This window comes from Asterias rubens, chromosome 10 (genome assembly GCF_902459465.1).
Source record: "Asterias rubens chromosome 10, eAstRub1.3, whole genome shotgun sequence".
In the NCBI taxonomy this organism is placed as follows: domain Eukaryota; kingdom Metazoa; phylum Echinodermata; class Asteroidea; order Forcipulatida; family Asteriidae; genus Asterias; species Asterias rubens.
In genome coordinates this window covers 7,967,180-8,038,843 of record NC_047071.1, presented here as the reverse complement: position 1 = coordinate 8,038,843, position 71,664 = coordinate 7,967,180, and the positions used below count along the sequence as shown (strand labels likewise).

At 38.0% G+C, this 71,664-nt stretch overlaps 5 protein-coding genes across 6 annotated transcripts in view; 2 read left to right on the top strand and 3 right to left on the bottom strand.

Annotated features, from left to right (window-relative positions):
• Positions 1-6,548, bottom strand: part of LOC117295851 (DNA polymerase iota-like) — a 15,056-nt gene extending 8,508 nt beyond the window's left edge. The window contains exons 1-4 of the mRNA XM_033778626.1: positions 6,394-6,548; positions 3,018-3,207; positions 2,443-2,586; positions 1,238-1,402 (exon numbers count right to left, since the gene is read on the bottom strand). Of these exons, the coding sequence (XP_033634517.1) occupies positions 1,238-1,402; positions 2,443-2,586; positions 3,018-3,120 (412 nt within the window). The 5' untranslated portion in view covers positions 3,121-3,207; positions 6,394-6,548. The remainder of the gene's footprint in view (positions 1-1,237; positions 1,403-2,442; positions 2,587-3,017; positions 3,208-6,393) is intronic.
• A 16,681-nt stretch (positions 6,549-23,229) lies between these two features.
• On the top strand, positions 23,230-39,141 carry LOC117296002 (probable ATP-dependent RNA helicase DDX59). Of its 2 annotated transcripts, none has more exons than XR_004519709.1 (15): positions 23,230-23,313; positions 24,610-25,555; positions 26,116-26,259; positions 27,737-27,812; positions 28,496-28,615; positions 29,194-29,349; positions 30,205-30,336; positions 30,666-30,742; positions 31,513-31,641; positions 32,112-32,215; positions 33,197-33,263; positions 35,219-35,416; positions 35,830-35,896; positions 36,426-36,505; positions 37,844-37,927. XR_004519709.1 is itself a non-coding variant. In XM_033778835.1 (15 exons), exons 2-15 carry the CDS (start codon positions 24,677-24,679, stop codon positions 38,790-38,792), a joined length of 2,433 nt encoding a protein of 810 aa, XP_033634726.1. In that variant the 5' UTR covers positions 23,230-23,313; positions 24,610-24,676; the 3' UTR covers positions 38,793-39,141. The 2 variants fall into 2 exon arrangements, 1 of the variants encoding a protein (XP_033634726.1); XM_033778835.1 differs by lacking the exon at positions 36,426-36,505 and adding an exon at positions 38,741-39,141 and having other exon boundaries at positions 37,844-38,075.
• Positions 39,142-39,817: 676 nt separating this feature from the next.
• LOC117295870 (ATP synthase subunit alpha, mitochondrial-like) lies at positions 39,818-52,750 on the bottom strand. The gene is made up of 11 exons (XM_033778655.1): positions 52,628-52,750; positions 48,727-48,805; positions 48,241-48,410; positions 47,397-47,570; positions 46,450-46,616; positions 44,877-45,025; positions 44,303-44,454; positions 43,606-43,830; positions 42,752-42,859; positions 41,985-42,129; positions 39,818-40,799 (listed from the first exon to the last, which is right to left on the bottom strand). Exons 1-11 carry the CDS (start codon positions 52,691-52,693, stop codon positions 40,567-40,569), a joined length of 1,668 nt encoding a protein of 555 aa, XP_033634546.1. The 5' UTR covers positions 52,694-52,750; the 3' UTR covers positions 39,818-40,566.
• A 250-nt stretch (positions 52,751-53,000) lies between these two features.
• Positions 53,001-61,070, top strand: LOC117295812 (ARL14 effector protein-like). The gene is made up of 3 exons (XM_033778575.1): positions 53,001-53,198; positions 56,140-56,276; positions 60,371-61,070. Exons 1-3 carry the CDS (start codon positions 53,001-53,003, stop codon positions 60,591-60,593), a joined length of 558 nt encoding a protein of 185 aa, XP_033634466.1. The 3' UTR covers positions 60,594-61,070.
• Positions 61,071-62,410: 1,340 nt separating this feature from the next.
• LOC117295269 (tetratricopeptide repeat protein 28-like) lies at positions 62,411-70,895 on the bottom strand. Its single transcript, XM_033777824.1, has 7 exons — positions 70,791-70,895; positions 69,411-69,626; positions 69,016-69,084; positions 67,871-67,955; positions 66,295-66,395; positions 64,837-64,963; positions 62,411-63,338 (listed from the first exon to the last, which is right to left on the bottom strand). Exons 1-7 carry the CDS (start codon positions 70,797-70,799, stop codon positions 63,190-63,192), a joined length of 756 nt encoding a protein of 251 aa, XP_033633715.1. The 5' UTR covers positions 70,800-70,895; the 3' UTR covers positions 62,411-63,189.
• Between the last annotated feature and the right edge of the window lie 769 nt (positions 70,896-71,664).

Genomic DNA, 71,664 nt, shown 5'->3' with positions numbered 1-71,664 from the left:
ACATATTGAGTGCATGCAAACTGTTAAAAATGAATACTTTGTTTCCTTTAAATCGTCAAAAAAGGAATAATCACATAAACCCACGTACTAGCCTATATCAGAAAGACTTACATGGTTTACTGTAATTATTGTACTTTGCTCATTCAGAAAGACTTACATGGTTTACTGTAATTATTGTACTTTGCTTCATTCAGAAAGACTTACATGGTTTACTGTAATTATTGTACTTTGCTTCATTCAGAAAGACTTACATAGTTTACTGTAATTATTGTACTTTGCTTCATTCAGAAAGACTTACATGGTTTACTGTAATTATTGTACTTTGCTTCATTCAGAAAGACTTACATGGTTTACTGTAATTATTGTACTTTGCTTCATTCAGAAAGACTTACATGGTTTACTGTAATTATTGTACTTTGCTTCATTCAGAAAGACTTACATGGTTTACTGTAATTATTGTACTTTGCTTCATTCAGAAAGACTTACATGGTTTACTGTAATTATTGTACTTTGCTTCATTCAGAAAGACTTACATGGTTTACTGTAATTATTGTACTTTGCTTCATTCAGAAAGACTTACATGGTTTACTGTAATTATTGTACTTTGCTTCATTCAGAAAGACTTACATGGTTTACTGTAATTATTGTACTTTGCTTCATTCAGAAAGACTTACATGGTTTACTGTAATTATTGTACTTTGCTTCATTCAGAAAGACTTACATGGTTTACTGTAATTATTGTACTTTGCTTCATTCAGAAAGACTTACATGGTTTACTGTAATTATTGTACTTTGCTTCATTCAGAAAGACTTACATGGTTTACTGTAATTATTGTACTTTGCTTCATTCAGAAAGACTTACATGGTTTACTGTAATTATTGTACTTTGCTTCATTCAGAAAGACTTACATGGTTTACTGTAATTATTGTACTTTGCTTCATTCAGAAAGACTTACATGGTTTACTGTAATTATTATACTTTGCTTCATTCAGAAAGACTTACATGGTTTACTGTAATTATTGTACTTTGCTTCATTCAGAAAGACTTACATGGTTTACTGTAATTATTGTACTTTGCTTCATTCAGAAAGACTTACATGGTTTACTGTAATTATTGTACTTTGCTTCATTCAGAAAGACTTACATGGTTTACTGTAATTATTGTACTTTGCTTCATTCAGAAAGACTTACATGGTTTACTGTAATTATTGTACTTTGCTTCATTCTGTAAGCGTACCTGTAATTTTGTATGACATCTCTCTGTAATGCGTAAGGTCTTCACCACTAACGATCACCAAATCTGGACATCTTTTCAATGCCTCCGTTATTCTCATTAGTTTAGTCACACCGTGAGACCTGGCCACGTAGTTACAAGTCACTAACAGATACTTCTGCTGAATACCTGATAAACAACAAAACAGGCTTAACCTCTGGGTTTGCAAATAGGGACAAGTGTCAAAATTCTGTACAGTAATATTTAACCAAAGGCACTGGATGGACACCTTTGGTAATTGTCAAAGACCAGCATTCTCACTTGGTACATGTATATCTCAGCATGCATCAAATATCAAACTTGTGAAAATTTGGCCTCAATTGGTCATCAAAATGCAAGAGAATAAGGAAAGAAAAAACATCCTTGTTGGACAACTGTGTGTGCTTTCAGATGCATAATTTGAGTGAGAAATAACCTCTCTCTCAAAAACTACGTTACTTTAGTGGGAGCCAATTCTCGTCACCAGGTCACCAAGTAAGTTTTTATGCTTACAATTGTTTTGAAAAATTACCACCAGTGTCAAGTGCCTTCAACCATATTAACCAAACATAACACAATGTAAGGTTTGACAGCCAATATAGCTTCCCGAGGGGTGGAAGTTGCCAAGCTTTAGTTCCTGATGCGAAGCTGGAATGGTTGAGGTAAAGACGTGGGTGGTCGGGTTGGCGTATAGTAGTATCTTATCTTTCCTCGCCTTCCACCTCTAGGACCCGGTTCAAATCATGCCAGGGGCTGGTGTTTTCAGCCCCTACCAGACTGAGTGGGTTTTTCCCTGAAGAAATTCTCTGGTTTTTCTGGGGGTTTCACCCATTATCCAAAACTGGATTTTCCTTCCTTGTCTTCTCTCCATTTAGTTCTATGCTAGTTCAGTGATTAAGTACGCTTTTCTAGGAGTCCTTTGCTCATGAGAATTTTTTTTTACCATAACAAGCCTTTTTGAGATATGGCGGACACAATGCTACAACACTATAACGTTTGGGTAAATTTGTCTGTACATACAACCAAACCAAACAGTACACTCCTACCACGTCCATCATACCTTAAAAAGGCTTATTCAACAACCAAAGACTTAGCTTCTGAATAAAAGGTTTCCTACTGAAAACAAAATGTCCAAGGAAATGCACAACAAATTTGACTTATTTCGAGATGAAAGAGCTCATCAGACTTACCAAGTGGTTTAGATCTAAGCGATGGATTTCTGACCATTTCAACCTGTGCGTAGTAGCAATCAAGATCAATATGGACAATAGTTCGACTGTGATTGTCTTGATTCAACTGACCCACATTCACTCTTTGCTGATCATTGGACAACCCTGCATTTAAATGAAAGAAAAGTTTTCATGAATTGAATTTGTTTATATAGGCATTTATTACCTGAAATAAATCAAAATGATTGCAAGGGTCAAAAACTAGTAAAAAGGGTTTATCTTTCGGTACTTTTTGTTGAGTGGTTTTGTGAATAATCCGTAATTGTGGAACACACAATCTGAGAAATTTCTGCAGAAAAGGTTTCACAGATTGAAATGTTGTTAAAATCTCTAAGACAACATTATTTTGAACGGAATTCATTGTTTCTCACTTTGCTATTTAATGATCATTGGCTGCAGTACTTCTTACCTGGTAAGTGGCCACTCATTTTTTTAAGTAATTACCAAAGGTACTAGGAAACAAAATTCTGATATTTCTATGGGTAACACATTTTGAATTTAAAACAAGTGAAGGTGCTAATCACAGTTGACAGTACCTTTTGAATGGATTGCCTTTTTGGGAGTAACAGCAGTACATGCCACATTCTCCACCGGGTTTGCCCAATCTTCCTCATCTTCATGGAGAAAATCTTCAGCCATTCTAGAATAATGTGTAGCTTCAACTACAACAAAAATGTTCTCTCCTTTCTTCTTCCTTGGTGGTTTTAAAAGACTTTTCACTGCTGCCTGTAAAAATAAAGCATAATATTGTTTACAAATTTTGACTGCTTCGAGGCCGAGGGAAAATGGAATGGTCCAGGAATCACCGAGGGAGTCGTATAAATCATCAATAAAAATGACAATTTTAAACCCTACCCTCTTCAAATTTGCTCAAATTTGGTTTAAGCCTGGGGTAGTTGTGGCTCAACAAGCTCATATTTCAAATTTCAGCTCTATCCGACAAACGATTTTGTGCTAGGGCATGCTCTTTCTCATTGATTTCGGTCAAAATGCGCCCGACTGCCAATATTCAAACGACCATAAATCGGTAACCATTGGGTCAAATTGTTTGAAATTGGTGTCGGATAATCTTCCGGTCGTCGCCACCAATTTATCCGCCAATTTATCAAAACCACTGAATTTTTTTCTTACCTTAAAAGAAGGGTTAACGCATATATACATCCAGAAAAAAAAGAGAGAAAAAAAACGTAACAGTTTGTAAACAAAGGTCAAAATTGGGCCGTTTTCGACTCCCAGTGACATCGAACTCCGCCATGTTTATGTTGTTTGTGTGTGTGAGTGTTGTTGTTCAACGCTCCAATCAGTCGGTCAGCGTCCATGCGCAATGGAAAAAATCGCTAGGACTGATTCATTTCCGAAATGGGTATACTGAAATTATTTTGGGAAGGGAGGAGGGGAGGGAGGGAGGACGGAGGGAAATTCGAACAAACCACAAAATAACCACGTGCGTTTATGAAGGTAATGTTATGTTATAAGAATAGGCTGTTATGGTTTCAATACAATGACCGTCATTGCATAATAAGCAGGTTGAACTAGTCTACGGGCCTGTACGGCGGGGGTATATCTTATTTTAGCCACCCAGCAAAAATAAGGGGAAATGAAGTCCAACATCCATGTAATGTATAATAATCCCTTTAAATTGCAGTTGGATGATATGGACATTTTGCCTTATTTGAACTTGGGGTCACCAGTTGCTTTTGAGTATGTTTTAGGTAAGGGATCATGTTGCATTATTAATCGAATATTTGTAAGGGACAATTTTCTTGGAAGTTATTTAAATTAATAAACGGTAATGTGTTGGTTGGTTAACTATGATTCTATCTTTGGATTTATTTGTCAGGCGTTTCTGCGGAGCAGTGCCTTAAAGTAGGGTAGTCGTGAGAGTTGTCGGGGACGGGCCAATTCAAAAACGTTTCGGTGGTTTATACAACAGCAAGATGTCACTGAGGATTTGGTCGAAGTGGTCGACCAGGGCATTCTGACGGCGCCACATGTATTCGGCCAACCGGAAACCGAAGCCGTCGGTAGAGCTGGTAGCGTGGGTGCTCGGCAGACTCCTCTTGATCTGCCACCACTGGCACTCAATATTTTGAGTATGAGCGCCAGTGGTAGGCTCAACGAAATTTAAGGAGTGATTTACCGTGAGATGAGTAAAATTTTCCTGACTGAGGCAATCATATGCTTTCCAACAGTCCGATATGATTGTGGATCCAGCGGCCACATATTCCTTAATTAAAGGAATAAGGGTCGCTGAATCCCGCTTTGGCACCTCAATCAGGAAAATTTCCTTTGTCTCACGGCAAATGCCGCCTAACACCCACTTACCCTCAACCAAACGACCTCGGTTGTATTTCCGGCGACCGAATTTTGACTCGTCGATTTCGACCGTCATGCCCGGCCCACCAATCCCCTTGCTGCACCGTTCCTCGACGGCACGAAGACAAACCTCGCGGCAAAAAGTGAACCAGTCCACAACAGTTTTACTACTGGTTTGTTCACCTTCGTGGACTGATGTTTCTCTAATTGCCGCAGAGGTTGTCGCTCGTGTCGCCCAGTAGTAGGTGAGCTTGAGGATTTTTTTCAGTGACATCTTGCTGTCGCTAAACCAGCTGCCATGACGGATGCTGCAATTGCGAGACCGCTTCCGGCACCCCCGATGTGTGCACCGCCACGAGAACCCGTCGGCATGGTCCGTCTTCACGGACCATGTCAACGGGTGGCGGCAGTACCGGCAATCGGGGGCGTCGGCAATTAGTCCACGTTCTTTGCAGAACGCAATTGCAGCATCCGGCGTGGCAACAGTCTCAAACAATCTCTCAGCATTCCAAAAGGTATTCATGTTTCAACTTAGAAAGCATGACAAGATGACTTCAAGACTTCAAGAGCTTCCTTATATAGCCCAACAGAACAATTGGGAGACTTTCTAAATAATTACTCTTGGTGATTACGTGCGTCCTCGGTGGAACTCCCCTCGGGACTCATACTAGTGGAACAATCCAAAATAACCTTTCACGTGACTGATGCGTGAAGGAGTTCGTCATTCAGGACGGTATGAATATTCAACTTATGCAAAGCACTGGACAATCACAGCTTATTTTAATATTCATTTAAATTACATATTCATTATGACCTTTATTGACCCAGGTAATGGCAAACACATCTAGGACAGACAACTAAATTTGGTATCAACGCCTCGTAGCCCGGTGGGTTAGGCTATGGACTATTGAATGTATAGTAACTTGTTAACTCTGCTTTACAGGTTCGACTCCCGGTACTGCATTACATTATTTCAATGATTACTAACTATCCATTTCTTCCAGCATAGACACCAGATAGAGATACATGGAGACTGGATGAGAGAGAAGGCAGGATCGAGGAGAGAAGGGAGAAACGGGACCTGTAGACAAATCACGGGGTGTTTTTTTACATAAATTTTATAGGTTTTTAGTTTTTTTTTTTTTTTTTTTTTTTTTTTTTTTTTAACCGATCCCCTATAAAAACCACTTTTTCATCCTAGCCCAATCGATTGAAAACCTCCTCAGGTGCACAAAAACAAAAACAAAAAAAAACAAAAAAAAGTGCCGGAAGTTGGTGGCGACGACGTAAAATTTTTCCTTGGCTTTTTTAGTGACACTGACAGTGACAGGCCCCCCTTAATTTCCATAAATTAAAAGTTAGGCCTACCCAAACCTGAACTTTTAGTTTACTTAGTTAGTGCATGAATGATTAGTTAGGGGGCCTGTCACTAATAAAATTGTGTGGACTGAGACTAGACCCAGTGACTGGGCGCTAGATTCCTTTTTTCGAAATTTTGACATTCTGGGTCTAGACTGAGACCACTGACTGAGACTTGAGAGTGAGACTGTATTATTATGCGGATCTGTTCTTTAATTTAATGTATGGTTGAGTTACCTGAAACACCGGTTGGTTTGTTGGGACGGGAACTGCAGCAGCTTCACTTCGTTGACAAGTGTCACTGACGACACTGACACTGACACTGACATGACATTGACACTGACACCGTGACAGCAATCTGCATGCAACCGAAAAAAAGTGACACCCTCGGCATCAGACCAGGCTGAAGTGAGCACCGTGTTTGGGCCCAACACTAAATCGGGCCCAGCACCGAAATTATCCTCAGCACCGAATTAAAAAAAATCCGCAAACGACCGTCATTACACGTCGACACCACCAGGGATGCTTTATCAGCATACCTAACTTTAACGGAATTTGTGTCACCTTTAAATTGTGAAATTTCAAGATTTTCTTTCATGGATATGTTGATTACATCCCTGACCACATCTCCTGGGCGGAAAAATAATCTCAGATTACTAATTAGCTCAGCCCAACTAATTAAAGATTGTCTCAAATTAGCTTGTGTATAAATAATGTACTAACTGCGGCAAACATACCTAACTTTGACGAAATTTGTGTCACTTTTAATTTATGAAATTTTAATATTTTCTTTCATAGATGTGTTTGTTAAATCCCTGACCACATCTCCCAGGCGGAAAAATAATCTCAGATAACTAATGAGCTCAGCCCAACTAATTAAAGATTGTCTCAATTTGGCGCGTGTATAGCCTAATAATGTACAAAGTGCGGGTAAACATACCTAACTTTGACGAAATTTGTGTCACCTTTATATTATGAAATTTTAATTTGTTCTTTCATAGATATGTTTGTTACATCCCTGACCATATCTCCTGGGCGGAAAAATATTCTTAGACCACTAATTAGCTCAGCCCAACTAATTAAAATTGTCTCAAATTAGCGTTTCTATAGCCCAATAATGTACAAAGTGTGGGTAAACATACGTAACTTTGACGAAATTTGTGTCACGTTTAATTTATGAAATTTTAATCTTTTCTTTCATAGATATGTTTGTTACATCCCTGACCACATCTCCTAGGCGGAAAAATAATGTCAGATTACTAATTAGCTCAGCCCAACTAACTAAAATTTGTCTCGAATTAGCGTGTGTATAGACTAAATATGTAAGTGCGGTTAACATAACTAACTTTGACGAAATTTGTGTCACCTTTAATTTATGAAATTTATATATTTTCTTTCATAGATATGTTTGTTACATCCCTGACCATATCGCCTAGGCGGAAAAATAATATCAGACTACTAATTAGCTCAGCCCAACTAATTCAAGATTGTCTCAAATTAGCGCTTGTAAAGCCACATAGTGTATACAAAGTGCGTGTATAGACATATCTAAATTTAACGAAATTTGTGTCACCTTTAATTTATGAAATTTTGATATTTTCTTTCATAGCTATGTTTGGTACATCCCTGACCACATCTCCTAGGCGGAAAAATAATCTCAGATCAGTAATTAGCTCAGCCCAACTAATTAAACATTGTCTAAAATTAGCGCTTGATATAGCCACATGGTGTATACAGAGTGCGTGTATATAGACATACCTAACTTTAACGAAATTTGTGTCACCTTTAATTTATGAAATTTTGATATTTTCTTTCATAGATATGTTTGTTACATCCCTGACCATATCTCCTAGGCGGAAAAATAATTTCAGATTACTTATTAGCTCAGCCCAACTAATTAAAGATTGTCTCAAATTAGCGCGTGTATATAGCCTATAATGTACAAAGTGCGTGTATAAACACACCTAACTTTAACGAAATTTGTGTCACCTTTAATATATGAAATTTAGATATTTTCTTTCATAAATATGTTTGTTACATCCCTGACCATATCTCCTAGGCGGAAAAATAATCTCAGATTACTAATTAGCTCAGCCCAACTAATTAAAGATTGTCTCAAATTAGCGCGTGTATATAGCCTATAATGTACAAAGTGCGTGTATAAACATACCTAACTTTAACGAAATTTGTGTCACCTTTAATTTATGAAATTTTGATATTTTTTTTTATAGATATGTTTGTTACATCCCTGACCATATCTCCTGGGCGGAAAAATAATCTCAGATCACTAATTAGCTCAGCCCAACTAATTAAACATTGTCTCAAATTAGCGTTTGTATAATAGCCACATAGTGTATACAAAGTGCGTGTATAGACATACCTAACTTTAACGAAATTTGTGTCACCTTTAATTTATGAAATTTTGATATTTTCTTTCATAGATATGTTTGTTACATCCCTGACAATATCTACTAGGCGGAAAAATAATCTCAGATTACTAATTAGCTCAGCCCACCTAATTAAAGATTGTCTCAAATTAGCGTGTGTATATAGCCTCATAACGTATACAAAGTGCGTGTATAAAGACATACCTATACTTTAACGAAATTTGTGTCACCTTTAATTTATGAAATTTTGATATTTTCTTTCATAGATGTGTTTGGTATATCCCTGACCACATCTCCTAGGCGGAAAAATAATCTCAGATCACTAATTAGCTCAGCCCAACTAATTAAAGATTGTCTCAAATTAGCGCTTGTATATAGCCACATAGTGTACACAAAGTGCGTGTATAGACATATCTAACTTTAACGAAATTTGTGTCACCTTTAATTTATGAAATTTCGATATTTTCTTTTATAGATATGTTGGTTACATCCCTGACAATATCTCCTAGGCGGAAAAATAATCTCAGATTACTAATTAGCTCAGCCCAACTAATTAAACATTGTCTCAAATTAGCGTGTGTATAATAGCCACATAGTGTATACAAAGTGCGTGTATAAACATACCTAACTTTAACGAAATTTGTGTCACCTTTAATTTATGAAATTTTGATATTTTCTTTTATAGATATGTTGGTTACATCCCTGACAATATCTACTAGGCGGAAAAATAATCTCAGATTACTAATTAGCTCAGCCCAACTAATTAAACATTGTCTCAAATTAGCGCGTGTATATAGCCTATAATGTACAAAGTGCGTGTATAAACATACCTAATTTTAACGAAATTTGTGTCACCTTTAATTTCTGAAATTTTAATATTTTCTTTCATAGATATGTTTGTTACATTCCTGGCCATATCTCCTGGGCGGAAAAATAATCTCAAATCACTAATTAGCTCAGCCCAACTAATTAAACATTGTCTCAAATTAGCGTGTGTATAATAGCCACATAGTGTATACAGAGTGCGTGTATAGACATACCTAACTTTAACGAAATTTGTGTCACCTTTAATTTATGAAATTTTGATATTTTCTTTCATAGATATGTTTGTTACATCCCTGACAATATCTCCTAGGCGGAAAAATAATCTCAGATTACTAATTAGCTCAGCCCAACTAATTAAACATTGTCTCAAATTAGCGCGTGTATATAGCCTATAATGTACAAAGTGCGTGTTTTAGACATACCTAATTTTGACGAAATTTGTGTCACCTTTAAATTAGGAATTTTTAATATTTTCTGTCATAGATATGTTTGTTACATCCCTGACCATATCTCCTGGGCGAAAAAATAATCTCAGATTACTAATTAGCTCAGCCCAACTAATTAAAGATTGTATCAAATTAACGTGTGTATAATAGCCACATAGTGTATACAAAGTGCGTGTATAGACATACCTAACTTTAACGAAATTTGTGTCACCTTTAATTTATGAAATTTCGATATTTTCTTTCATAGATATGTTTGTTACATCCCTGACCATATCTCCTGGGCGGAAAAATAATCTCAGATCACTAATTAGCTCAGCCCAACTAATTAAACATTGTCTCAAATTAGCGTGTGTATAATAGCCACATAGTGTATACAAAGTGCGTGTATAGACATACCTAACTTTAACGAAATTTGTGTCACCTTTAATTTATGAAATTTTGATATTTTCTTTTATAGACATGTTGGTTACATCCCTGACAATATCTCCTGGGCGGAAAAATAATCTCAGATTACTAATTAGCTCAGCCCAACTAATTAAACATTGTCTCAAATTAGCGTGTGTATAATAGCCACATAGTGTATACAAAGTGCGTGTATAAACATACCTAACTTTAACGAAATTTGTGTCACCTTTAATTTATGAAATTTTGATATTTTCTTTTATAGATATGTTGGTTACATCCCTGACAATATCTACGAGGCGGAAAAATAATCTCAGATTACTAATTAGCTCAGCCCAACTAATTAAACATTGTCTCAAATTAGCGTTTGTATAATAGCCACATAGTGTATACAAAGTGCGTGTATAGACATACCTAATTTTAACGAAATTTGTGTCACCTTTAATTTCTGAAATTTTAATATTTTCTTTCATAGATATGTTTGTTACATTCCTGGCCATATCTCCTGGGCGGAAAAATAATCTCAGATCACTAATTAGCTCAGCCCAACTAATTGAACATTGTCTCAAATTAGCGTGTGTATAATAGCCACATAGTGTATACAGAGTGCGTGTATAGACATACCTAATTTTAACGAAATTTGTGTCACCTTCAATTTATGAAATTTTGATATTTTCTTTCATAGATATGTTTGTTACATCCCTGACAATATCTCCTAGGCGGAAAAATAATCTCAGATTACTAATTAGCTCAGCCCAACTAATTAAACATTGTCTCAAATTAGCGCGTGTATATAGCCTATAATGTACAAAGTGCGTGTTTTAGACATACCTAATTTTGACGAAATTTGTGTCACCTTTAAATTAGGAATTTTTAATATTTTCTGTCATAGATATGTTTGTTACATCCCTGACCATATCTCCTGGGCGGAAAAATAATCTCAGATTACTAATTAGCTCAGCCCAACTAATTAAAGATTGTCTCAAATTAGCGTGTGATAGCCCAATGATGTACAAAGTGCGTGTATTAGACATACCTAACTTTGACGAAATTTGTGTCACTTTTAATTTAGAAAATTTTAATATTTTCTTTCATAGATATGTTTGTTACATCCCTGACCATATCTCCTAGGCGGAAAAATAATCTCAGATTACTAATTAGCTCAGCCCAACTAATTAAAGATTGTCTCAAATTAGCGCGTGTATATAGCCTATAATGTACAAAGTGCGTGTATAAACATACCTAACTTTAACGAAATTTGTGTCACCTTGTATTTATGAAATTTTAATATTTTCTTTCATAGATATGTTTGTTACATCCCTAACCAGATCTCCTGGGCGGAAAAATAATCTCAGATTACTAATTAGCTCGGCCCAACTAATTAAACATTGTCTCAAATTAGCGTGTGATAGTCCAATGATGTACAAAGTGCGTGTATTAGACATACCTAACTTTGACGAAATTTGTGTCACTTTTAATTTAGAAAATGTTAATATTTTCTTTCATAGATATGTTTGTTACATCCCTGACCAGATCTCCTGGGCGGAAAAATAATCTCAGATCACTAATTAACTCGGCCCAACTAATTAAAGATTGTCTCAAATTAGCGTGTGTATAGCCTAATAATGTACGGTACAACGTGCGGGTAATTTACCTAACTTTGACGAAGTTTGTGTCGCCTATAATTTATGAAATTTTAATATCGTGATTCAATGGTGTAAGCGGAAAAGTCCGTGCAGGTTACTAGCGTGTTGTGGGAAACTTCGGTTCCGGACAGCCAAGAGCGACCTCGAGGAATTTACAACGACCTCGCCGACAATGCCGAAGAAGGACTGCAAAAATAAACCCCGTCCTACCTTCCAGGCCATCAAGTGCATGCGCGTCCCCCCGCAACAGGGACAGAGCACCTCCACAATTACCAAAACTGATGGCACTCCCTTCAAGTCGATCGAGGAGACTCATGCCCGCTGGCGGGAGCACTACAACACCATGCTTAACCACCCCCAGCTACGCCCTGCCCATACCTTACTGCACAGGCTTCAGGCACATCCCCTGCCACAGACGTCTCATCCGACTCTCCCACAGTGGCTGAAGTACGTTTTGCTATCAGGAAGTTAATAATAATAATAAATAATAATAAGACTTGTAATGCGCACATATCCACCCTGCTGGGTGTTCAAGGCGCAGTAAAACCAAAAACAAAACAAAAACAAAACACAACACAAAGAAAAACAGACACAACAAAATTAGTCATTAACAACCTGTGACATAAGATAAGTTTTGAGAAGAGACTTGAATTTTGCAGTACAAAGACAAGATCGAATATTAAGTGGTAGAGAGTTCCAGATGCGTGGCGCGGCTGAAGAAAAAGACCTGTCACCCCATGAGTGTCGAGACTTGGGTTCAATGAGGAGAAGCATAGAACTTGATCGAAGTTAAATAATGGGCGTGCTGTAGGACCTGACGGCATTTTTCCTGAGCTGCTCAAATGTGCAGAAACCCCAATCAGTGCTGCCCTCCACAAGCTCTTTCAATACATATGGTCTTCTGGCAGGGTTCCTACTGAATGGAGGGATGGCATTATCATCTCCCTGTACAAAGGAAAGGGGCATCGAAACCAGTGCAGCAGCTACAGACTTATGACTCTACTGTCTGTCCCTGTTCAGCCATGTTCTGCTCTCCTGCTTAGAACCCATACTCGCCCGTCACCGACGACCCAACCAGTCTGGTTTTACAAGAGGTCTGCCTACTCTGGATGCCGTGCTTGCTCTCCGACTTCTTCCAGAACTCCACCGTGAATTTGATGGGCCTCTCCACGTTGCCTACGTTGACATCAAGGCAGCTTTCGACTCCCTGGATCGCGATGCTCTTTTGGAAGGCCCTGAAAGCGACCGATGTCCCACCAATACTGCTTTCGTTGATTCAGGAGGACCTGCACATGGGCTGTGCATCCACTGCACGTATTGGAAGTGACGTTTCCAACCCCTTCTCTACCACCTCGGGTGTCCTCGGTGCTCTGTCAAAGTCACACAGAAGTTCAAGTATCTCGGCTGTGACATCCAATCCTCAGGCTACTCCTCCCCCGATATTCTCTGACGCCTGGGGCTTGCCTCATCCACCTTTGGCCAATTAGACCGTGTTTGTGGAGGAACAGACGCCTCAAGCTCACAACCAAGCTGAGGATATTAATTTACGACATGTGTCCTCCCCGTCCTGCTCTATGGCTCCGGAACATGGACACTCCGAGCTGATCACACGAAGGCTTTAGCCTCAGGTATCAACGACGCATTCTCGGTGTCCGTTGTTCTGATTTCATCTTTAACGCAACAATCTCGGAGACCACCGGCATCGAGCACCTCCGTGTGACTATCTCCCGGAGACGTCATTCCCTCTTTGGCCATGTCAGACGGCTCCTAGAGGATACACCTGTCCATGTGGCCCTCAAGCTGGGTGTGGAAGCACCGGGAGGATCCCGCCCCTGCCCAGCCTGGAAGAGGCCAAAAGGCCGACCTTACAGCACCTGGGTTGGCCAACTGGAAGCAGACTTTGAGTTCCGGGCCGGACAGCTGTGGCAATCAGCAGCAGCAGAGCGCAGTGGTTGGGCGGCTCTACGTGACCCCCTGATGGATCAAGAGGATGATGATGATGATGATGATGATGATGATGATGATGATGATGATGATGATGATGATGATGATGGTGATGATGATGGTGATGATGATGATGATGGTGATGATGATGGTGATGATGATGATGATGATGATGTTGATGATGATGACTGCATTGAGTATTTCCCGTACCCTCAATGAATATATTGGCAGCATCCCACAACAACCTACCGTTTCAATATCACCAACTGCGCTGGCCAACCAATTTAGTCAACACTTTACGGAGAAGGTAAAGAATATTCGTTTGTTTATTGCTGATCAACATGTCGATCAGCAGTTGTCGGTTACCTTGCCGTCTACAGATTGCCAGTTGTCGGATTTTCATTATGTCACTTCTGAAATTTGTTTGAAGATTGTTCAGCGATCTACCAACAGATCATGCCAGCTGGATCCAATTCCCACTTCAATACTCAAGCGTCACATCATGACACTCCTTCCCAAGCTGACTGAAATTGTTTATGCATCCTTACAGTCAGGTGTCTTTCCAGAGAGTCTGGGGGTGCAATAATAACACCAATCTTGAAAAAGCCTTCAATGGACAAAGAAGATCTCAAGAACTATGGCCCAGTTTCTAACATCCGCTACCTGTCCAAAGTCATTGAAACGGTAGTCTGCTCCCGAATCACCCAATACCTGGACGACCACAAGCTACTCGACCCATTGCAGTCAGCATACAGAGTTGGTCACAGCACCGAGACAGCTCTGTTCAGGGTACACAACGACATCCTTCGCATAATAGTCAGCAGCAGAGCCGTTCTTTAGTAATGATCGACCTCTCTGCTGCTTTCGACACCCTTGACCACGATATCCTACTGCAACGCTCTCGTGATCAATCGGGATCGCTGGAACTCCTCTTCAGTGGTTCTCGTCCTACTTTACAAGAAGAACACATTGGGTCCATGCTGCAAGTGCCAACTCTGATGTCCATCACCTTGAGTTCAGTGTCCCTCAAGGATCTGTTTTCGGCCTTCGTAAATTCACCATGTACGTTTCTCCTATAGGGGACATCCTTCATCGGCATGGAGTCAACTACCACATGTACGCTGATTACATTCAAAGCTACCTGGATTTTGATCATGCCATCCCGAGTGATGCTGAGTGCTGCTTGTTTAGGCTATCTAACTATATCCAGGATGTCCAAACCTGGATGCTTGCAAACAAACTCATGCTGCATGAAAACAAAACAGAGTTTTTCATAGCATCATCACCATATCAATACAAACATCTTGAGCTACTAAACCCTCACCATAGGTAACACAACCATCAATCCTGTCTCATCCGTTCGGAACCTGGGAGTAACTTTTGACAACTCCATGTCAATGAGTGAATATATCACTGGTGTGTGCAGGTCCGTTAACTATCACATACGCAACATCACTAATGATCCGCAAATACTGGACTACGACACACCTGTCATTCTGTTGGTCGTGCACTGGTACTCTCACGCCTCGACTACTGCAACTCCCTTCTCACTGGACTGAAGCAACATGATCTCAACCGCTTACAAAGACTCCAAAACAAGGCCGCTCGACTGATCCATAAGAAGCCAAAGTATTCCCATGCCACACCTCTGCTCACGGATCTACATCGGCTTCCAGTCGACCAGCGGATCAATTTAAGACGGCACTGAATATGTTCAAAACTGTATCCAATACGTTCCCATTTTACATTTCAGACACATTAGATCTCCTCAGCAAACCAAAGCGTGAAGGTCTTCGATCTCAATCCAATCTGGTGGTACCTCGATCCTCAAAGAAGTTTTGAGACCGTGCATTCTCCATCGCTGCTCCCCGCATCTGGAAATCACTCACAACAAATATCCGGAACGCTTCTTCTGTATAAAAGTTTAAACGACTTTTTAAAAACACATAAAATAAAATAAATACCCCAGACAGTTTCGTTATTCATATTGGTGGAGAGCGCGTCACCTGGGGGTGTTTAAACCGTTGGTAATGACCAGTTGATAATGATCAGTGTTTACAACCGGAGACTCCGCGCTAGTCTTGTTGCAAGACGTTTCTGGTTACGGGCGATGCAGGCGCTGTCGATGAGTTGGCCGCGCTGTGTGTGAAAGGAAAAACAGCGAACATGCACCAAGACTATAATTATGCGCACGAACGGAACTGGAAAACACACGCGTACGGACATCGTACATGTGCATGTAACATGTACTACTGAACGGTACACCATGGAGGTGGAAACATACATAGCCCAAGCACTCGGAAACGATAAGTTTTACAGAGTTTCTTACTTTATTACGCCTTTTAACCAAAAAGGTATTTATAAATGGGAACCAAAGTGTGTTGAATCGGTTTTCAACTAGTGGTTTAAACCCGCCGAGGCCTGGTTCTTGATAATTTACCTCTACTTCGTCTCGGTAAATATATCAAGAACCACGCGCTTATTAGAGACAATCTTTAATAAGTTGGGCTGAGCTAGTTAGTTATCTGAGATTATTTTTCCGCCCAGGATATATGGTCAGGGATGTAACAAACATATCTTTGAAAGAAAATATTAAAATTTCTTAAATTAAAGGGGACACAAATTTCGTTAAAGTCAGGTATGTCTATACACGCACTTTGTAAACACTATGTGGCTATCAAGCGCTAATTTGAGACAATTTTTTAGTTGGGCTGAGCTAATTAGTGATATTAGATTTGTTTTCCGCCCAGGAGATGTGGTCAGGAATGTAACAAACATATCTATGAAAGAAAATATTAAATTTCATAAATTAAAGGTGACACAAACTTCGTCAAAGTTAGGTATGTTACCCGCACTTGGTACCTATTTAGGCTATCACGCGCTAATTTGAGACAATGTTTAATTAGTTGGGCTGAGCTAATTAGTAATCTGAAATTATTTTTCCGCCTCGGAGATATGGTCAGGGATGTAACAAACATATCTATGAAAGAAAATATTAAAATTTCATAAATTAAAGGTGACACAAACTTCGTTAAAGTTAGGTATGTATCCGCACTTTGTACATTAATAGGCTATACACACACTAATTTGAGACAATCTTTAATTAGTTGGGCTGAGCTAATTAGTGATCTGAGATTATTTTTCCGCCTAGGAGATATGGTCAGGGATGTAATAAACATATCTATCAAAGAAAATATTAAAATTTCATAAATAAAAGGTGACACAAATTTCGTTAAAGTTAGGTATGTCTATACACGCACTTTGTAAACACTATGTGGCTATCAAGCGCTAATTTGAGACAATTTTTTAGTTGGGCTGAGCTAATTAGTGATATTAGATTTGTTTTCCGCCCAGGAGATGTGGTCAGGAATGTAACAAATATATCTATGAAAGAAAATATTAAATTTCATAAATTAAAGGTGACACAAACTTCGTCAAAGTTAGGTATGTTTATACCCGCACTTGGTACCTATTTAGGCTATCACGCGCTAATTTGAGACAATGTTTAATTAGTTGGGCTGAGCTAATTAGTAATCTGAAATTATTTTTCCGCCTAGGAGATATGGTCAGGGATGTAACAAATATATCTATGAAAGAAAATATTAAAATTTCATAAATTAAAGGTGACACAAACTTCGTTAAAGTTAGGTATGTATCCGCACTTTGTACATTAATAGGCTATACACACACTAATTTTAGACAATCTTTAATTAGTTGGGCTGAGCTAATTAGTGATCTGAGATTATTTTTCCGCCTAGGAGATATGGTCAGGGATGTAACAAATATATCTATGAAAGAAAATATTAAAATTTCATAAATTAAAGGTGACACAAATTTCGTCAAAGTTAGGTATGTCTATACACGCACTTTGTATACACTATGTGGCTTTATACAAGCGCTAATTTGAGACAATGTTTAATTAGTTGGGCTGAGCTAATTAGTAATCTGAGATTATTTTTCCGCCTAGGAGACGTGGTCAGGGATGTATTAAAGATATCTATGAAAGAAAATATTAAATTTCATAAATTAAAGGTGACACAAACTTCGTCAAAGTTAGGTATGTTACCCGCACTTGGTACCTATTTAGGCTATCACGCGCTAATTTGAGACAATGTTTAATTAGTTGGGCTGAGCTAATTAGTAATCTGAAATTATTTTTCCGCCTAGGAGATATGGTCAGGGATGTAACAAATATATCTATGAAAGAAAATATTAAAATTTCATAAATTAAAGGTGACACAAACTTCGTTAAAGTTAGGTATGTATCCGCACTTTGTACATTAATAGGCTATACACACACTAATTTTAGACAATGTTTAATTAGTTGGGCTGAGCTAATTAGTGATCTGAGATTATTTTTCCGCCTAGGAGATATGGTCACGGATGTAATAAACATATCTATGAAAGAAAATATTAAAATTTCACAAATTAAAGGTGACACAAATTTCGTTCAAGTTAGGTATGTCTATACACGGACTTTGTACATTAATAGGCAATACACACCCTAATTTGAGACAATGTTAAATTAGTTGGGCTGAGCTAATTAGTGATCTGAGATTATTTTTCCGCCTAGGAGATATGGTCACGGATGTAATAAACATATCTATGAAAGAAAATATTAAAATTTCACAAATTAAAGGTGACACAAACTTCGTTAAAGTTAGGTATGTATCCGCACTTTGTACATTAATAGGCTATACACACACTAATTTGAGACAATCTTTAATTAGTTGGGCTGAGCTAATTAGTGATCTGAGATTATTTTTCCGCCTAGGAGATATGGTCAGGGATGTAACAAATATATCTATGAAAGAAAATATTAAAATTTCATAAATTAAAGGTGACACAAATTTCGTCAAAGTTAGGTATGTCTATACACGCACTTTGTATACACTATGTGGCTTTATACAAGCGCTAATTTGAGACAATGTTTAATTAGTTGGGCTGAGCTAATTAGTGATCTGAGATTATTTTTCCGCCTAGGAGATGTGATCAGGGATGTATCAAACATAGTTATGAAAAAAAATAATAAAATTTCATAAATTAAAGGTGACACAAATTTCGTTAAAGTTAGATATGTCTGTACACGCACTTTGTATACACTATGTGGCTATATACAAGCGCTAATTTGAGACAATCTTTAATTAGTTGGGCTGAGCTAATTAGTGATCTGAGATTATTTTTCCGCCTAGGAGATATGGTCAGGGATATACCAAACACATCTATGAAAGAAAATATTAAAATTTCATAAATTAAAGGTGACACAAATTTCGTTAAAGTATAGGTATGTCTATATACACGCACTTTGTATACGTTATGAGGCTATATACACACGCTAATTTGAGACAATCTTTAATTAGTTGGGCTGAGCTAATTAGTGATCTGAGATTATTTTTCCGCCTAGGAGATGTTGTCAGGGATGTAACAAACATATGTATGAAAGAAAATATCAAAATTTCATAAATTAAAGGTGACACAAATTTCGTTAAAGTATAGGTATGTCTATATACACGCACTTTGTATACGTTATGAGGCTATATACACACGCTAATTTGAGACAATCTTTAATTAGTTGGGCTGAGCTAATTAGTGATCTGAGATTATTTTCCGCCTAGGAGATGTTGTCAGGGATGTAACAAACATATCTATGAAAGAAAATATTAAAATTTCATAAATTAAAGGTGACACAAATTTCGTTAAAGTTAGATATGTCTATACACGCACTTTGTATACACTATGTGGCTATATACAAGCGCTAATTTGAGACAATCTTTAATTAGTTGGGCTGAGCTAATTAGTGATCTGAGATTATTTTTCCGCCTAGGAGATGTGGTCAGGGATATACCAAACACATCTATGAAAGAAAATATCAAAATTTCATAAATTAAAGGTGACACAAATTTCGTTAAAGTATAGGTATGTCTATATACACGCACTTTGTATACGTTATGAGGCTATATACACACGCTAATTTGAGACAATCTTTAATTAGTTGGGCTGAGCTAATTAGTGATCTGAGATTATTTTCCGCCTAGGAGATGTTGTCAGGGATGTAACAAACATATGTATGAAAGAAAATATCAAAATTTCATAAATTAAAGGTGACACAAATTTCGTTAAAGTATAGGTATGTCTATATACACGCACTTTGTATACGTTATGAGGCTATATACACACGCTAATTTGAGACAATCTTTAATTAGTTGGGCTGAGCTAAGTAGTGATCTGAGATTATTTTTCCGCCTACGAGATGTGGTCAGGAATGTAACAAACATATCTATGAAAGAAAATATTAAAATTTCATAAATTAAAGGTGACACAAATTTCGTTAAAGTTAGGTATGTCTATATACACGCACTCTGTATACACCATGTGGCTATATCAAGCGCTAATTTTAGACAATGTTTAATTAGTTGGGCTGAGCTAATTAGTGATCTGAGATTATTTTTCCGCCTAGGATATGTGATCAGGGATGTATCAAACATAGTTATGAAAAAAAATAATAAAATTTCATAAATTAAAGGTGACACAAATTTCGTTAAAGTTAGATATGTCTATACACGCACTTTGTATACACTATGTGGCTATATACAAGCGCTAATTTGAGACAATCTTTAATTAGTTGGGCTGAGCTAATTAGTGATCTGAGATTATTTTTCCGCCTAGGAGATATGGTCAGGGATATACCAAACACATCTATGAAAGAAAATATCAAAATTTCATAAATTAAAGGTGACACAAATTTCGTTAAAGTATAGGTATGTCTATATACACGCACTTTGTATACGTTATGAGGCTATATACACACGCTAATTTGAGACAATCTTTAATTAGTTGGGCTGAGCTAATTAGTGATCTGAGATTATTTTTCCGCCTAGGAGATGTTGTCAGGGATGTAACAAACATATGTATGAAAGAAAATATCAAAATTTCATAAATTAAAGGTGACACAAATTTCGTTAAAGTATAGGTATGTCTATATACACGCACTTTGTATACGTTATGAGGCTATATACCTACGCTAATTTGAGACAATCTTTAATTAGTTGGGCTGAGCTAAGTAGTGATCTGAGATTAATTTTCCGCCAAGGAGATATGGTCAGGGATGTAACAAACATATTTATGAAAGAAAATATTAAAATTTCATAAATTAAAGGTGACACAAATTTCGTCAAAGTTAGTTATGTTAACCGCACCTTTTACGTATTTAGTCTATATACACACGCTAATTTGAGACAAATTTTAGTTAGTTATAGGCTGAGCTAATTAGTGATCTGACATTATTTTTCCGCCTAGGAGATGTGGTCAGGGATGTAACAAACATATCTATAAAAAAAAAAATTAAAATTTCATAAATTAAACGTGACACAAATTTCGTCAAAGTTAGGTATGTTTACCCACACTTTGTACATTATTGGGCTATACAAACGCTAATTTGAGACAATTTTAATTAGTTGGGCTGAGCTAATTAATGGTCTAAGAATATTTTTCCGCCCAGGAGATATGGTCAGGGATATAAAAAACATATTTATGAAAGAAAATATTAAAATTTCTTAAACTAAAGGTGACACAAATCTCGTCAAAGTTAGGTATGTTTACCCGCACTTTGTACATTGTTAGGCTATACAAACGCTAATTTGAGACATTCTTTAATTAGTTGGGCTGAGCTAATTAGTGATCTGAGCTTATTTTTCCGCCTAGGAGATGTAGTCAGGGATTTAACAAACACATCTATGAAAGAAAATATTAAAATTCCATAAATTAAATGTGACACAAATTTCGTCAAAGTTAGGTATGTCTATACACGCACTTTGTAATACACTATGTAGCTGTATACAAGCGCTAATTAGAGACAATTTTTAATTAGTTGGGCTGAGCTAATTAGTGATCTGAGATTATTTTTCCGCCTAGGAGATATGGTCAGGGATGTAACACACATATCTATGAAAGAAAATATTAAAATCTCATAAATTAAAGGTGACACAAATTTCGTTAGGTATGTATCCGCACTTTGTACATTAATAGGCTATACACACACTAATTTGAGACAATCTTTAATTAGTTGGGCTGAGTTAATTAGTAAAGTGAGATTATTTGTCCGCCTAGGAGATGTGTTCAAGAATGTAACAAACATATCTATGGAAGAAAATATTAAAATTTCATAAATAAAAGGTGACACAAATTTCGTTAAAGTTAGGTATGTCTATACACGGACTTTGTACATTAATAGGCTATACACACACTAATTTTAGACAATCTTTAATTAGTTGGGCTGAGCTAATTAGTGATCTGAGATTATTTTTCCGCCTAGGAGATATGGTCAGGGATGTAACAAATATATCTATGAAAAAAATATTAAAATTTCATAAATTAAAGGTGACACAAATTTCGTTAAAGTTTGGTATGCTACCCGCACTTTGTATACGTTATGAGGCTATATACACACGCTAATTTGAGACAATCTTTAATTAGTTGGGCTAAGCTAATTAGTGATATGCGATTGTTTTTCCGCCTAGGAGATATGGTCAGGGATGTAACAAACATATCTATGAAAGAAAATATCAAAATTTCATAAATTAAAGGTGACACAAACTTCGTCAAAGTTAGGTATGTTTACCCACACTTTGTACATTGTTGGGCTATACAAACGCTAATTTGAGACAATTTTAATTAGTTGGGCTGAGCTAATTAGTGTTCTGAGAATATTTTTCCGCCCAGGAGATATGTTCGGGGATGTAACAAACATATCTATGAAAGAAAATATTAAAATTTCTTAAATTAAAGGTGACACAAATTTCGTCAAAGTTAGGTATGTTTACCTGCACTTTGTACATTATTAGGCTATATACGCGCCAAATTGAGACAATCTTTAATTAGTTGGGCTGAGCTAATTAGTGATCTGAGCTTATTTTTCCGCCTAGGAGATGTTGTCAAGGATTTAACAAACACATCTATGAAAGAAAATATTAAAATTCCATAAATTAAAAGTGACACAAATTTCGTCAAAGTTAGGTATGTTTGCCGCAGTTAGTACATTATTTATACACAAGCTAATTTGAGTCAATGTTTAATTAGTTGGGCTGAGCTAATTAGTGATCTGAGATTATTTTTCCGCCCAGGAGATGTGGTCAGGGATGTAATAAACATATCCATGAAAGAAAATCGTGAAATTTAATAATTTAAAGGTGACACAAATTCCGTTAAAGTTAGGTATGCTGATAAAGCATCCCTGGTGGTGTCGACGTGTATTGACGGTCGTTTGCGGATTTTTTTTAATTCGGTGCTGAGGATAATTTCGGTGCTGGGCCCGATTTAGTGTTGGGCCCAAACACGGTGCTCACTTCAGCCTGGTGACATAAGAGCACACCACAAACAAACAAAACGCGCGCAAGATGAAAGGGCGCCCTCCATTGGCCATACAAGGTTAGATTTGTCTGCGAAACTGCTGTGCGATATAATAGAAAAAATGTCAACAATAACTTCTGGGGGACCCTGCTTGAATGATAGGTAAGGTATCGGGTAGGGATTCATGTTTGTCGGACATGTCTCTGGTTTTCGATAATCTTTGGGACTTTGAGTCGCAAATAATTGTGTTTGTGTCGGCCTTTGTCGTCTGTCGGCAACGTAGTGCTAGTTGCGATAATCGTAACCCTCCATCCTCTCGACCGTCGGGAGGATGGAGGGTTACGATTATCGCAACTAACGTAGTGCATGCATGGTCAGTGCAATATGCATGGAGGAGCTATAGAATTTCGAAAAAAGGAGTACAGTACATACAGCGCCCCAGTTGCTGGGTCTAGATCATGATGATGGTGATGACAACTGCCACACCAACAGCCTGAACTTCAACTGGTTCAAACAAGCATGACAAGTTTTGAAATGCACTGAAAATAATGTCTCATTATTTTAGAGCCTAGTACGGCTACTAGTAGTCGTACTAGTAGTACTACTAGTACTACACCATGGCTACATCCATTATATCAGTAGGCCTACTAAAAAGTACTTTCTGAGTTAGTTATGATAACGTAACCCCCCTTCCGACGGCTATCGCAACTATGCTGGTTCATTCTTCTTCTTCTTCCTTGTAAAGCAGCCGTCAAATGATTGAAATGAAGATGTACGCTCTGCGTGTGGTGAGGGCATCCACATGGGTTGACTTAGGCAACAGGAATTTGTGTCAGGTGCAGATAGAAATATGTACAGATGCAAGTAAAAAAGCATAGTTGCGATAACGTATCCCTCCTCCCAACAGCCGCATTACAAGGCCGGAGGGTTTCAGAGGTATAGGTTTGACACCAACACGGGGCGAAATGGTCCAACACATACAATTTTGACCGACTAGTCACTAGATTTGCCCCATTTTTACCACTTTCTTTGGCGATCACGCTAGATTATTCCTGGTCCTGCACATAGGTCGAATAGCACACCCATTTCTGCATGCACCATTGATCGATCAGACAAAAAATACATTGTAACGTGATCAGTCGATAGGCAAAGATGTTTATTGCACAATCGATCGACTGTTGCGAGATCGACTGATGGCTGCGCGAACAAAAGATCTTTCAATAGAGCGGAACATCTTGTAATAGCGCAGCGCGATCGGTTCTTTGGCAGATTAACAGATTGCGCTTAACATATATGTGTAGGACTACTTTCCCTAGCGGTAGTTACTCGTTACTTTAATATAATAGCCTACTCTCTTGTCTAGACAACTAATGTTGTGTTGTGGTGGCTGAGTCATTGAGTGTTGTGTTGATGGCATTTTTTTTATAACAATTAGTTGCTTTATTGTTTTCATTGCAGATGGTTGCAGTGTTTTTATTTACATGTAGAGATTGTGCAGTACTACACATAGTTCCGCCACATCAATATGTTCGTTCCAAGGGCAGTCAAACGCAAGCCAGCAAAATCACCTGCAGCCTCAACAGCTTCTGCCAAAAAGAAAACTGATGTTTGTCCTGTCAATACTGTGATAAATACACAGAATACCTCAGAATCTAAGCACATCGACCATTGCAAAACTTCTCATCAAACCCTCAACCCTTTCAAATTAACAAACAGCATAGAGGCTGGACATTGCATCTCAGCCTTAGGAGAAGAAATATTACCAGAAAATGAAGTTCGGAAAACCACTTTGTGCCAAGGAGAATCATCAGTCACAAAGTTGGAAGACTCATCAACAAATTTTGAGGCAAAACCTACCCCAGCAAGAGAAGAACATTTACACATCAAATGCCCAGACCTACATGTAGGATTCTCGATTAAATCAGATACTGTACCTTTACAACTTAAGTGCAAAGATGAGGCTGAAGTTTTAGGAACTAAGAATGACTCTACCATTTCACATAAAGGGGATTCAGAATTCGGTGTCAGCAGTGGGATACATGGTGGTTCTGACCTTCCACTTCCAGGGATTCCAATCGATATTGCTGCAATAAGGAAGTCTATCGCAAACATAAAAAGAGATGGGAGACTGGCATCTTCAGAGACACCTTTAAGAAAAGAAGAAGCTGTGGTTAAGACGGAGAATGCTGATGAGAAGAATGGGCAGATAGATGAGGAACATGAGAGTGATGAGGAGGAAGTTGTGTCATACAGTAAAAAACAAAGATGGCCTGTTGATGATGAACCTGTGTGTGTCATATGCAGCAGATATGGAGCTTACATTTGTGATCAGACTGAGTTTGATATTTGCAGCCGTGAATGCAAAGCCAGGAATTTGGCGAGACTTGGAAAGACTTCAGCAACGGTATGGCTAATTCACAGATAACCCGATTGGTTTTTGTTCTTTTAAAACATAAGTTGGCAACAGGCGCAGTTGCTTCGTGGCATCCATGTAATTCTTTTGTTTTCCCTTAAACTAAATACTTGCATGGCCATGTCATTATGTAAAGTGTCAAGAAAAAGGTTCTCACCGGTATTGTCAATCAGTTTCTGCTAAAAAGGGAGAGACCTGAGTCGTCTTTTCCCATATTTCACTTTAAAACAGCTTTCACACAAATCAGTATTAAAAAAAAAAGGTGACTGATAGACATTTTATAACGAGTGCATTATGTTGATCCAAGTTTTGTTCCGAATACCAATACAAGATCCTTGACTATCACATTCTGGTTTCTACATAATGTTTTAAAAGGTCAGGCAATTAACTTTTTTTTGGCATTTATACCATCGGTCCATTTGGTTTGTATTAGTTGTTTGCAACAGCTAATTCTAATTTGGAGCCATGAACAAAATGAGTTTGATGTCCTGTGATTCCTGCATTTTTGCAATTAACACCATCGCACCTTTTTTTCCGTTTCTTCTTCTCAGACTCGGTTATCAACTCCAGCTCCTGAACAGGTCAATACAACCAAGGTTATCATTGAAGAACCTGAACCCGTTGGTTACATGTATCAGGAACATGAGGAGATCTCAGACCTAAGCAAAGAACAAGTTCAAGAAATCAGAGCACAGGTAAAGAGTACTCATTAAACTGATTCTTTCTGAATGTTTCAGCCCCATTTAAGGGTGGCACGGTTGGCTTGTGCGTAAAGCGCTCGCCTCTCACCAAGGTGACCCCAGTTCGATTCCCGGTCGGGGCCATATGTGAGTTGAGTTGTGCGTTGGTTCTCTGCTGTGCCACGAGGGTTTTCCAGACTATCCGGTTTTCCTCCCTCAGGAAAAATCAAACACTTTCGATCTTGGCTGTGCTCCGTGGTCATAATGGGTTGATGTGGCTGGCAGCTGAATGCGCCCTTGCATGCCTGCTTCTCGAACACGTTGTAGCTGCGTCCTTCGCAATTCAGCTCTTAGCTGCGAGTAAGGATGATTAGCCCCCCAAATTATTAATTATTATTATAAGACCACTTTAGGACTGACATTTTGTGAGTAGAATTTCCACGTATGAACTTACAGATTGTAGGGTATTAATTATTTTTACGCATACACAGATGTGTGCTAGCACTGTATACTCTGTACTTTTCCGAGTCCTGTGAAAAAATATCACAGGCATATTTACTCAGGTGGGATTCGAACTCACGACCCTTGCAATTCTAGAGCAGTGTCTTACAAACTAGACTACCGAGGTTGCCCGGTAGCAAGAGGTTGTTCAAATCTTATGTTTTGGCAGCAGGTAGCGTAGCTGTCGTGGTCGAGCGAATATCAACACAAAGCTCAAGCTTCAGCTCAGCAGAGTGTGGGTTCAAATCCTGGTCGTGACACTTGTGTCCCTGAGCAAGACACTATAATTGCTTCTCTCCACCCAGGGGTAAATGGGTACCTGTGAGGGCAGAGGTGGTTCTTGTGATTGATTTAGCCGAGTAGCGCATATTAATGTTGCACAGTCTGTATACTCCCTGGGAGCTGAGATGGTTTAAGGAATGAATTAAGGCCCAGTGACCAGGGTTAATAATGTTGAGATGCCCTTCGGATGTGCAAAGCGCTATATAAAAACTGATATAAATAACCAGTACATCATGGTCAACTACATGTAGCCTCCATCTCGGAAATAAACTGTGGATGAAACAATGAAATTGCACATATTTGGACTTCCCGGCACTAATGAAGGGCCAGTGAACTAGCTCATTTTGACCTGTAGGCAAGGGCGTCCTACTCAAAATTACGTCATTTACATAACATCTCTAAACTAATTATTGACATTATTATGCTCTAGTCCATAACCTACATGTAACTAGTCAGTGGGTATTATCTGCCACAGTTCATTATTTCTAGCTACTTTACAATGTAAACTATACCTATAACCACAGAACAGCTGGTTGAAACACTTGGTCAGATCTGTTGTCTTTTCATGAACATTGAGATTCCTTGTCAAAGGTGACAATTGCAATGAAACCAAGAACCAGTTAGAAAGGATGCTTAAATTGTTACTTTGATAAGGAAACCAATGATTTGTATTCCTTTTTTCTTTTCTTTTTTCACTTTTTTTTTTAAGGTTGACATCTTTGTTGAAGGAATGGACATTCCAAGACCAATCATTGAGTTCTCGCATCTTGTTGCTCCAAAAAAAAGTAGGTGAAAAATGTTGTTTCATCAGAGAGAAATCAATTTGTCTATATTATGCAATTAGTCATCAGTCCTCCTTCCCTTGGTAGCATTTTTCCAATGAGTTGTTCAACTGCTTAAACTATTCAAGTGTACGGATTGTGCATGGTGGCATAGCTTTGCACAGAACTTACTGTGTACATGTACTTCTCTGCTTTGTATAGCGGAGCAAATTGCTACACAACACGTATCAGTTGCTACTCTAAGATCAGCATTTGCTATGAAATAATGAGCAAATATAAGCACTCGGTATGAACAAAACTCTAGTTGTTCGGTCTAAGTATTTCACCATGCAAAGTTTCTTGATGAAACTGTTTCCTGACATAGATACAAAAACCACACAATGTCGACATGTCATATAGACAGTATGCAAAGATGATTTGTAATCAACATGCAAATTTTTATTCCGATGTTTAACGATGTTGAGCTTTGACACCATTAAAGATGAAGGACCTGTGACAAGGGCAGTGGTGTCTGTGTCGTGTGAAGATCGTGTTTGAGTTTGGCCAGCTTCCGTGGTCAAGACAACTGGCACTGATTCCAAGGACCCTAGTTGGCTTTCGTCAGGTGAAAAGGGCTATGTAGAATGTTGCACAGTCTTTTTTTCTTCGTTTGTTTTAATTTCATTGATGGACTTTTCTTTCCACAGTGGAGGCCAATCTTGCAAATGTTGGATACAACATGCCTACTCCAGTCCAGATGCAGGTCATTCCAGCAGCGTTGAGATGGCGTGACATGATGGTGTGTGCTCAGACAAGCTCCGGAAAAAGTAATTCAGTTTTGTAAACCACTAACATTAACCATACAGAATTGTTACCCCTGTTCACTGGGCTTTAAATCATTCCTTAAACCATCTCTGCTCCCTGGGGAGTATACAGCCGGTGCTGCGAGTTACAGCGCTCAAAGCTTGTCATTGACATAAACCATCCCGGCCTCACAGGTACCCTATTTACCCCTAGGTGAAGAGAAGCAATGGTTAAGTGTCTGCGTAAGGACACGTGTCACGACCGGGATTGGAACCCACATCCCAATCAACCACCAGAACTTGAGTCCGATGCTCTTAGTCTTTCGGCCACGACACCCCCAAAAATATATTAATCTCCCTTTAGCTCTACTTCCCACCTCAAGAGTATAACATTCTCACTCTGTGTTTGTTTGTTTGTTTGTTTGTTTGTTTGTTTGTTTGTTTGTTTGTTTGTTTGTTTGTTTGTTTGTTTGTTTGTTTGTTTGTTTGTTTGTTTGTTTGTTTGTTTGTTTGTTTGTTTGTTTGTTTGTTTGTTTGTTTGTTTGTTTGTTTGTTTGTTTGTTTGTTTGTTTGTTTGTTTGTTTGTTTGTTTGTACCAACAGCTGCTGCTTTCCTTGTTCCCACCATTCTACAAATCTACAACACTGTGTGTTTTAGAGACAGTAAAGAAGAGGGGAGCAAACCCCTGGGATTGATCCTGTCGCCTTCCAGAGAGCTAGCCATGCAAATTGAGGAGCAAGCAAAACAATTGATGCAAGGTACTTGACCTATTGTTATTATGGCTGTAGGTTTCTCCCTAAGTTATTGAAATTTTGGACATTCAAGTTTGGCCAAAGCACCATGAATTGCCATAAGGTCTTCAGAATGGTTTTGACTTGATGTTAAAAGCTGTATATCAGCCAGAACCCTGGTATATGTGAGAAAAGGTACTACTACCTAGAGTGAATTCCTTGGGTTTAATCTGTTTAATTAACAGGAAGTTATACATTGGTAATCATTCTTAAAATTAATGGCAATACCACTGCATCAGCTTTCGATATTGTATTTAGTATTTTGAGAAACATTTCACTTCAAAGTAATGTGGTTTGGGAAAATTATGTTATTTTTCTTGCCTCAAAATTTGAATATGATAAGTGTACTGCAGTAACGCTTCTCGGATTGTGTATTTTGTGATCGAGGGATTATTCTTCATGCTTGGACATATTTGCTCCGGATTGTCTGCGTTTAAATACAAATGGCTTTAGAAAAATATGCATCGAACACTTTGTGATGCATTTAACCCTGACGGCCTCGGCAGCTTGGCGAGTGTGGTGGCCACATCCTTTTATTTCTGATATGTCCCTCCACACCAAATTGTTTGGAAAGCCTGACCCTGCGATATATGCAATTTGGGCCTAGTTGCCCAGTCCTGCTGAGTCTTTTCGCTTTGTCAATAAGTGTAAAAGGAATGTGACTTCAAGGGTTATTTGAAGTATTATCTGAATCTTTGCACAGTGTCAAAGATAACAAAAGAAAGTATGTCATAGTCTTTTCTTAAATGGTAAACGCCTGTACTAAGTACACAGTGTTTTGTGACACTCCTAATGGTAACAAACTGTATTTGTTTTTATCAGGTTTACCTAACATGAGGACAGCTCTTATGGTAGGTGGACTACCAATGCCGACACAGCTACATCGACTCAAACAAGATGTCCAGTTTATTATTGCTACTCCTGGTAGAATCCTTGATGTTATTCAGAAGGAAGGTGGGATAATCTAGCAATTCAATCAAATAAAAGAAAACAAAATGATAGCCCCTTCCCCAGCCCTAGTTGCCTGTCTATGATTATAGTTTCCATAATCCACAGCCCCAATTTTGTCTTTATTGCTACTTAAAAGAAATCCACTCCACCAATCTAGGATTAAAATCCTTACTTTAAAATCCTTACTTTAAAGGCTAGAGCAAAGAAGATTATAAATGCCAGTTACACTGAATTTATTGAATTAAACACTTAAAATGAATGTATACACTTGATCAAGATGAAATGTTCTAAATTTAGTTCTTAAACAATGATTCCATGTTATGAATGTGCAGGTGTATCATTAGCAGCAATTAAGACAGTGATTATTGATGAGGTTGACACCATGCTACATAAAGGCTTCAAACAACAGGTAGGTTATAATGTAGGTCAGGTCATAGGTCAGGTCTCAGGTCAGGCATGTCAGGTCAGAGACTAAGTCAGGTTAGAGATTAAGTGATGTAAGGTCAGAGATAAGTCAAGTCAGCGCTTGATTTCCCAAAGTAGTACAATTCATTATAAGACAAATGGTCAAATTACAATAGTGAATTGTATTGTGACATCGCTCTTTACTTAAAAACTATGATTTATTTGCAGTAAAGATCAATCTTAGCTCTTTGTGAAACTGACTCCAGGGGTCGATTTCACAAAGAGTTAGGATTTGTCTTTAACTCGTCCTAACTTAGGATTAATCTTAAGGTCTACATGCTAAAGTGCAGGGTTGGGACTCGTCCTAAGTCCTATTAAGATAAGCCTTAAGTTCGGAAGAGTTTTGTGAAATCAACGACAGGTCAGGTAACTTCAGATTTGATCACCCATGGCCTTTCACTTAGGGACTTGGCAAGGAAATGTCTGCATCTTGTGAAGACATTGGTTGGAAGATAAAAGGTCAAATAGTTTCTTTTAACTTTAATTTTGTTATTACCAAATCTGTAACATATTGTTAAATCTTTGCTCTTTTATTTTATTTGAGGTATTAATAAACATTCGGACGACTAACACTGGAGACCTTTCCTACATGTTCTTCTTTAAATCATCAGTATACAATATCGATCATGATAAAAATGCCTGAACTCATTCCATCTGGATGGATAGAGTTTAAACACTTGTTGTTGACCTGTTTCATTTGTGATTGATCATCAGGTGTTGGATGTGATGAGTCATCTTCCAAACTCTCATCAGACGATGCTGTTCTCTGCAACAATACCTCAATCCATGGAGAATGTAGCTGCATCATTGCTACATAATCCACTCTACATCTCAATTGGCAAGGTTTGTTCTCTATGTTAAAGACACCTGACACCTTCATTAATTGTCGAAGACCATTGTTCTCACTTGGTGTATCTCAACATGTGAATAAAATAACAAACCTGTGAAAATTTGAATTCAATTGGTCTTCAAAGTTGCGAGATAATAATGGAAAAAAAACACCGCTTGATTTTGGGACCTCAAAATCTAATTCTGAGGTCTCAAATCAAATTCAAATATTTTAGTTGAAAATTACTTCTTTCTCAAAAACTGTGTTACTTCAGAGGGAGCCCAAAGAACTTATGCCTAGCATACTGATCTTTTCTGTGTTGGCAAAGTAGAGATACTGCCATGTAGCCAGGGATCACACATACATGTAAGGTTGCCCGAGTGTGGACAAACTTGTGGATCAAACCATGGTTGGAACTTATCCTGGGAACTCATTCCATCATGTTGTATGTATTAATATGTGTTGGGTTTTCTGTTGATTTCAGCCCAACACTCCATGTACTTCAGTAAAGCAGATTGTGATGTGGGTCGAGGAACCAGCTAAGAAGAAGAATCTCTTTGCAGTACTGCAGGATCCCAAGCATTATAGGTACTTGTTGTAAGAGCAGAATATCAAATTGTTATTCCCTAAATCTGGAATCAGGGGTTACAAACTGGGTGTGTTTCCCTGGGTTGACCCCGGTCTACCCCTGATACGTTCGAATGGCTTTGACGTCATTTCAGGGGCTCACCTGGGTCAGCCCCAAGTGCCCTGCTTGTGGAAGGAGTAACTTGGGGCTGGCCTGAGGTGCATGACGTCGTTCGATTAGCTCTTGTCAGGGGTTCACCCGAATGAGCTCGTAGGGTCGACACAGGGAAGCTAATCAAATGACCCATAAACTTCTGGAAGACATGTTTTCCAGAACCAGTTATAGGTGATACAAAGCATACTACATGTAGGTGCCTGTCTGTACATGCTGCACAATGGAAAGTCCAGATGGATAAACATTTTATCCGTTCTCATGTCGGCAAAATTTTTAGGGAAAATCCACACTGTTCCAGGCATTAAAAAACACCACCGTTAATCTGTCAAAAAAAAAGTGCAGATGAAGATGTCACTCAGCGTAAGTGGTGAACACGGTTTTCAGAGAGGTTGGTTATTTTTTTGTGAGATTGGTAATAATAATTATAAAAATCGTGTTTTTTTGTTAAGTCCTTCTCACACTCGAAGGGCATCTCAAAGTACTTCCAACATTATAACCCCTTGTCATTGGGCCATGTAATTCATTCCTTAAACCATCTCAGCTCCCTGGGGAATATACAGCCTGTGCACAAAAAATACAGCACAAGGCTAAATAAATCGCAAGAACATTCTCTGCCCTCACAGGTACCCATATACCGCTGGGTGGAGAGAAGCAATTATAGTTAAGTGTCTTGCTCAGGGACACAAGTGTGACTGGGACTAGAATCTACACTCTGCTGAACATAAACACCAGAGCTTGAGTTTGGTAATCCTATCCGCTCGGCCACTTCACCTTGTTTGTACCAAAATATGCAAATAATTTGAAGACATGTATTGCTTTTCCAACAGGCCTCCCTTGGTGGTGTTTGTTGACTCTAAAATAGGAGCAGGACTTCTTTCACTAGCGATCAACAAGGTACATACAGGTCTTAGGACCTTGTCACACAAGGCAATTTACTGAGAACCAGGGCCCACTTTCATGGCTCTGCCTACTGCCAATATTTATGCTTATGATCACCATTCTTCTCTTATGTGCAAGCGCCAAATTTCTGCGCTAGCTGTGTAAGTGTAGAATGCCTAATGTGGAGTAAGCACGCACACAAGCCAAATTTCCCTGCTTAACCATGAAAAACGCTTGACGTAAGCACAGAATTCCCTGCTTTCGTCAGCGCCGATTCTTTGCTTACGGTAAGCAGAGCCATGAATCTGGGCCCTGTTCCAGGCAATCTCTAAGAAGAGAATCCATTCACATTTGAATGTTCTCATAATTTTTCTGGGAATCGTATGACATTGTTTAAAAAATGACTCATGTGCTACCAAAGTGGTGTTGTAGCATTCACTGGAGGTGGTTTCCTGCTAAAGTTGCCTCTTGCGACAAAGGCCCTTATATTACATGCAGTGCGGACTGTTTGCTGTAAGAAAATCTTGCATGTACAGAGAGGACACTGCATTCCCCTTTTAACTGTGTGCCTTCGGTAATTTATTTCTATCATTCAACATTTTGTAAAGGGTCTGTGTCTAGATGCTGAATACTTACATTTGTCTATGTATATTTGGTTTGCGGTAACACCATGTGTGTATCTACTTGCCAGGTAGAGTTTGTTCTTAGAGAACTGTCTTGCTTTATTCTACTACCGCAGAGTAAATGTTCAGGGGGTTCGGGAGACTTCTCAGTTCTGAAAAGAACTATCCTGCTTTTTAACTATTACCAGGCGGATGGTATAGAAAATAGGCTACTTTAGCTTTTGAGGCATTGCATGGCTACTTTAGCTTATAGGATCGTGATTAACTGTACTACTGCGGAGTCAGTTCTTAAATTGGTCTCAACGTTACGCCTAGCTTGCTCTAGTCATAGTCAGGAGAAGAACAAACTCTACCTGGCAAGTAGATACACACATGCAAACCAAATATACATTGATACCTCACCATGCAATGCCTCAAAATCCTATATACATTTGTCTAACTGTAAGCCAACGTTTCATAAAATCTTTGTGTGCCTGGAAGAAGGCGAAAGGTTTACTGGTGCAAGGGCGTAAGCAGTTAATGTGCAAATAAGTGTTTTAAGAAAACGGTGTGAAAGTTTGATCAGTTTTCTTCCTTTCATAAGTCAGTATAGGAAGATGAAAGTCAATGGAATGGGAAAACATGTCTTTGGGATAATTCTAACGACAAAATTGTAATTTGGGCCATTGTATAGCTTAGGACCTTCTGCTACTGAAACAATTAAAAAGTACTTTGTGTTCCTCGTTGAAGGGCATAAACAAATGTTTAACTGGGGCAATTTAATTGATTAGGATCTGCTCCTCTTGACCCCTTGCACACACGTCACATGCAGCGACTGTCCACGCTCACCATGTTGGTTGCAATAGGTAAACGCCGCGTCGCCTTAAATGCACACTTCACTGAATAACCCAAGTGATATTGCCCACCAGTATGGCGCATCCAAGATTATTCAGATGATGACATCAGGGCCCAATTTCATAGCGCTGCTTAATGGCAAGCAAATTTTGTGCTTACTCTAGCAGAAAAATTTGCTGAGGGGCAACTGTGTTTCACAGGTTAGCAGAAAAATTGGGCGGCCATTGCGGGTTTACCATGGATTTGCATTGTGACTTCATTTATTTTCGTGTGGTAAGCACCGGAAGGTTTGTTAGCATGCCTTTTCATGTGCTTTCGGTTAGCAGCCCTATGAAATGGAAATCGCACAGTAAGCACAAAATAGTCCGTTAAGCAGCTGTGTAAAATTGGGCCCAGGTGAGTTCGGTCAATTGGCTCAAAAAGTAGTTTGTGTTCCTGGTAGAAGGGCATAGAACCTTACACCATTCTTCCGAGCTCAGGATGAGTAGTAGTGTTTGATTTTCTTTGTTTCAGACATGTGACATCCGTGCAGCCTCTCTGCATGGTGACAGACCCCAGAGCGAAAGGACTGAGACACTACAGTGCTTCAGGGATGGGGAATACCCAGTTCTGGTGTGCACAGCTGTCCTGGGTCGGGGCATTGACCTCCCAGGGGTCAAGATGGTGGTGAACTTTGACATGCCAAACACAGTAGAAGAGTACATCCATCAGGTAGGTGGCCTCATCAGTTGGGTTAAAGGCAAAGTATACCTTTGGATTTTGGAATTTTGATTAAATAATAAATAATAATAATAAAGACTTGTAGTGTGCGCATATCCACCCTGATGGTGATGTAATTCTATATTAATGTAGTTGCATGCAATAGAACTAACCTGTGAAAATGTCATTTCGCCGAAAATCCGGAGTGAATATAAAATTAAAATAAAATAAAATAAATAAATACTATAAAAAGCTGCTGTAGGCTTCTCATCAACAGTTGTCATTGTCATTAATTTTACGATTGATTACCAAGTGTAACCTTCCCTGAAATGATGTCAAATCAGTTGAAATCCGCAAACATTTCTACAAAAAGTATTTAACACTCCAGCTCATATTTTGTATTTTGATTCCCTTTTTGTTTTTAGATTGGACGAACAGGCCGTTTAGGAAGTAAAGGAAAAGCCATAACTTTCATCAACAACGGAAGCAAAAATATCCTTTTCTAACTAAGTACTGTTCAGTAACATTTGTGTGAATAATTGAAACGTAAAGGCCCCTTGATTGGGGCGCAGGTTATAAATTAAGCTTTTTTTACATGAATGTTATCTTATTTCATATTATACTAAATGTTGTCAATGATATTGATCCAAGTACATTGAGCTGTTTTTACATGTTTGTTATACCAAAATCGATTGGACAAAAGTGATGGTTTTTCACATTTTGTTAGTTTGTCACTTTGTGCAAATGGTGAAGATAAAGTTATTTCATTCAAAATAGTAAAACAATGTGAAAAGCAACAAGTAGTTGTACATAAAGCAATTAATTGCACTTTTTAAAGGTGGATGTTTGAAAATGAAAAGATGAAAGGAAAGCATATCTCAGATGATATCTTGAGCAGGGAAGACGTACAAACTAATAAGCAACACAGGACAGGAAAAATAAAGTGTCTTACCACGAATAACATTGAATGTCATATTTCGAAAGATAAAAATATTAATTCCTCCTTAACATTAGGATAAACATCGTTTTTTACATCAACGAGAGTGAATGATGCTTCATCCATCCATGTTGGACATGACTTCATCCCAACATCTTGGAGAAATATCCATACATTTATATATTTATCAGTGGCTGATTATCAACATTGGTTATCAGGTTTTGATGATAATCATGCTGAAATTATTTTATGTACATGAAGCCAGAATCTTGCACACCAAAAGTTGTTGTGTCATCAACGTGATCATGAGTACATTTTTCCTGCTCAGGTGTATTGACCCAATTCACCTGAAGTCATCATCAGAATAATCTTGGATGCACCTTATTGGTGGGCAATGTCACTGTGCGTTATTCAGTGAAGGGCCCATTTTAGGCGACGCGACGTTAACACATAAAACCTATGTGCCCACCAAAATGGTGAGTGTGGCACAGTGGCCGCGTGTGACGCGCGTGCAAGGGGTCAATAAGGTTATTAGTTGCAAGTTCATATATGTAATGATTTAGGGGCGTTTAAAGGGAAGGTACATGTACACATGTTTGGTAGTTACTCAAAACAAATATTAACTTAAAAACTGACTTGGTAACGAGCATTGGAGAGCTGTTGATAGTATAAAACATTGTGGGAAACAACTCCCTCTGAAGTAATGTAGTTTTTGAGAAAGAGGTAATTTCTCACTAAAATAATAAAAGACTTCTAGCTAGAAGTCTTTTATTCTTATCTGAAAGCACATAAATTCGTCCCACAAGGTTGTTTTTTTCTTTCATTTTCTCGCAACTTCGATGACCAATCGAGTCCAAATTTTCTCAGGCTTGTTATTTTATGCTAATGATTGTCTTTGACAATTACCAAACGCGTACCTTGCCTTTAATGACAAACGCACACAAATTTGAACAAAGTAAATCTACTGATAAACATTTTTCTGCATGATCGCTTGTTTTTGCGAAACAATAAATTTGAAGACCACTCTTGATCAATGGCCTCCATTTACTGTTTTCCTTAATTTGCAAACCAATTTTATGAAGTTCATACAAACTGCACTAACGACCTTATCGTGCAGACCTGATGATTTGTTCTGCGAATAATTATGGCTTTGCATCACCATAATGATAATAGTGGCTTCTTATAATAGCGCGCCAATCCGTTACTCAGTGACGCTCAAGACACCTTCCTGCAAGCTACATGTATGTGGGACTACGCTTGAATTATGACACCTACTCATTTTACATAGAGGGATTGGTTCATAGTAGATAAAGTACATGTACATGTAGTGTGCCTGAATTTGGTTTGTGCGTTTTGAAGGAGTTCTGGGTTGCCCAATGAACAGGAATAGTACCAGTTGTATAAAGGTTTTTTCATCAGATTAAGGTTTTACTCTTGCTAATTGGGGTCAGGAGAATTTACATTCTGAAATATTGTTAGAAATTTCCTTGACTTAACCTAACATCTGTTCCTTGAGTTTGTGAATACAGTCAAACCCCTGGGTGTACCTCTCCCGCCCCAGCTGATCAACTCGACCCACCTTCACTACCAGCAGCAGGGTCATCGTACCTGGCAACAAGACGCAAGATGGAAAAGGGAAAGGAAGAATTGTGACAATGAGGATGCAGGGGAGGGACAGAGACAAGGAGGCAATGAAAGCTACTTTGGTTACAAGAGGAGGAAACAAGAAGCAAGGTAGATGAAACAATTATTTATTATTGTACTCAAAATATGAATAAGCAATTAAGAAAACTTGCTTGGTTACGAGCAACGGAGAGATGTCGATAGTTTTAAACATTAAGAGAAACAACTCCCTCTGAAGTAACAAAGTTTTTGAGAAAGAGGTATTTCCTCGCTGAAATATTCGAATCTGAGAAAGGCTTCAGGCCTGAAGCCTTTCTCAGAAAGCACACAAGTTTGTGCAACAAGGGTGTTTTTTCTTTCATAATTTTCTTGCACTTTTGAGGACCAATTGGAGGCCAAAGTTTCAGATGTTTGTTATTTTATGCATTGTAATACACCAAGTGAGAATACTGGTCTTTGACAATTACCAAAACATCACCAATCCTGGTCAACTTCTTTTTGACTCGCCCTGTAGATTTGATTGCTGCCTTCAGTTCACTTCTTGTTATGTTGTCTATGCATACATGTACATGCCATCGACTTGTATTTTTTCTATTTTGTACAAATGGTTTGAATTTTACCCTAAACCGTTTGACCATTTGGTTACTTGTGTTTGAACGCAGCCTATTTCATGTGTTCTTCCAAGATCTCAAAACTAGTGGCTCCTTTGGTCTTCTGATTGTTAATTCCCCCCCCCCCCCCATCTCTCCCCCCCCCCCCCATCTTTTTCGCCTCAGTGCCGTTGGTGAACTTCTGAAGAAGCGCAAGCACAAGAAGGGAAACAGGTGATGATCAAGAATCCAAAGACTGGAAAGAGGAGCTCCTGTTACCTGAATTCTACACCTCTCCAAGCTCTGAAATCTTGGGGATTGTCTGAAAATTCAGAACATTCCAACTGGATTGGTCAATTATTCCAGGGGGTGTACATGGACTGGTTCGTTGGACCACTGCCAATCATCACGGACCTGACTTCAGAACATTCTGGCAGTCCACTGGATTTTAGGCATGTCTATGGTAACATTAATTCACACCTAGACATGCATGCCTGTATGCTGCTTTTTAGAAAAGGCAAGGGCACGAAGGCAATTTCTACTGGAGCATTTCGTGGGCACCGACCAGGCAGGGGGCATGGAGGCAATCGCTTTTGTTGCCTCTGGTTAAAGGCAGTGGACACTATTGGTAATTACTCATAATAATTATTGGCATAAAACCTTTCTTGGTGGCAAGTAATTGGGAGAGGTTGATGGTATAAAACATTGTGAGAAACGGCTCCCTCTGAAGTGCCATAGTTTTCGAGAAAGAAGTAATTTTCCACGAATTTGATTTCGAGACCTCAGATTTAGAACTTGAGGTCTCGAAATCAACCATCTAAACACACACAACTACGTGTGACAAGAGTTATTTTTCTTTCATTATTATCTCACAACTCCGACGACCAATTGAGCTCAAATTTTCACAGGTTTGTTATTTTATGCATATGTTGAGATACACCAACTGTGAAGGCTAGTCTTTGACAGTTACAAATAGTGTCCACTGCCTTTAAGCATAAGGCCTGGACATGTAGGATATTCTTCCTACATAAGTCTGATTAAATTATGCCTTTGCCTAAATTTTAAAAATAAAATGCCCGGAAAGTTCATTCAGCAAAACATTATACAAACAAGTAGGTGGCATTCGGAAAACAAAAATTTTCCTATTTTTTTGCCAAAGAGCAAAACATCATGCCTGCCTAGAAAGGACCGACCTTTACACAGTTACATGTTCCCTGATGAAAAGTCAAAATAAGAAAAAGAAGACCGTACAAAGACTGTTAATAAGCTTTCAACCAAATATTTTATTACAGCCAGCCACTGACAAATCAGATATGTATACTTTAAAGAAACCTTGTATCATCTGAAATCTCAAACTGGCAAAATTCCTACTTGAAGAAACTTATTTTTTTGATATCATCAAACCAATGATTTAAAACCATCACAAACTGAATAAAGCTGAATCACATAATATGGAACATCTACTTTGGTCTACGTGCATGTTTTTATGTGTCATCTCTGTATTAATAATTACATTTTCAAATTCTTGTTTGTATAACTGTCTAGTGTGACAGGACCAGTTTAATGAATAAATAACATAAAACAGGTCTGTGTTAAGGTCTTCATTAAATATTTCACCTTTACGTAGACATTCAAATTTTCAATTCCAAAACAATACTAGTAGAGGGGCTCTCTTTGAAATGGCGATGAGGAAAAGTTAAGACACAGGGATATGGAAATAATTCTGAAAGTTGCAGGAATGCAATTTAACCATATATAACTTTTGATGATTCGTTTAAGTAGATGTTAGACTGTAATAGGTTTTAGATTTATTTTGAATAAAAACCTTTTCAAGTATTGACTATGTTCCAAAAGGTGCTCATATCTCGGTCCAGCTATCAGGGATATTTGTTTTAACTTTCAATTCAATTTCATTCTTTGCTAAATCCATACTCTCTCAATCCCCTGAAAAAAAAACTGCTTTTGGGTAAATAACCTAGAAACTCTTTGATGCATTGCTAATTAGAATATCTTCATGGCTCAAATGTTTCCAAGAACTTAAGGACGATGGCCTTGAGTTTGGCGTCCGTCTCTGGGGTGATGGATCCGCGATTTCTGATGTCGTCTAGCTCGGCTTGGTGGTTGTTGCGGATGTGGGGAAGGAAAGCCTTCTCAAACTTGGTGATGTTGGATGGGTCTACCTTGTCAAGGTGACCACGAACACCGGCAAAGATGACAGCAACTTGCTCTTCCACAGCCATGGGAGCTGAACAGTGAAAACAGTCAAAAGAGAATTTCATTTAAAAATAAATTTACACAAAGTTATGTTTGTTTATTAAGTACTATTCTTTAATGTAATCAATCATTAAATTAATGGCAGTAAAAACTTTTGGTTAGAAGCCTTTTGATAGTTTAAAGAATTTTGAGAAACATTACACTTTGAAGTAATGTGGTTATGTGAAAAGAAATCAGTTTTTATGCCATACAATTTGAACCTAGGATCGGTTACTGTCAGTAAGGCTTCTCAGACTGTATTCCAATTATGGATTATTTATTTCTGCATGGACATAACTGCTCCAGATTTACAGACATCTAAAAAACCCAACCACTATTTGAAATGAAATTTTCACAGTTTTTTTGTACACATCAACATTTCTACAGGATTAAAACAATCGGACGGTTCCAAAAACTAAAGGTATGCTTTGCCTTTAAAAGAAAATTTAGAAATGTGGAAATATTTGCCTCAGTAATCCATATCTGCCTAATAACAGGATTTCCCAAAGAGCATACAGATGATAATGACGCCTAACTAAAACCGTATATGAAAAAGACGATAGTGTCTTTCTTGGTGCTCTCACAGCTAGTGGTATGAGATGGAGAACATGGAGAAAAATATATCACATCTAAAGAGAAGCAAATGCTTTTGCAAATGGTATACAGTTGATGGGATATGTTTATAAATATCAGTCGGTAAATAATGAAAGTTATAAGGCTACATAGGTTTTGGCATGAAAAGTGTTAATGTACTCGGACCAGTCGGGGAGATACGGGTTAATTTCGCACCAGAAATAGAAATAAAACAAAAACGGACAGTGTAGTTAAAGGGAGGGAAGGTACACGTTTAGTAATTACCACTAAAATAATAAAAGACTTCTAGCTAGAAGTCTTTTATTCCTATCTCAAAGCACACAAATCTGTCCAAAAAGGGTGTTTTTTCTTTCACCATTTTCTTGCAACTTCAATGACCGATTGAGCCCATATTTTCACAGGCTTGTAATTTTATGGTTATGTTGGGATACGCCAAGTGAGAACACTGGTCTTTGACAATTACCAAACGTGTACAATGCCTTTAGGGGTAGATTTAATATTTTTAACTTGTTTAAATTTTCTTAAATGTATGCGTTTTCCAATTCCCAAATTGCCATTGGCAAAATGAGCATGATGAACATACCATATTGTCCCTGCTTAAGAAGCTCAGTCAGACGGACACCCCTGTTCAGAAGGTTCTGGGTAGCTGTATCAAGATCAGATCCAAACTGGGCAAAGGCAGCGACCTCACGGTACTGGGCCAACTCCAGCTTCATAGAACCAGCAACCTACAAATCGGATGTCATTAAAACGATGTTACTCTCTCACTCAGTCTGGTCAGGCATAAAAATGTTTTTTTTAGGTGTCCACATACATTACAATTGTAACCAATACTTTTAAAAGCCACTGATTATTTTCATCCTAAAGTGTGTTAAAATGTTGACGTGTCGTGGCTGAGTGGATAAGAAAAGTGGACTCAAGCTCTGGTGTTTCTGATTAGCAGAGTGTGGGTTCAAACTCTTGGCTGTGACACTTGTGTCCTGAACACGAGACACTTGACCTTTATTGCTGCCTCTTTCAGATGGGACGTAAGACACGTAAAAGAACCCAGTGCGGTTATTGTAAAGAAAAGGGGTTCACCTAGGTATTACTGGTTTGATCTGCACCATAATGTGCCATAGCACCAAGTTAACAATTTCATGGCACTATAAAAGAGTAGGTCTAATACTTAAAAATCCAGCTTCACATACACTGCAGGAAAAATACTGAGCACTTCGATACGCCCATCGGGTGTGATAATTGTGAATTTAACACAAGGATAATCAATCTCTGACAGTCCAGTTTCTCTTGTACTTAGAATTGCTTTACCAGCATATTTGATTCTCAGAAATAGTTTCTTTTTGTACTGACCTGTTTCATGGCCTTGATCTGGGCGGCTGAGCCAACACGACTGACAGACAGACCGACGTTGATGGCAGGGCGGATACCCTTGTAGAACAATTCTGTCTCCAAGAAGATCTAGGGATTTTCAAGTAGATGGTTTGAAATTGTGAGATTTAAAGTGCGAAGGGATATTCTCTATAGTCAGTTTTAGCAATGAGTCAATAGTAACTGTAGGCTTCATATAATCCTGAGATGTATTAAATGGTCGCCAAAGCATGCTAAAGGAAACAACACACAAACAAAAGAAGACAATAAAGAAATTTCAGTTTAAGCATAGGAGGAAAACCCATGCAGTCAGGAATGGACTGAAAAATTAATGCAATCAACATGAAAGGCTCAATTTCCAGGTATCAAACCGGGGTCCACAGAATTGAAAGGCGGGGCAGAAACCACTGAGCCAACCAACCTGATGCAGTTACGCACATTAGATTAGTTAGATTTTAGTTAGATTGGATAGAGATTTGGATTTTGTACAATCAACAAATTACAGTTGAGAAAATGTCAGGAATACACTAACACTGTTCGCCATTAGGTTCTTACAATAAGCATGTTAATAAGATATAGCATATTCAATTGGTTTTATCCATATATACTGATTTGTGTTAGCACTGTATACTCAGTACTTTCCTGAGTTCTGTGGAAAAAAAATCACAGGCATATTACTCACGTGGGATTTAACCCCACGACATTTGCCATTGTAGAGCATTGTCCGGTAGCTAGAGGTAGTTCAAGTTCTATGTTTTAGCAGCTGGTACTGCAATGGTATAGCATGCCATAGATCCTGTCCTACAGAACCGTTAGATACTGTATAAACACCATACCTGTCCATCAGTGATAGAAATCACATTGGTTGGGATGTAAGCAGACACATCACCAGCCTGGGTCTCAATGACTGGCAAGGCAGTCATGGAGCCACCACCGAACTCGTCATTCATCTTGGCGGCACGTTCTAGAAGACGGGAGTGAAGATAGAAGACATCACCAGGGTAGGCCTCACGACCTGGGGGACGCCTCAGTAGAAGGGACATCTGACGGTAGGCTACAGCCTGAAAGGAAACAAATGAATTCAAACAATCCAGTAAAGACACAGACAATAGGATTTCATTGCAACTTGAAATCTATATTTTCACTCAAACCCATCAGGTCCTACCTTCAGCGCAACCCCCACCCCCCCTGAGTTCTTTCCACTTTAAATCATTTTTCTTCTAAATTCTTTCCACTTTAAATAATGTTTCTTCTTGTAGCCAAAACCAAGAGTGGCCTTACGCCTTGTTTGGGGCGAACTTGCAACGAAAAAAAATCAAAATCAAAATCATAAGATTACTTTAAGGTATTCAAGATTCGATTAAGAAACAACAACGATGCAATGATTGTTTCAAATCCATGTCTTTCGTTAGAGACAAGCTCTAGGCAAGTACCATTTCTTTGATTTTTGTTTTCACCCCTTCCATACTACAGTTTGGGGATAAAAGTTTAGCAAAAGGAAAAGCTTCTTAGCTTGAGAGAAATGATGTCTACCTGTTTGGATAAATCATCATAGATGATGAGAGCGTGTCTGCCATTGTCTCGGAAAAATTCTCCCATAGCACAGCCAGAGTATGGAGCAAGGTACTGCAGAGGGGCAGCATCGGAAGCTGTAGCACTCACAACGATGGTGTACTTAATGGCACCTGCAGAAAAACACACACAAAACATCTTAGTTTCTGAAGGTTACATATTTGTCTCTGTCATCAAGTATGTTCATCATTTTATATACAACTTGCTTATCGGAAACTGACTAATAAACTTGGTGTTTTAACTTGTCATAATCGTCAACATGAATTTTAGTGACAAGCTGGTACTGAGCCAACATTTGGCTAGATAGTTCAGTTGGTAGAGTGCCGACATACTATTCCGGAGTCAAATTTGTCTTTGTTCTACTCCACACATTTAAAGTTGTACACGTCAAATCTGTGATGTTTTAGTTCTCAAAAAGTGATACTAATAATTGGTTGTGACATATATTGTATTTGCAGTTTTGCATTCAGATGTCCGACAGTATCCATAATATCACTGTTTTTGACATCGTCTGATCCTCTTCATTTTTACATACCGGCATCAGTTAGTCTCTTGACCAGTTGAGCTACTGTACTCCTCTTCTGTCCGATAGCAACGTAGATACAATACAGCTTTGCCTTCTCATCTTTACCCTCGTTGAATCCCTTCTGGTTGATGATGGTGTCAATAGCTACAGCAGTTTTGCTGCCAGAGTAAATGACAATCAATGCAATCATTATTAAAGACATTGGACACTTTCAGTACAGATTTTTTTTGAAGTTCACCGGTTTACAAACAACTTACAGGGTTTACAGAAGGTATGGTGAATGACTTCTCTTGAAATATTATTCCATGAAATGCTTTACTTTTTGAGAAAACATTAAAACAATATCAATTCTCGATATCGAGAATTACGGATTTATTCATGACACGGCGAAACGTGTGGAAACAAGGGTGGGTTTTCCCGTTATTTTCTCTCGACTCCAATGACTGATTGAGCCTAAATTTTCACAGGTTTGTTATTTTATATAGAAGTTGTGATACACGAATTGTGGGCCTTTGGACAATACTGTTTACCGAAAGTGTCCAATGGCTGTCAGTTGTTCGTTACTGATGTCAGGGGACACAACACAATACTTATAAAGGTATTTTTCGTATGGAATTTCAAACTGTTTCCCTTTCCATTCGACAAATTTTTAGTATTTATAAACTTGAAATTTTAATCAGAATGACATTTGGCCCCTGAGAAAAAGTAGGATAGTTTTCTTAAGTACATGGGCTGACCTCCACGCTACTGTAGGGTTATCTTTAAGGCTACTTGCTAGTTTTTCCCAAGGGCAAAAACAAAAATTTTAAATCAGACTGAAGTACAAAATTACTGTTTTAATACAATAACCATGCCATATTCTTGGTTGGTTTGACTGTGCTCTGAATCTATCTATATCAGACGCAGGTTTTTTGTAATTGTTTGCTATAGGTTGATGGATCATAAAAACTACAATAAATTGCCCACTTTTTAAAATGTGGAATACAAAGTTAAGTTTACTCTTAAAATTAATAATATGAAATCTTCTGCACAGAATCTGTCACACAATCCTAAAAAATCTACATGAATAATTTCAAGGTGAAAAAAAAAAAAAAAAAAAAAAAAAACATGATGGGCTTTGTACATTTTTCATTGCGGAAAGTTGTGATTTTCTTTTACATATTTTGAGTGATTTCTTACACTTATTTTTTAAAGGAACACGTTGCCTTGGATCGGTCGAGTTGGTCTTTGAAAAGCGTTCTGTAACCGTTTGTTGTGAAATGTATATGGTTAGAAAGATATTGTAAAAGTAGAATACAATGATCTAAACAAACATGCCTCGAAATTTTTAATTTTTACCCTGTCGACTAACACGGTCGGCCATTTATGGATAAATGGCCGACCGTGATAGTTCGCGACGTAAAAGGAAAACCGTGCAATTTTGAGTGATACTTGTGTGGATCATTATATTCTACTTTTGAAACATCTTTCTAACCATATGCATTTCATAACAAACGGTTTCAAACGCTTTTAATAGACCAACTCGTCCGATCCAAGGCAACGTGTTCCTTTAAGTAAATCTAAATATTTACACTGTACTTACCCAGTCTGTCTGTCACCGATGATCAACTCTCTCTGTCCACGGCCAATGGGTACCAAACTATCCACAGCTTTGATACCAGTCTGCATAGGTTCCCTCACAGAGATGCGGGGGATGATACCTGGTGCCTTGACTCCTACACGTGCACGTGTGGTGGTGTTGATTGGACCCTGCAGGAAAAACAAAGGGGTTTAGTTAACAAGTCACTATTGATACAAACTTCACATAACTTCTTTTAAAAAGTGAACAAAATTAGCAGAAATCATTATTGATACAAACTTCACATAACTTCTTTTAAAAAGTGAACAAAATTAGCAGAAATCATTGGCCATGGCCTTCTGTTCCATGCCCAGTTGATACTAGTGATGGTTTTAAAGTCACCTGATATAAGCGAAATGTGTAAGATAACTTGAAGAAGCCCCCACAACAAGACACAAACTACACAACATTGTTTGATGAAGTATGCCTACTTCACCAAAACCACTTACTACTAAATGAGAAAACTTTCTGTTCATTCAACTCTTTATACAAAAAATCATTTTAGCCAATTCTATTAAAGGGTCTATGTAACTTTTGTAGGACAAAAAACACAATGTCCACAGATGTACACTAAACTTACTCAGCTTGAAGATAGTGATAGTAGAAAGCTTCCCTGAAAATATTATGTGCTAAGGTGCTGTAGTTTTTGGGAAAAGAGTAAAACAATGTCATGAAAATAATTTTGTCTCATGAGACGAAAATAAGTTTTAATCATTTACATACATATTTTCATGACATTGTTTTACTCATTTATCAAAAACTACAGCACCTCAGTAAGTAATATTTGAAGGGAAGCTTTCCACTATCATTATCTTCAAACCCTGTAAGTTTAATGTTAATCTATGGACATTTTGAAAAAGTACCCAAATCTTTTAATAACAATGAGAGTCAAACATAATATATAAATTCACCTTTCCGTCGATGGGTGTGCCCAGGGCATCGACAACTCTGCCGAGCAGCTCTAGACCGATGGGGACATCTACAATGGCACCGGTTCTCTTGACTACATCACCTTCCTTGATGAGTTTATCGTTACCAAACACGACCACACCAACATTGTCGCGTTCCAAGTTCAAGGCCATACCCTACAATACAATTAAAATGTTCAAAATAATGGTAGACTATGCCAAATGTTGTTAAAAAGAACAAGATCTTGAGTAGTCATTGATCCATAGCATTGCCCTCGGGTATTAAACATACTAAATGCCATGAATTTTAAAGCTGTTAATCACTACATTGTTGAAAGTCAAATACAATTGTGCATGCAGTCGGAGCAAACACAAGTTCAAAACCAACTATCCAAACTTCATTCAGGTCACTTGGTGTGTTGTAACCACTAACCATTACAAATGCAATATAGTCTAGGCACATGGCCAGAAACGACACTGCTAGGGTTTAACAGGCTAAAGATGCATAACAATGACTGATGTTGCACCTCAATTTCAAATACAAAGTTAGCATACAATTTATTTTCAGTGCAGGGAATGTGCAGATTTTCTGTAGATCTAAGGGCATTCATCTTGTCCTCTGCCCATGTTAAAACAATGAGTCTGAAAGTCGACAGTCTGGTTTTTTTTTTTTTTGCAACCCTAAAGAAAAAAAGACTAATCATTGTTGTTTCTTAGGGGCAGCAAGACTCATTGTAAATTCAGGCAATCTTGAAATGTCTGTGATGAAACAACCAACCAATTCCAGTTGTTTCTATGCTTCTTCATCCTTAATTAGTGAAAGAATGTGTTAGGCTTTCATTCTCACCTTCAGCCCACTGGAGAATTCTACCATTTCCTCTGCCTGGATGTTCTTCAGGCCATAGACACGAGCGATACCGTCACCGATGGACAGCACACGCCCTGTCTCCTCCATGCTCTCCTTTGGGGTATAGCCCATGATGCGCTCCTCAAGGATGGAGGATACCTCGGCCGTACCTTATGTGTCAAAGAACAAAAGAAAATTAAGAACAAAAGAAAATTTTGCTTCAACGAAAACCACATTACTTTTAAAATACAGAATTATGAAGATGGGAAGAGTACAAAAAAGAGCGGAAACTTCGCATCCAACTTGAACGAAAAAGAAAGAGGAACTGCCCAAATCAAACGAATCCCAAATGCTTCTCAATTTCATGGGCATTAATAAATTATAGAAAATCAGCTGAAACACTGACAAGTTCAGTCTCATGTCAAAACAAGAACCATCAGAAACCTAGTTCAATTTATTTTAAAGCAAATCAGTTAATAATATTACCTCCAGCAGCATTTGTTGGTCTAGAAGTTGTGATATTTCTGTGACATGCGAAGGCTGCCCCTACACATCCTTTAGTTGCCTGTTGAATAAATTGACAAATTCAAAATTCAAATGTACATACTTTTAATCAAATTTAGCAATTTAGTTAGATTTAATAGATAGATCTGCATTATTTATTTATGGGACATAAGCTGACTGACTTATCAAATATGCCAGCCAAGTGCAGACCTTCGTTTATAGAAATAGAAGGAGCTCTTTTAATCGCTCTCCTGAGAATACTCAGGAGCTCAATTTGAGCTCCTAAAAAATCACTCTTCTTAGATTGTCCAGGAGCTCAATTTGTTTGGCTAGCATAGTAGCATACTCAGTTTATGATTTATACTAAAAGTAAAATGGTCAGGTCGGATCGGACGTACACAAATAAAATTTACAGACAAAATAAAATAAAACAACCCCGACCCCACTCCCGTGTGACCGCACGATTTTAAGGTTTTATGTTTAATGTTTCCTTTTTTTCTAAAATGTTTTCACATTTGATATAAAGCATAAGAAAACACACATTTTCTTACGAGAAAATACGTCGTTGATCCATGGTTGATCTAGTAGTAGTTCTAGTATTGCACGTAGCGTAGTTTTAGACAGTGTCACTCGGTTCATTCATAAAAATAACCGGATCTAATTTAAAGATGGCGATTTGCTTTTTCTTTTGATCGTGATTGACTCTACGTGAAGGAAAACTTTTGTAATCTTTGAACAAATTACGTCAGAAATGTCATTGTTTTAATTCTTCACGGAGGTGAGCATAGTTAAATACTTTATTTATGCTGTTTTAATAGAAGTTACATAAGGATTCAGACAAAACATTCCTATCAGTTGTCGCCCGACGTCCGCGGATATTCGGATATTTAAAGAATATCCGGTTACTTGGTTGTAATTACAGAACTATCCGGTTTATAAATAGCTATTCGCGCCCTATGCGGATATCCGGTTAAGAAAAAAAAGGCATTCGCGGTTACGGATAGGAAAACCTATTCACCATTAACCGGATATTCGAATAATTCGCCCAGGCCTATCTTCGTGTGCAATTTTCAAAACGGAAAAAAAAAATCAAAACCCACTTTTTGGGCTATCTTATCCCCAAATTATGGCCCTAAATAATACTTTTTCCATCCAAAACCATTTCCATGAACTAGCGATTAGCGGTTCCGTCGTTAAGATCTTCGTTTGTAATAAAATAATCGAGATTCAACGATCGGTAACACACCGAACAATTTATTTATCAATAAACTTTGCCCCGCATCGCGCACGCCCTCAATGGGCGAAAGTCGACATGTTTGAATATGCTTCGAGGCTGTACATTGTACCATTCTGTACATGCGTGCGACACTGTTTGGCAATTCAATCTCAATTTGTGAATGTGCGTATTGTGTTGGAGACTATCAACGGCCAATCACAGCGTGCGGGCTGTTCATGCACTATACATGCAGTGGGTATTTTCCCATCGTCGACGGTGTGCGTGGTGTGTGTGCATGGTTGGTTGATGCACTCTGCATATAAATACAAACCATGTGGCCGTGTGTACATGTACATCGTGTTTTAATGTTTGTTTACGATCGCATTTCTGATGCTATAATTTTGAAGTCGGCTCTGGCTTGTCAGGTACTCGTTTGATCTTATTAAAATGCACTCTAAAAATAGTCTCTTGGTCCTTTTTGGGCAGGGCGGCCAATAATTTTAGCAGGGCGGCCAATTCTTTGGCAGGGCGGCCTAAATTATAGGAGGGCGCCCCGCCATCCCAATTTTCTGGTGTGGAGAACACTGCTCCCATAATTTAAGTAGGTCAAGTTATATCATCACCTGTACAGACAGATTTACATGAATGTAAAGTAATCACTCCCCAAAAAGGGTAAAATCATTTTAATCGAAATGAAACCTATGTTTTCATGCCATATTTTCACACAGCTCTGTCAATTTCAATTCACTTTATTATCCACGATGGGAAATTAATTTCCGCCTTTTATACAACAAATTAACAAAATTATAGCTCTACTGTAGCTCATTTGTAAAGAGGAGTACATGAACTTGAAGTGCATTTCATTTTGGTGTAATTTGATGAAAAATTTTGTAGCTGACAATCGCTCAATAAACAACACCGGCGCCATGATGGTTACCAATGTGCATAATCATGAGGGAGCATGAAAGTTCAGAAAACTCGACAACTTGACAGTTTGACAACTTGATGGGTCTGACAACTCCGCTGCTGGTACGGTCTCCGACTGTAAGGCAAGTCAACTTTTGATCAGACTAAGCATGTTCAGAGATATCGGAGATCAGTCATCTCCGTCCACATCCGTTGATTTGTCTTGGCACTGTCGAGTTATCTCATCAACGCGTCAATGACAGCTTGTCAAGCTATTGAGTTGACTGACCAGTTGATTTGTCTGACTAGTCAAGTTGTCTGATCAGTCGGGTTGTCTGACCAGTCAAGTTGTCTGACCAGTCGAGTTGTCTGACCTGTTGAGTTGTCTGACCAGTCAAGTTGTCTGACCAGTCGGGTTGTCTGACCAGTCGGGTTGTCTGACCAGTCGAGTTGTCTGACCTGCTAAACGCCTTGAGACAAAGACTCGACGTGTCTTTGCATGCTGGGATAGTGGTTTTCCCCATGCTTGGTACATGTGATGTACCATCATGTACAGCATAGGCGTCGCGCACCGCATGCATTTAATCTGTCAACATCGTGTCAAAATGGAGTTACATGGGAATTTTAGCGTCTCTACGAAAAACTACACAAAGTGCATGACCAATAGTAGGATTACGTATGAACAAAAATTATTTATTGTGTATTGTAAGTGGTTGTTCTTTATTTTGTTGAATTAGATGAATGCTTTCTTTTTTCATTGGGTAACAGTTAGAAAATGGAAAAATTGGAAGAACTATTTTTTACAGGCAACTCAGAGGTTTTTTTTTAAACTGGCGTCGTGCCCTTCGCAACTTTTTATGATTGCCGTGATGCCCTTCCGAATTTTTGAAAATTGCCTTGGTGCCCTAAATTTTTACAAAAAGTCAAGGCAAAACTGCCGTGCCCCTTAAAAGCTGAAGTATCAGGGCTGGGTTTCCATCGTAATTCCCGCCTGGCTGCTGATTGTTCTCAGTTGTGGAAAGGCATTGTGGGAAGGCAAGCCCCTTTTTCCTTCCCACAATGCCTTGCGATAATTGAGAAAAATTAGGCAGGCCGGAATGATGGAAGGTTCAACTATTCTATGCAATGTGAGTTGGAGATATTTACCCAAATAGGAGATATTACTTTTTTAGTGGTGTTAGGATATGGAAAGTTTGTGTTACTGTTAGGATATAGACCTTATCGCAAATACCAATGCGCAAGCGCAGACTGTTGAATGAGGTGCAATGTGGGATTGATGTGGATCAAATTGGATACCAGCTAGACCACAATGCACCTAATTCCAAGCTTTACGCGCGCGCCCCAGTATTTGCGAAAAGGTCTATGGAAAGTTTTAACTATGTAAATAGCGCCCTCTTGTGGTTGAACATAAGAGCAAAAATTCCCTGCAAAATGGTTGGATCATTTTCGAAATTTAACATGTTTAAGCATCCTTTAATTGCTTAATTTTGGATATAGCCATCTTCATCAAACTACTAATATTCCAGAGCTTTTCTACATGTTAAAAAAAAAACCAGCTTTTTCACTTTGATCAATGCAGCATAAATTAAAAGTTCAGTTTCTGCATCAAAAGACCGCCCCGCCATCGTGCCCGGCCGGCCCACTCAAAACCGGTTACACCGGTGTATTCATTTATCATGCAAACTATACATTCTTGATGAGAAAATTGCTATTCAAAGAAAACAATATTGCCTTGACAGTAACACAATTAAAAATACTTACCTGGGGGGCTTGTCTTGTGAGCGCCCTGGCCACAGCGGCCGTTACACGAGCCGACAACATCGACATGATTTGTTTCACTTTTCTTGCGAAAATGGCCGAGGTACCGGTGTTTCGCCCCTGCTTAGAAAAAGGTGAAACCCGAAAGATATTGGTGCTGGCTAAAATATGTGATTGTTGGGTATTAAACTATTTCAATAAATTAAAATTTGATTGCACAAAATATTAAACAATAAATAAAAAAATCATCTAATTTATACCAAAATAAAATTTAAGCAATGATTAAACAGTATTTCTAATATGTTTCTGTGTAAACAAAGGTACAAGGGATTGAGCCTAAGCTTTTTTTACCCAGCATGCACATCGTTCATTCAAGATGTCTGCGCCCATGAAAAACTACAAGGGTGAAATGATTCGCAAGCAGGAAAAGAAGCCTTTTCAAATGTTAGACAACACAGAAGATATCATAATTGTTCTAGACGATGATGATGAAGAGGACGAAGCTATCTCTAACAACGACCCATCTAAAGAAACAGTGACCCAAGACCAAAAAGACGGTTCAAAACTTCCCGAGGTATTGATAACGTTGCCTTTCCAGCGTTGCCAGATGCCCTTAACCAGTTGTGCTATTCCCTTGACCAGTTCTGTTACTGTTATGGCGTTGTTTTAGCTGGTGCGACTGTGATGTGTCTTCAGACATTTGTTTGCCGGCTCAAATATTACAGATACAGATAAAGATCAGGGCCCAAGTACATAATGATAAAGCCTGTAAACTTGTGCACGACAACTTTTTCCACTCATCTCATCATTCTCATTTTTACAAAACGGGATATCTCATTACATAATAATACTTTTAATAGTGTTATTGATTGAGGTAATTTATTTAGAGGATATAATTTAAAGTCTATATTATTTCATATCGAATAAAAAAGAGGTGTGCCATACGCAGAGATAACCAACATACACGATGTGGGCGTAGCAAATACGATTTCGAGCCGTGACTACGACGCTACGACAATACTCAATAAAACACGCTAAACAAGCCGCCCAATATAATTTTATTAAATCGTACAATACATGCAAACAACGAATGATATATTAAGTGGAAATAAAAATTAAGAAAAAAAATCCAAATAATTGTAACAGAAGAGAAAAAACACTATTAATTTTAGAACGCAGTGTTGAAATTAGCAGCGAATTCACTCGAACAATTAAGTGTCTCGACGTAATGATTGATGCGTGCCCTCTCCCCCGCTGGCTGGCTGGATGAGTATTTTTACGCTAGTGCATTGCTGCAAGATAGTACCCATTGATCTCTATTACACCATTGGGAATAGTGCACACGTGCGTGGGAAATGAGGTTGTGTGTGAGCTAACGTGTCACAGTAACCTCATTCCTCATGTATCCACTATTATTGTGCCAACGCTGTCTGTACATGTACTTCATCGAAGCTTGGCACAAAAAGTAAGAAATAATGGCGGCAAAAAAGGAAACCTTCTGAACAAAAATACCTTCAACTGAGTGGCCTGTGAGATCTAAGCTAGACAGTTTCCATGCTTTCTTACTAGTTATTGTAGCGCCGATGTCCAGACAATGCCCAAAATACGGACACGTATTTTTTGCCCAAAATCCGGACACATTTTTTTTTTTTTTTTTCTCTCTCTCTCCCAATAGCTTGTTGTTGCATTTCTGACCATTAAAACAAAAACATTTAAGTAAGGCCACCCTTTGTTATAGTTTTTTTTAAAACAAAGTCAGAAGATGAGGGAATTTTTTATTTTTTTTTTCACTGGCCATTATAAACATTTGTAGCTGTTCTGGTGGTGCATACAGAGGTAATTGTTATTTCACGACAATGCCTGAAAATGAGCTAATTAGCATTGTAGAGGGTAAAAGAAAAATCGGTTTAGGGAGCCCAAGCCACGCTCGCCCTTAACTTTTGGGAGATGCAACTTTTTTTTTTAATTCAGTGTTGGCATCTCTGCATACGGAAACTTTTCCCTTGTGTGGTTAACTTTCTGTATCACACCACCACTTAAATTGTTATTTTTACAAAAAGGGATACATGTATATATAAAGTATACAGGTAAATTAGATACTATAACTTTAATATTAGTACCAAAGAAATATGATAACTTTCTGTATGGCGCCACCACTTTTTCACTAATTTTTACAAAAAAGGGATATCTCATTGAGGTAAATTAGATACGTCTGTCCGTTAAAGTTTTTGGAAATGTCAAAGTTTTTGGAGTGTTATATATAATTGCCAGTAATTGTGGGTAATTGTAAGCTATGTTTTCAAATAATGTTTGAGTTTTTGGAATTTAAAAGTTTTGGAATAAAAAAAATGTAACAGTTTTTAAAATAACAAAAATTTCAAAAAACAAAGTTAAGAAAAAAATCTAATTTAAAATTTTAAAGTTTTACTCTCTGTCACTTGTTCCAGTTGAATAAGCTGAAACAATGAAAAACATAAACGGTCATAACTCAAATAGTCATACCTTCTTTTGTAACGATTTACCAATTTAAAACATGAACCAAATATTGCTGCTAAGGACACATAAAAAAAAAACGACCGACCATTGACATTTAAAACCCGGCCACTTTTTTTTATTATAAAATAAACCTTTTCAGCTTATATTTTTTTTCAAAATGCACAGGTTTGAAAAGATGTTTTAAGAAGGTTTTATTCATGTTGGCAAAGCAAGAACAATTTTTCAAATATTTACTTGGGCTACACTGTGTTTAGTTGTTTGAAAAAGTTTACAGAAAATGTCATCTAGAAGCTAAATTTGTTTGACAAAACTATTGAAAACATCAAAAACACAAACCCTCTGTTTAATAGTGATTGTGATGATTTCTTTATTCTTGATTTCATATTTTGGCATGTCAACAAAACTTTATAAAAAAATAATAAAAAACTCCCTCCCTCCCCCATCCGCGAAAAAAGGACGATCAACAATTTTTGTTGTATGTGGCCTAACGTGTAGATAATATGAAAAGATAAACATCAAAGAGTTTATAACTGGTTCCAGTTGAATGAGCTAAAAAAATGAACACCTTATGGTCATAACTCCTTATTGCAACGATGTATCGATTAAAAACGATAATCAAATATTGCTGCTTATGTATGTAATATGAAAAGATAAAACTCAAAGATCACTGGTTCCAGTTAATGAGCTAAATCAATGAAAACCTTAAATGGTCATTACTTCATATTTGTCAATGTCCCCACCCCTTTGACCATCAGTTGATCAAATGATTGGTTTTTCTGTCAGTCATTGGTTCTATCTGGTGATCGGCAGCTCGCCATGGGAGCTTCGCTGTTCTAGTTCTTTTAATGTACTGTGCTGCCTGTATCGTATATGCTTTTTTCTTAGTGTACAATATATTAAATTGAATATGACTTTTGATTGACAATTTGTTCATAAACTTCAAACAAGGTCAATTGCAATAATTATTTTTTGTACGACATGTTTTGTAACTTTCATTATAAAACCTTTTTTATCATCAGGCCGCACAGAAACTTCTGAAGAGTCTGGAATTCAAAAACCCTGGCAGACGGCAATTTGACATGACTACCTTTGACCCTGAAAACAGTGAACGAGAAATGAGGAAATTGAGAAGGACATTCCAGAGAACAGATATGAAGTGAGTGCCTAATTAAAAAGGGATTTTGCAAATAAATGGTATATACATTTCAGGTGGAATTTGTTCAAAGGTAGTGCTCGGCATTTATTTGAAAACTTCATACAGAGAATTTTTCTATGCTACTATAGTTTTCTATGCTACTAAAACAAAGAGTTAAGGTCAAGTCACACTGCAGCGATAACAAAAGCGATAACGATCACAACGCAAAGAGAACGCATTCTATCATCTGATTGGAAAATTGCATTTCAGTTAAAGGCAGTGGACACTATTGGTAGTTACTCAAAATAATTATTAGCATTAAACCTTTCTTGGTGACGAGTAATGGGGAGAGGTTGATGGTATAAAACATTGTGAGAAACGGCTCCCTCTGAAGTGCCATAGTTTTCGAGAAAGAAGTCATTTTCAACGAATTTGATTTCGAGACCTCAGATTTAGAAGAGCATTGCCGTTGTCAAGACGAGAAGTAACAAATGCGTGAATGACCTTTTCAGTGGCGCTTTTGTCCAAGTTCTTGCGAATCTTACCTATATTCCTGATGTGATATGATGATAAACGAACAATGTTGTTGATGTGTGGCTGAAGTGTCATTGATGAATCAAAAATAACCCCTAAGTTCCGAGCTTTCAGCGAGGGAGCTATCCGAGCATAACCGATGGAGATGTATGGCACTGAAACCTTAGTTAACTGTTGACGTGACCCAAATAGAAGGAACTCTGTCTTATCATCATTTAACTTCAGGAAGTTTTGTTGTGTCCAACGTCGAATCTCTTGGATGCATTTCTCAAGTCTTGCAATAGATGCATTGGCGTTTTCTTGAGAAGATTTAAACGTGATGTATAGCTGAGTGTCGTCTGCGTACACATGGTAATTCAGATTAAATTTCAGGATGATGTCACGAATCGGTAAAGTGTATGCGTAAACCACTGCGGGCCGAGTACCGACCCCTGTGGCACAGAGTAGTTCAAAACAATAGGGTCGGATATCGCGGTGCCAATACATACATGCTGAGTTCTATTGTAGAGATACGATTTGCACCATGCTAGGGCTGTGTCCTCTATGCCAAGGTGATTCTGGAGCCGAGAGAGAAGGATGTTGTGATCAACAGTGTCAAAAGCAGAACTCAAGTCTAGCAGGACTAGTGCTGTAAGGTTACCATTGTCCATTGCAGAGAGAATATCGTTGCTCACACGGACTAGTGCAGCCTCGGTCCCATGGAAAGGCTTGTATGCTGACTGGAACACGTCGGACAGGTTGAAAGTATGAATGTGATCAGAAATGCGTGATGAAACTACTCGTTCGATGACTTTTCCAAGATATTTTAAGTTTGCAACTGGTCTGTAGTTTTTGAATATCTCGTTGTCCAGGTTTGGTTTCTTGATGAGCGGCCTGATGTAGGAAACTTTGAGGCTATCGGGGAAACAACCGGAACTGAGGGATTCATTTACAAGCTTAGTGATGTAGGGTACAAAAATATCGATGTTTTGCTTTATCATGGATGTTGACACTGGATCCAGCTCACAGGATTTTGAAGGAGATTTCATAATAACCCTTTGAATCTCAGCAACAGTCGCAGGCTCAAACACAGATAGTCTACACTCTGGTTGAAGTTGTGGCAATGTCTGCGGTACGTTGTGAGGGACTGATGAAAATGATGAGCGGATGTCTGAAATCTTGGTGACAAAGAATTTCTGGAACTCATTTGCTAAGTCCTGGTCATTGTAAGTGGATGGAAGGACAGGGGTTTTGGGTTTGAGCAACAACTTACCAATTATCTTGAAAAGCTTCTTTTGATCTCCTGAGGATTCTTGTACTTGAGATGAATAATGGATGATCTTTGCCTGGTTGATCAAATTCCTAACTACTTTACATTGGTTGCGATATTCTTGTCGTTGAATTGCCAATTTGCCATTTTTCCGCCACTTCCGCTCCAGTTGACGACAGTTCTTTCTCGCTGTACGAATATCATCATTGAACCAGGAGACTTCAGTTCGGACCTTGACTGATCTCGTTTTCCAAGGTGCGTATTTATCCAAGATGTCACTGACTGTACTCTCATATTGGCTGACATAGGAATCCAAGCAGTCGTGATCAACTTCTAGATTTGCTAAATGGGAGCCTATGTCACGGAACACTTCGGTAGGATTCACATGTTTCCATTGTCGGCTCTTTATAGTAACGGTTGGGACTTTGGGCTTGCACAGACTTAAGTTACACATGACTGCATAATGGTCTGATAATCCAGGTAGAATAACAAAGTTTGAGACAATTGTTGGGGAGATTTCACGAGTCATGACAAGGTCTAGGCAATGACCGAGACGATGAGTCGGCTCCTTGATATGCTGGGTAAGACCAAAAGCCTGAAGTAGATGCTTAAACTGGTTTGCATTGGTGTTGTGGATGTCATCAACATGAATGTTAAAGTCGCCTGTGATGATGATTTCCGATGGATGAAGCAGATATTCCAAAATCAAATTCTCAAACTCCCTTAGAAAACTTGAGAAAGTCACATGTTGGCCGTTTGAATCTCTTTCAGGTCTGTATACAATGACAAGGCGAACAGATTTAGAGTTTCCGGAAACTTCAGCATGAAGAGATTCAAAAGTTGTGTACTGGACGTTATTACTTTTCACAGAGACGGATAAAGTAGATCTGTACAGTATTGCAACTCCTCCACCAGTCTTGTGAGGTCTTGGGATGTGATGAAAGTAGTAGCCTGCAGGGGTACACTGACGACATGTTAAGTTGTCGTCTGGTCTCAGCCATGTGTCTGAAACGGCAACAAGGTCCAGATCTTTTTGCAGAACAAAATCAGCAAAATCGTCATACTTGTTACAGATGGACTGTGTGATTAAAACACAAAGGCTGAGTTGAGATTTGGCTGGAGTCACTGGTACTGGAACAGATGGGAGTGTAACTTCGGGTACGGGGGGTTTATGAACAGTTCTACGGCGACCAGCTTTTTTACCACGATGTGTAGGTCGGTAAACAGTGCTGGGATTTACAAAAAGGCCAAGGTTCTGTAATGATAATGTACAGGAAGGCAGCAGAGTTGTAGCATGTGTGGATGGGGCATAACGGAGACTGAGAAGCTTTTTTCGTGAGTAGGAATTTGCAGAGTTTGGACTAGCTTCTGCTGAGTTTGAGTTATTGACACCTTCAGGGCCGGGATTTACAGCAATGTCACCAAAAATCACAATTTCCAAATGAAAAGTGGCTGGGGAGTTGTCATAGTAAGAAACAGGGCATTTCAGATATCTTCGATGGTGGATGAGGCCTAGATGTGTCTTTGGCAGGATGCAAGCACCAGACACAATTGATGCTGATGGAACAAAGCTGACCACAGATGAGTCAGTACAGTACAATGGTCTAGCAAGTAGGGAGAGAATGAAAAGGATACTTACCTCCATTGTCCCCAGATGGGCCAACAATGTCCATGGACTAGGTGGATGACTGCACAGGATGCAGCCACCTAAGTGTGTGTACGCTTTATACACCAGAATTCTCAGCTGAGACAGTGAACATTTCCAACAGAAAAACACTATAAACACTTTTAGATGGTCCTATTGCGCATGCACAGACCTACGCGTCCAATACTGAGCGTTCGCTTGCAAGCTCAGAACGGCAAACAAAAGGGACTGTTAAAGCCACTGTACTCTTTCGGAACAGAAAAAAAAAGTTCACAAATTTACAAATAACTTACTGGGTTTACAGAAGATAATGGTGAAAGACTTCTCTTGAAATATTATTCCATGAAATGCTTTACTTTTTGAGAAAACACTAAAACAATTATCAATTCTCGATATCGAGAATTACGGATTTATTTTAAACACATGTCATGACACGGCGAAACAAGCGGAAACAAGGGTGGGTTTTCCCGTTATTTTCTCCCGACTCCGATGACCGATTGAGCCTAAATTTTCACAGTTTTGTTATTTTATGTATTAGTTGTGATACACAAAGTGTGGGCCTTTGAACAATACTGTTTACTGAAAGTGTCCATGGCTTTAAGTCTCCTATATTGCGTATTAGTAAAGAGCTTGTATTTAGGAGTTTCACACTAATTTACTTTTTTATTTTTCTTGTTCATATTCCAGGCAAAAAGCAAGACAACAGGTGATATACGATGAAAAAGGTAGACTTCTTGACACACACAAAAACTTGTGTGATTGCCTGAATGACAAGTGTCCCGGGTGCCATTACCCATGCCCTCAGTGCACCTCAACTAAATGTGGAGTGCAGTGTCGCTGTAATAGAAAGTGGGTCTATAACCAGATTGAGAACGAGAGTGGCGGGGACCTCGTAAAATTTGAAGTGTAGACTGTTTTGGGCTGTGTTGAAAGAACCCTAAACTGCCAATGAACTTGCTGCTGTACATACTTTTTGTATTTATGCACCTGTATATATGTAATGTATTAGGCTAAATATGTAAATAAGGAACTGCACTTAAAGTCAATAGTTCATCGATTGTGCTCCGTGCGTCACGTGACTTATAGTGGGTAATAGATGTAAACAGACACGGCGTACTGCATATAAATGTGCGTTAAAAACTCATGATATTGTTGCAGTTTTTGGCTCTAAAAATACTAAATTCTCAAAATCACTGAGGAATATTCCGCAGTTTGTTTGTAACATGAGACCTTACAGGTGGCTGAACAATGCCAGTAATGGGTAAACACAGTTCCACTTTAGGAAATTCCATGAGAATGTTCACACGATATCATGTGTTTGTGCACGAAAGTGTGGTTTTACATTGCCCTTTTTGTAATGATTTTGCTGCCAATATTTTCAATAAAAATCTCATTAAGAACCTGAAAATCCCTTTATTTTCACCCTCAAATTATTTGATTAGAAGGGGTAGCTGTCAGCTATGAGTTACGAGTTGTTTTTTCCAGAACTGCCGTAATTCCAAGTGAAAAGTCGCTCAAATTTCATTGTACGATCCAAAGTTGTTGTTCTTCTTACCAAGTAAGTTTCTATTGCCAATATTTTTCAGAGTCGTTACCAAATGTACACGGACCCTTCCCTAAAAGACAACAAAAAAGAGAAGCGTGCACCAAATTTATCCTTGTGCTTATTTTATTGGGGACCATAAGGCTTTTCAGTTTTATAAAATCACAAAAATACATCATGTATAAACATAACTCATATAAACCTTTGAAATATTGGAATGATAATGTGTTAAATATTATAATAATAGTACATACTTGGAAGTCTCCTTACTCACAGCTGAGAAGCTGAATTGCCAAAGGTGTGGCTACAACATGGTCCAGCCACAGGTATGTGAAGGCACCTTTTTGGCAGCCAGCCACATCCATGACCCATACATATAAGACCATGGAGCACAGCCAGAGATCTTAAACACCTACCTGAGCGGATTGTTTTCAAAGGAAATGGTATTTTAATTTGTTTATAATGCACTTGTTCACCATTTTAATGTGATTTTGATATGTGTACACTTCTGAATTTTTCGGAATTATTGATTAAAAAATCAGGCCCCAACCCAAAGGTTTGGAAAAACTAAAAACTCTTCTGCCGTTGACTGTGCACGTCAAAGGACAATGCCGCTGACGTCATCTCTGGGAGCTTGCTTTGTTATGCCTCCAAGCTGCAACAAAGCGGCTTTACAAATTGGAGCTCCCAGAGATGACGTTTTGAGAGTGATTACGTACATTTGTAAAAGGGCTTTTCGCAAATCTCTCAGAAAAGCGCTGGATAAGGGCATTCAAAAAGATTATTTTTTTACACAATTGAAATCTATTTTTAGTCATATGACTCGATTTCCTTATTCATTGAAAACATTTCAAGTGAAATTAAGCAAAGTTTACGACTTGACATTTTCGTTCAAGCAGGTCTTTAACTGTTTAATCTAAAATGTTTGTGTTGGAGGAAAATGTAGGACCTGAGAAAAACTCTTGTGGCCCACGAGAGAACCAATGCACAACTCGACTTATGGCCTTAGCTGAAAATCGAACCAGGGCCACAGTGATGAGAACCTTTAACCACTAGCTAGACTCATATCCCATACCACCAATGGTCGATTCATAAGTGAAAAACTAAAATTTAATTGGTAAAAACGTAGGTGTACTGGTTTGTTATTGGTTACATCCAAACATTCTCCTTTATTTACTTTTATGCGAAATAGTAGACGATAACTATTGTTTTGTCATCACAGAAGTAATTAAAGCGTATTTTTCAGTATAATAAAGTACTGGGGATAAAGTCTCTTTTTGTTTATGTAAAAAATTAGTAGGACATTCTAAAATTGAATGGGATGACCATTTTAGCCACCATAATAGTGGATGTCAGTTTTGCGGTCATATTACCAGTTCCACTGTGTGCAGCTAAGCATTTATGTTCACAAAACTCAAATGGCGCTCTGGATCAAAACCTCAGGGATAAAACTAATAATTGACGTTTCCAGAAGATTTTTCTCACATTTGTCATTAGTATTTCAGACAATAGTTGTTAAGACAAGTTTTAAATGAGGAAGTCTTTAGATGGAAGTTTTTACAATATTTTGTATCCGATCCTAACAAAGCATATCACCTTATACTTGGTAATACTGTACATATACAGTGTTCTTATTTAAAGAGAGAAAAGGAAAGAGAGTAATGTAATATAATTTAATCTGAATAAAGAATTCAATCTTGTGACAGAAGAATACCATCCACTGTGTAGATGTCAGTCATTTTGTATTGACTCTAGTTTAATCTCCCTCCATAACTTGAAGTCCATGGCTCGTAAGTGCTGGCAGAGTGGTGTCCAGAGCTGATTTAATATTAAATTTAGGTCAAGATACTGTGCTATTTTGAATAGCATTCAAATTAAGTAACTGAGATCAATTACAGTCCAAATTTACTTCAAATGTTTTAGAGAAAAATTACACAAAGCTTAGGCCTACATAACATTTTTTTTATGTTTTTTCCTTTTTTCTTCTCTGTCTGGTCTCTGTCGATGTTTTCCCATCATTTTCTTTTCTCTGAGGAGTTTTACTGCTCCCCTCAGTAGACTTGGCATCTTTAGCTTTCTTGTCATCTGTCGCTTTCTTGTCATCTTTCTTATCTGGATGAAGAAGTTTGAAACAAAGTACAAAGCCATGTGTCATCTTGGCTTGAAATGTCAAGAAAACAATGATCAACCATTTGGGCTTGACTGCAGACTGCAAGATTTAGCTCAATTTATGGTTGGGCTAGTGAGGAGGGATGTGACTGAGCAGTTATCTGTCTATTGTTTCCACATTACAGTCATGTATCCTTCGATGTTTAAAGACACTGGACACTATTGGTAATTGTCAAAGACCAGTCTTGTCACTTGGTGTATCTCAACATATGCATAAAATAATGAACCTGCGAAATTTGAGCTCAATTGGTCGTCAAATTTATGAGACAATAATGAAAGAAAAAACATCCTTGTCACAAGAAGATGTGCGCTTTCAGATGCTTGATTTCGAGACCTCAAATTCTAAATCTGAGGTCTCAAAATCAAATCCGTGGAAAATAACTTCTTTCTCAAGAAATATGTCACTTCAGAGGGAATCGTTTCTCACAATGTTTTATACTACCAAACTCTCCCCATTACACGTTACCAAGTGAGGTTTTATGCAATAAATATTTTGAGTTATTACCAATAGTGTCCACTGCCTTTAAGTTCATTCATTCATTCATTGATTACAGATGAGGTAAAGGGGTGGAAAATTAGGATAACAAGAAAAATGGCCAGTATAATAATAACGTTAAATCAGAATGATATCAGGGACGTAGAATAACACCTCCTATCCCAGAAACCTCAGCCCCAAAACACATTGGACTGACAGACACTCTCCTAAACACGCAGTCCAACCTGAATAGTGTCCAACCAGCATCTATTTGACCTTAAAAGAACACATTGCCTTGGATCGGTCAAGTTGGTCTTTGAAAAGCGTTTGTAACCGTTTGTTATAAAATGCATATGATTATAAAGATATTTTAAAAGTAGAATATAATGATCCACACAAGTATCACTCGAAATTGCATGTTTTCCTTTTACTTCGTCGACAAACACGGTCGGCCATTTATGGGAGTCATAACCGTGTTAGTTCGCAAATATGTGTGGATCATTGTATTCTACTTTTAAAACATCTTTCGAACCATAATATGCATTTATAACAAATGGTTGCAAACGCTTTTCAATGACCAACTCTACCGATCCAAGGCAATGTGTTCCTTTAAAAATGCAAACAACTGGAACAACTTAATGGAAAAAGCTCCCTCTTCACATCTGTCTCAATCAGCTCATTCAAGTCTCAGTTAAAAATACATCTTTCTGACGATGCTTAAGCGCTTTGAAACGCCTGTGGAAAACGCTATACAAATGTTATTTATTATTATTATTAATAGTTCTGTTGTTCACTTTGCCCAGACAACCACTACCTCTGATCTTAGACAGACATGTAACTTTCCTATTGCAAAACTTTTATACAGTGTTTTTCAGTTTTCATTGCCACTGTTTTGAAAAAGAAAAAGAGGAAATCAGCTAATCAGCTGAAAAGTTGCAAGCCTTCTTAGATGAGGAATCTACTCACCTGAAAAATCTGTAGGGGGCTGTAGCAGGGCTTCTCTGTATGTGTTTTGTATGAAGAAATATGTCCATGAAGCTCCAAATCCCATGAGTGCAAATATCACCAGGAAGATCAGCTTCAATGCAAGAGGCTAGATGAGTAAGTAGATACAAATTAACTACCTCATAATATAAATAATATTACACTCGTCCCTACATAGCAATTTGATGGTATTTCACATTAAGTATATTAAAGGCACCATACTTGACACTATTGGTAATTACCATAGAGTTATAAGAACTAGAGGGCGCACTGGCCTATATACGCGCCCCGGCATGCACGCAGACGGCCATTTTCTAAGTTGACAAAACTGGCATCCCACAGCGTGTGTTTGTGCAGCCATTTAGTAAGTTGAACAAAACAGCATCGCGTAGCGTTTAATAAAGACAAACTCCAACGTGTGTTTCATATTCAACGCGCGTACAGAATGGCGCCCGCATGTCTCCTTGCGGTCCCGTCGCGTTTGTGCACGAAGCATCATCCGTGCGCCCTCTAGTTCTTATAATTATATAACTCTATGGTAATTACTCATAATAGTTATTAGCAAAAAAACCTAACTTGGTAACGAGTAATGTGGAGAGGTTGGTAGTATAAAACATTGTGAGAAACGGCTCGAAAGCACACAACTTTGTGTGAAAAGGGGGGTTTTTCTTTCATTATTATCTCGCAACTTCGATGACTGATTGAGCTCAAATGTTCACAGGTTTGTTATTTTATGCATATGTTGAGATACAGCAAGTGAGAAAACTGGTCTTTGACAATTTCCAAAGCTCCACTATCTTTAAGGTACTGTTCAGCCAAATAGGCGGGCCTTGAATTTCGTTCTTGAATGGGCATAGTAATTTTGTTCTTGAATGGGCATAGTAATTTTGTTCTTGAATGGGCATAGTAATTTTGTTCTTGAATGGGCATAGTAATTTCGTTCTTGAATGGGCATAGTAATTTCGTTCTTGAATGGGCATAGTAATTTCGTTCTTGAATGGGCATAGTAATTTCGTTCTTGAATGGGCATAGTAATTTCGTTCTTGAATGGGCATAGTAATTTTGTTCTTGAATGGGCATAGTAATTTTGTTCTTGAATGGGCATAGTAATTTCGTTCTTGAATGGGCATAGTAATTTTCCTCTGGTTAGGGGCACTTCTTTGAGGAAAATTAAAACTTGCATTGGAACTTTGGAAAGCTTTGGAAAGGGCAACACAGCAAAAGCTCAGGGCACCAGGGTAATTGCTGTGGGTTATTTTGAGGCCTGATATAGATGGTATTAAAATTATAGTCGCGTTGGCAGACTCCAGTAGCTGGAATGTACATTCGTTAGAATTGGGGGGGGGGTATTTTTTTTTATACAAAAAGAGAACATTTGGGAACACCCATTGCCACATTTCAGGCATGGTATCACACTGAAATGATTGATTAGAGAATTACCTCAAGTGAAGGTTTTGCAGTGAGATAATGATCAGCAAGGACAATCAAGACTCCAACCATAAAACCAATCGCTGTACCAATCACAGGAATTCTAAACTCCGCTGAAAAAAGAGAGAAAAACATAGTACGCATGGAAAGCTTTAATTTTGGTTCTGGGTTTCTCATATTCATTACAATATTGTTATGGGTACTAATAAAATCATTTATAACAGTTAAAGCCATTGGACCTTTTCGGTACAGAAAAAAATTAAAAGTTCACAGATTTACAAATAACTTACAGGGTTTACAGAAGGTGGTGGTGAAAGACTTCTCTTGAAATATTATTCCATGAAATGCTTTACTTTTTGAGAAAACAGTAAAACAATATCAATTCTCGATAGCAAGAATTACAGATTTATTTTAACACATGTCATGACACGGCGAAACGCGCGAAAACAAGGGTGGGTTTTCCCAATATTTTCTCCCGACTCCGATGACCGATTGAGCCTAAATTTTCATAGGTTTGTTATTTGATATAGAAGTTGTGATACACGAAGTGTGGGCCGTGGACAATACTGTTTACCGAAAGGGTCCAATGGCTTTAAGTAAAGAGGATAATATAATGTAGCACTTTATTGACTAACTGATAATAAATAAATATCTGCATCAGATGCAACAAAGAAAAACAATGTCAACCAATGTTTACAATACAGTCCAGCATACACAGTTAAGACAAAATGGTATTGTGACAAAAAGCCACAATCCCTATTAAGTCCACTGTCCAGTGTTAACTGTTTGAAGTAGTTGGAGTTGAAATAGGTGTTGCTACAAACACTCAGATATTTGATTATTACTAAACTGCTCACACAAAGTTTGAACACTTTTTTAATATCTTTATTATTTATTACTCTTTGTATATGTTTTACTATCAATGCAAATCTAACGTGTTCTTCTTTAAAATGATACCAAGTTTGCAATGATGACATGTTGCTTCGTTTGGCTACATGAATGACAATGATGCAAAGTCACAACTCAATTGTGCCAAAAATTAGCAATTTTGTGTTACTGTATGAACAATAAAATGTGACATTTTATTTTCATCTTTGCATATTACCTGACTAACAAAGGCTTACTTTCCACTTACTAACAGAAAATAAGTACCGGTAAGAGTATAAAATTTGATAACTTCTAAATGAACCATTTGCGTGTTAGAGTTGAATATTGTCTGGTACAATGACATGCTTGACCACAAGTTACCCCTTACATTTGAGTTCCTCAATCTATCGAGACAGTTGCTATGTCACATGATTAGGGGCAAGCTTTTGCTTAGTTATGTAAGAGACAGTGAACACCCAAGACCAGGGCAGCAAAGGCCACACTCTGTGTAACAGTTGGCTGCATATTGAGCACAATACCTTGTAAACCATTACATGGTGGGTCTCATACTTCAAATCGTAGTTCCACATATCTTGCAGGAAAAATACTGTGCCTTTTGATACGCCCGGGGTGTTCTTTGATACGCCCGCTTAGGGGCATGATAAAGCGCTATAAGAACCAAGTATTATTATTACCACTTCAGCTCATATCCACCACTTACCCGACTTCAACTTTCTGAATTCCTCTTTGGCTTTCTCAAGAGCTTCTTTCAACTTAGGATCCTTGTCATCTAAACTTACTGCTACCTGACACAAATAAGTTAGGTCTCATTATAAAGAGCACTATAAAGAAGAGGTTCCGAGTTACGTTCTGAAGTCCTGAATCTCATTTCGACTTTGTTCTTTGATTTTCTGTCCTCCCAAGAGGTTTCTGGCCAGCCCAGGTGACCTTGAAAGAACTAGAGTCAACTGTTTCTGTAACAACCAATGTTATTTTTACAAGAAAGTCAGCCAAGGTTTCACTTGCTACCATCTGAGCAATGAAACAGTCACATGTATTGGTCAAACATGTCAAATAAGTAACGAATTTGACTACAAGAAAAGAGAGAACTATGAGTCAAGAATAATGCACACACAGGGCAAATAAACCTTACATGTAACTCCAATAAAATGTAACAATAAAAGTAACTTGTGACAACTTCATTTCAAATGGGCGGTAGCAAAAATCTAGAGTCATTGCAGGGAGACTTATACAAAATTGGAACACACAAATATTTCTCAGATAGACGTTCTGTTAAAAAAAAAACAGTCTTTAAATTCACAATCCTTAGAAGGGAATCAGTGTTTAACTCCTCGTCTGAACGTACATTATGAACAGCTGCAGTGCTTCTAAACAAGGAAGTATTTATGGTCAACAATCTTTGGCATAATTACTAAAGAAATACGTAGGCCTACTGTCCCTTTAAGGCAGTGAACACTATTGGTAATTACTCAAAATAATTATTATCATAAAACATTTCTTGATTAAAAGTAATATGGAGAGGTTTAAGTAAAAGAAACACCTCCCTCTGAAGTGACATAGATTCCGAAAAAGAATTAATTTTCCATGAATTTGATTTCGAGACCTCAGATTTAGAATATGAGGTCTCGAAATCAAGCATCTGAAAGCACACAACTTCGTGTGACCATGGTGCGACAAGGGTGTTGTTTTCTTTCATTATATCTCGCAACTTCGACGACGAATTGAGTTCAAATTTTCACAGGTTTGTTATTTTGTGCAAATGTTGAGATACACCAAGTGAGAAGACTGGTCTTTGACAATTACCAATAGTGTCCATTGTCTTTAAAACTAATAAGCAATACTTACTTGGTATGAGCAGACTGCCTCCTGGTAATGCCCAGTACTCATCTCTACCTCTCCCTTTCTAAAATGACCCTGAGAATTGAAACAAGAGGGGTTATAATTATAGAGTGGAATGCTTGTTTGTTTGGGTTTTTTTTTTTTTTTTTGGGGGGGGGGAAACAGAACAAGAATTGATCAAAAACTCTTGAAAACTTTGCATGGTATAATAACTATCAGAGCACAGGCATAGGCCTACTGATCTAAACGTTGAGTCGTTGACCACTGGTTCTTTTTGGAAACATCACACAGGTAGCCAAAATAGATCATGGTGTTACCACAAAACCACTTAGTCCAAAATTCTTGTTTACACAAGATTATAGAAATTGCGGAATGGAAACAAATGGTGTCACCACAAATACCTTTGGCCAATTTGGATTGAGTTTGATGGCCTTCTTGGCATCCTCTAGTGCGTGGTAGTGCTGGTCGATCTGTAGGAATGAGAGGGAACGATTGCTGTACAGACGAGGGTCTGTAGGATTCCATTTGATAGCTTCAGTATAGTAGAAGAACGCTTCAGTGGGACTACCTTTCTTCATACAGGCATTGCCGCGCTCCCTCGACTCTTCTGCCTTTTCCTATACAGATAAGTGAACAATACAAATGGATGAGTATTAAAGGGAATAACAGAATGGTGAAGAGGTCTTAAACGTCAGTTTGAAACCGTCACGTTCCTGGCAGTGTGCGCACGGCAAAAACCCTGATGGGGGTTAAAGACATTTAAGACTGCAACTTAAAACTGTGACCGAGTATGGTCAGTTTGTGGTATGCGCGACTACGTGTATTAAATGTACCTACAGTTTATTGGGGGAAGTGTTAAAATGAAGGTAAAAGGCAATATATTTCACTTGTCTTTGCTCGACCACCAATAGGACTGCCTAAACTGCCCGGATTGAAAATATTGTTTAAAACCATGTTAAAACCAAACCAAAGACTTAAAAGAGAGTTTGACAATTTTAGTTTTCATGAAAAAAAGTTTTAAGTCAAAATGTATTTTTAAACTCACTTTATAAAATGTTTTACCCGAGAGTCTAGAACAATCAATTGAAAACATCCTCAGGTGCAAAAGAAAAAGAAAAACAAGAAAAAGGGGGGCAGAAATTGGTGGCGAGGTCGTAACATTTTTCCAAAACTTTACCTGACAGCTCCCACACTACGGCACTTTTTGTTTGTTATCCCTTATGAATTTTGGCTTAATAGTTTTATCTACTCCTAGAACTATTTCGGTTTCGTCCGGACGGGAGACGATAGTATTTCGGTTTCGTCCAGCTATCGTCTCCCGTTGCGGGAGACGATAGCCGGACGAGACCGAAATAGTTCTAGGAGTAAGTTTTATCATGAGAATTGACATTTTTAATTATAATAAAAGGCCTATTCTCTCACGCACGTTCTTTTTCTTTTAACTTAGTTGACTTCTTTTTTTTGCAATTACAATACATTCAGTGTGCACTGCTGTGTGGCAGTGAGTGTGGTGCTGTACTCAATTTCTAGTTTCTTTCTTTATCTGGTGGTGGTGGGAGCCAGGAATGCTACCTCCATTCATTGAGCATGTATCATTGCATGATGATGCTCCATGCTGTGTGTAGTGATACAGCTTTTATGTGCGAACAAATTAATGTGTGCGACTGCGGGGGGATCCCCTTGCTTGGTCGGACGACAGAATTTGTTTCAAATTTACAAACTACTCTCTCCACATGCTCGAAAACCAAATTATGCAGTATATAAGTTAAATTATCTCTTACCTTGTTCATTATGCCTTCTTGAAATAAGCGAGCGAAATACAATAACAAGCAGTACCAGTAGAAATGAAAGTTTCACAGCAGCACACAACGTTTAGGTTTAATGGGGGCGGCCATGTTTGATCTGCCGTAGGCTCATTCAGTATGCATAAAAATAAAAATAAACTCAAGAAAAAGAACAAGAAAAGAAAAAACAAAACGAAAATATCAACTAAAATACTTTTTTTTTTTTCAGATCTTTAAAGGCTTCTTTAAATATATTTTAAATATGTAAAATAAATTCTAAAAATCAAGAAACTTGTACCTTAGATTTAAAGTAAACTTTGTACCTGAAGTTTGATTTGAGGCTTTGCGGAAATGTTTTGGAATGAATAAAACAAACTTAAATTAAATACCCTGTAACATACATGAGTTTATTTTCAATTATTTTATTCATTAAAAAAAGCAAGAACAATGGCTATAGATTGAACTTATGGAAATTAAAAAGTTCCCTTGAAGAAACATGAAAAAAGGCAACTTTGCTGAGACACATCTTTAAGGCCTACTGAAAAATTATTAAAGGCAGTGGACACTATTGGTAATTACTCAAAATAATTATGAGCATAAAACCGTGTCGATGTCGATGAGTAATGGGGAGAGGTTGATGGTATAAAACATTGTGAGAAACGGCTCCCTCTGAAGTGCCATAGTTTTCAAAAAAGAAGTAATTTTCCACGAATTTGATTTCGAGACCTAAAATTTAGAACTTGAGGTCTCGAAATCAAGCATCTAAACGCACACAACTTTGTGTGACAAGGGTGTTTTTTCTTCCACTATTATCTCGCAACTCCGAAGACCAATCGAGTTCAAATTTTCACAGGTTTGTTATTTTATGCAT

What these genes read in the sequence shown, in the direction of transcription:
- LOC117296002 (XM_033778835.1), top strand. Translation starts at nt 24,677, where the DNA reads ATGTTCGTTCCAAGGGCAGTCAAACGCAAGCCAGCAAAATCACCTGCA. An exon ending in TAGAAGAGTACATCCATCAG is followed by an intron (nt 35,417 to 35,829) that starts GTAGGTGGCCTC and finishes TTTTGTTTTTAG; the next exon opens with ATTGGACGAACAGGCCGTTT. An exon ending in AGGAGGAAACAAGAAGCAAG is followed by an intron (nt 38,076 to 38,740) that starts GTAGATGAAACA and finishes TTTTCGCCTCAG; the next exon opens with TGCCGTTGGTGAACTTCTGA.
- LOC117295870 (XM_033778655.1), bottom strand. Translation starts at nt 52,693, where the DNA reads ATGTCGATGTTGTCGGCTCGTGTAACGGCCGCTGTGGCCAGGGCGCTC. An exon ending in ACCAACAAATGCTGCTGGAG is followed by an intron (nt 48,411 to 48,726) that starts GTAATATTATTA and finishes TTGACACATAAG; the next exon opens with GTACGGCCGAGGTATCCTCC. An exon ending in CAAGAGACTAACTGATGCCG is followed by an intron (nt 44,455 to 44,876) that starts GTATGTAAAAAT and finishes GTTTTTCTGCAG; the next exon opens with GTGCCATTAAGTACACCATC.
- LOC117295812 (XM_033778575.1), top strand. Translation starts at nt 53,001, where the DNA reads ATGTCTGCGCCCATGAAAAACTACAAGGGTGAAATGATTCGCAAGCAG. An exon ending in ACGGTTCAAAACTTCCCGAG is followed by an intron (nt 53,199 to 56,139) that starts GTATTGATAACG and finishes TTTTATCATCAG; the next exon opens with GCCGCACAGAAACTTCTGAA. An exon ending in TTCCAGAGAACAGATATGAA is followed by an intron (nt 56,277 to 60,370) that starts GTGAGTGCCTAA and finishes TTCATATTCCAG; the next exon opens with GCAAAAAGCAAGACAACAGG.
- LOC117295269 (XM_033777824.1), bottom strand. An exon ending in ATTCAGAAAGTTGAAGTCGG is followed by an intron (nt 66,396 to 67,870) that starts GTAAGTGGTGGA and finishes CTCTTTTTTCAG; the next exon opens with CGGAGTTTAGAATTCCTGTG. An exon ending in GCCCCCTACAGATTTTTCAG is followed by an intron (nt 63,339 to 64,836) that starts GTGAGTAGATTC and finishes TTCTTCATCCAG; the next exon opens with ATAAGAAAGATGACAAGAAA.